Source organism: Aythya fuligula, chromosome 2 (genome assembly GCF_009819795.1).
Source record: "Aythya fuligula isolate bAytFul2 chromosome 2, bAytFul2.pri, whole genome shotgun sequence".
Taxonomy (NCBI): Eukaryota; Metazoa; Chordata; class Aves; order Anseriformes; family Anatidae; genus Aythya; species Aythya fuligula.
In genome coordinates, this window is record NC_045560.1 from 19,351,340 (window position 1) to 19,422,859 (window position 71,520).

The 71,520-nt window shown below is 45.7% G+C and overlaps 2 protein-coding genes across 5 annotated transcripts in view; both read right to left on the reverse strand.

Moving 5' to 3' along the window:
• Nucleotides 1-17,017: 17,017 nt before the first annotated feature.
• On the reverse strand, nt 17,018-54,748 carry SPAG6 (sperm associated antigen 6). 2 transcript variants are annotated; one of them, XM_032183284.1, is made up of 11 exons: nt 54,698-54,729; nt 54,507-54,602; nt 43,972-44,138; nt 39,175-39,358; nt 32,177-32,382; nt 31,109-31,282; nt 28,546-28,698; nt 25,551-25,742; nt 24,417-24,533; nt 21,554-21,699; nt 17,018-19,699 (listed from the first exon to the last, which is right to left on the reverse strand). In XM_032183284.1, exons 1-11 carry the CDS (start codon nt 54,720-54,722, stop codon nt 19,633-19,635), a joined length of 1,527 nt encoding a protein of 508 aa, XP_032039175.1. In that variant the 5' UTR covers nt 54,723-54,729; the 3' UTR covers nt 17,018-19,632. The 2 variants fall into 2 exon arrangements, with proteins under 2 accessions (XP_032039175.1, XP_032039176.1); XM_032183285.1 differs by lacking the exon at nt 54,507-54,602 and having other exon boundaries at nt 54,698-54,748.
• Nucleotides 54,749-64,475: 9,727 nt separating this feature from the next.
• Nucleotides 64,476-71,520, reverse strand: part of BMI1 (BMI1 proto-oncogene, polycomb ring finger) — a 15,534-nt gene continuing 8,489 nt past the window's right edge. For 2 of the 3 annotated variants that reach the window (XM_032182529.1, XM_032182526.1), the window contains 9 exons: nt 68,926-69,059; nt 68,474-68,570; nt 67,637-67,692; nt 67,454-67,504; nt 67,078-67,186; nt 66,942-66,987; nt 66,292-66,390; nt 65,838-65,918; nt 64,476-65,749 (listed from right to left, as the gene is read on the reverse strand). In XM_032182529.1, the coding sequence (XP_032038420.1) occupies nt 65,420-65,749; nt 65,838-65,918; nt 66,292-66,390; nt 66,942-66,987; nt 67,078-67,186; nt 67,454-67,504; nt 67,637-67,692; nt 68,474-68,570; nt 68,926-69,059 (1,003 nt within the window). In that variant the 3' untranslated portion in view covers nt 64,476-65,419. Of the gene's footprint in view, nt 65,750-65,837; nt 65,919-66,291; nt 66,391-66,941; nt 66,988-67,077; nt 67,187-67,453; nt 67,505-67,636; nt 67,693-68,473; nt 68,571-68,925; nt 69,060-69,525; nt 69,545-71,520 lie in introns of those variants that run through there. The other variant, XM_032182527.1, reaches the window with a different exon arrangement.

Here is a 71,520-nt window from a genome sequence, read left to right on the forward strand (position 1 = left end):
ACAGGAGCAATCAGTCATCTGAAACTGGTAACAACAAAAAAAAATTTTTGCCCTGTAGCAAAGCGCATCAAACTTCGGCTTGACTAATTTGTGGCTAGTTATCTTTTTGTGAACAGCACGTTGAATCGAACCTGGGGAAAAGCGGGTAGTTAATGAATCAGTCGGTCACAGCAGCTCATAGGCAAAGCTCAGCATCTTTTTTAGCTTGGGACAGTCATTTGTTGCAAATGATCAAACACCCAAAGAAAGAACATTTTGAGGAAAAAACGTACTGAGCCAGGCAGACCCAGAAACATTTCTAACAGAGCTGGTCTTGGCCACTTCCCCTTGGCTGTACCACAGCTTTCCGTACTGAAACAGCAACAAGAGATGACAAATCAGGCAGGTTGATAGCAAAAGAAATTTTATTTGCTCTCCATCCCTGTTGCTGAAAATGCTGGGAGGGGCATTTCCGATTTCTTCCTTCAGTAGCAGCTCTGGCCATCATGTAGTTTATCTGACCTTTGGCTATGCCGCCCCATGAAATCAGACACCGGGAGGAGGGGGGCAGAACAAAGCAAGGGGAGATTAATACCAGCGTTATTTGCCATGTGGCACAGGGCCATGCGTCACCGTAGAGCCGGGCTGCCCTACCTGCTGGCAGCAGGAGCAGCCCAAGTTCTGCATCGGGATTTTTGCTTCAAAACAAAGACCTGCGAGCTTCGCTTCTGTTCTTCTCTTACAGACAGTCCTGGTCAGATGAATGAGCGGGAGAGGGAGGAAAAAAACGCGCTCAACTGGAGGGCAAGCAAAATATAAAGTTAATATGTGACTTTCATTCAAAAGAGTCTATTCTTTGCATGATTGTTTGGGGCTTTGGGGGATTAACCAATAAAGGAATAAAATTCTGCCTGTTCAGCCCGGTGTTAACGTTGGTGTTGTACTTTCATCAGTGCAAAGTGTTGCTCACATCCCCCTCTGATAGCCCCCACCTTCACAGCTGCCACGTGCTAGGGTGCAAATGCAGCTATCTGTGGTCAGTATGTCACGGTGTGTACATCAGAGAACGCTAGATTTTGTGCAGGTCAGGTTGAAAGAGCTTGAGGATAAAGAAATATACATCATCATTCTTATCATTCTACACCGAGCCCAGATAATAAGGAGAGGAATTAGATTTCTGAGATTCAGCTGCGTTTGACTGTAAGGTTGGGGATTGGTGGCACCTTGATTAGGAAACGAGAATGACATGAATCAAGAGACTCAGAATGAGTCGAGGTGATGTGAGTCACTGTGAATCAAACTTGAATGGTATGAATTGTGCTCGCTGTTAAGGAGCCTTCCAATAGCACACAGCTCCAGCAAGAAAACTGAGAGCAGGGGAGTCCCTGGGGACGGAGCAGAGGGGCAGTCCCAGTGGAGAGGGGGCTGCCGCTCACAGAGCACCCACCCAGGAGGATCCTGCACAGGGATTTCTAGAGATGATGGGTAGAAATCTCCGGGTCCTAACAGAGGGTTTCATCCATCCAGGCATGTGCTGGAAGGGAACACAACATGGAGCAGGCAATCCAGGGACCTCTTACACTGGGCTGGTGATCATTTCTTACCGTGAAAGCAGAAGGGGAGAACCAGGGGTTATGTGCTGGTGACTTGCTGGTGGCAAATGTGGTCACTGTGTCAGGATCTCTCCTAAGAGACCAGAATTAAATCCGAAATGTAGAAAAAGGCTGGGAAATAAGCAACAAAGCTGTAGGCTCTGGACTTCAGGAGAACAAACTGCAGTTTTCTGAGGGACTCGCTAAATACAGTCTCCTGGGATGCAACCATGAAGTGGAAATGTGTCCAAACGATTTGAATGATTTTTAAAGAAAATATACTGAGAGCTCAGAAAAAAAGAAAAAAATTTGGTTACGTGCAAAGATGGAATTGTGGCAGAAGACCTCGCTGGCTACATGAGCATCTTCTCAATGATGCAAAATGCAGACAGGGAGCATACCAGAGATGGACACATTTCATTTCCTGCAAGAGCTGGTCAGGGTGCTTGTGAGACTGCTGTCTGCTGTCTGTAACAACTGTGGTGACTGGGGAAGTCCCCGATAGCTGAAAAGGTCTAAAACTTCATCTGCCTTTAGAAACACAGGAAAGGAAACTGCGGAACTATTTGCTGATCAGCATCATCTCAGTCACTAGAAGATGATGGAGCATATCCTTCTTGGGATCCACTTCCAAGGCCAGAGAGGACAAGGAGGACTTGGGAACAGTCAGTATGGATTTACTGAAGGCAAACTGAACTCAACCAACCCGTGTGCTTTCTAAGAGGAAATGACTGAATGTGTGAAGAAGATGAAAGTTCTGCGTGTCATCTACCCCGACTTCGGTAGGGTTTTGACATCATCTCGCCACAACATCGTCATTTGGAAGCTCAGTGTGTGGGCTGTGAGGACAGACTGTACGAAGGGCTGGAAACTGGCAGAAACACCAGGTTCAAAGGGTGGTGGCCCCATGTCTGGTGGTCACCAGTGTCCAGAGGATCACCCAAGGGGTCGGTACTGAGATCTGCATCGTTCAATATCTTCATCAACATCTTTGATGGTGGCACAGTCAGATGCGTTGATGCCACTAAAGTACTTTGACTGACAGAACAAAGCTTCAGAGAAGAGGCTTCTTAATAAACTTGAGATCTGGGCCAATGGACACTTCATGAGGTTCAACAAGTGCAAATTGTGCACATCAGGCAGAATGACCCTGTGCATCGGTGACAGGCTGGGAAGCACCTCACTGAAGAGTCATCCTGGTGAAAAGGAGATGAGGTTACACGGAGCATGAGGCTGAGCATGAATCACCAGCATCCCAGCAGGGCAAACCACAAACTGGGCTACATGAGGGCAGTGGTCAGATCTATTCAGTTTTGTACCCATTTTGGGGGTCTTACTGTCCAAAAGGGGTGTGGAGAAACTGTAAAGGGTCCTGTGGAAGGTTACTGGGATGGTCAGAGGCATGGACTGAGGGAGACTGAGGGAGCTGTGCTTGTTTTGTCTGATCTAGTGAAGGCCAATAGCTGCTGAACAGCTGCCCGTAGCGTTTTGAAGGGTGGCTGTGCAGACAGGAGTCATTCGTCTTCTTAGTGCATGAGATGAGCCACTCATCCTCACAGTGCATGAGGCTGTAAGAGGGGGTGGTGGCCACAGATTGATGGCTGGGCTTGAGAAGAAATGTTCACCTGGAAGGGAGCATAAGAGGTCACCCAGAGAGGCCGTGGAACTTCTGCTCCTGGAGGTGTTCCAGGATTTAGCTGGACCATGGCTGGCCTCACCTGCTGTTGGTGATAGCCCCCTGCAAGCAGAGTGTTGGACTGGGTGAATTCCGGAGGGCCTTTGATTCAGTGGTTAACTAATTGAAATAAGAACTGTATGAAATTATAACAAAATATAAATACGATTAAGCAGATTCATTTCCAATTTGCAGGAAAAAGGTAACTGTAAATGTGCTAGTTCATATTTTTGCACTGCACTGGAAGAAACTATACAGAAACTATACAGCAATTCCTAAGCAACATTTTTAAAAATCTCAGAGGTCAGGGGAAGAGTAAATAACCAGAAGGAAAGGCTGTACACCCAAAGAGTCAACATCAACATTTGCAGGGGCATAGCAAAACTATAACCTTTTCAAGGCAGCCAAAAGCAAGCTCAGACATTTAAAAGTGTTAAAGATTTTCAGCAGAAGAGATGTCGTCCTGATCCGCAGATGTTAGGGTATCAGAGAATCACGGAACGGTTGGGGTTGGAAGGCACCTCTGGGTTCATCTGGTCCACCCCCTGCTCGAGTAGGGCCACCCAGAGCTGGTTGCTCAGGAAAAAGACTTGGAGAGCGCAGTAAATGAATCTGAATATGCAGAACACGTCGTCATCACAAAAGGAGGTAAAATATAAAGATTGGTGCACACTAGAGGGGATGAAAGGAAAGGCCAAGTAGGGTATGGTAGCTACATCACTTCTGACTTTGGCCTCCTTTGGCCCAGGATATAAGTGAAGAGGAAAAAAAAGAGTCATGGAGGATAGAAAACATTTTATTGTGAAACCCTTCAGCATGTTAACTTTCCGAGGGTGAACACAATGGCCTTTCCTTCACTGTTTCCAAGAGAGCCAACTCCAAATTTCTCAGCAGCTCAGGGACAAGACCCAAGTTTGCTGCTTCTCCGTTGAAAACCCAAGAGCTTCCAGAGGCACCTGCATGCCCCCTTCCTCCACGTCCCACGGCAGGCAGCACGGGGACCTGCCGAGCCCTGCCAGCCCTGCTCCTGGCCCTGCCCCGATGCTGGAGGAGCAACCTCAAAGCAGGGCCGCAGGCACCAGCCCCAGGCTCATGGTTTTCTCTTCACGGGTCTGTTTTGCTCCTTCCAACAATTTGCGTCTTCCAGCATCTTCCTACCCACTGCAGGCCTTGGTCTCCCTGTATTTGGACGAGGAACAGAGATCCAGCACCTCTCAAAGCTTTCGCAGAGCTTAAGGGAGCTGAAGCTCCATCAGTTTAAACAGGAAGCAAGGCACAGTTATGTACACAACGCGAGCTGAAGGATGGTGGCTAACTAGTGAAATAAATTACTGGTGACTGGTGAGCGAACGCTGTTAAGTGGGGTGTGTGTTTGGCCTAAACGCGGGTGTTTTCTGCAGCTATTAGGCTTGAAACATGAGTTCCTCCGTGCGTGGCGAGGCAGGAGGTCACTCAGACGATTGTGCCGGGTCCTTCCGGCCTTAAATTCTGCTGCTCCCTGGAAATTATGTGTCAGAGGGTTTTTTCTCCTCGTAGCCAGACTGAGAGCTTGAAATGCACATGGTTACTGACAACTCCCAACTGTCAGTAAAGCTGTTCCACGGAAAGTGTTACATGACTGATGTCTCTACAACTGCACTTTTCCAAACAGATGGGGGGAAAAAAGGCACTGGTCTCGAATCAAATTAGTCTTGACAGATTACGCACAAGAAATTTAACACATGCTCCACATTTTGAGCAACTTCTAAATATAACGTCTCTTTTGAAAACAAAGTATACGATGGTGCTAAAAACGTGTAAATATAGAGCTATAAAACTTTCTTCACGTTGCAGGCTAAGGACCACTATTAGGGGCTGGAAAAACGACTTTCCCATGGTGTGGGAGACCCACGTCGGTGTGGCCACACCTTGTTTAACCTCGGAGATAAGCTCCTTTTCTGCAGGCTCGCTGTTTGCCTTGCAGAGGTTTGTCTATACGGCACACAGGGCAAAGATAAAAATGTTCCCATTGTAGCTGATGTCGTGATTGCATTTAGAAATAATAAATCCTTGACATTATGGAAAAAAATTAAAATAACCCACCAGGGAAAAGGTGATATTTATATTCTGTTGCAGCTGGAAACATACTGTAATAATGAATTAACCACTGTGTCTTGGTCTACAGCCTGTTTTTATTTCATTATAATTAGGCAGGGGTATAATTTTATTTTACCGAGGTGGTTATACTGGTAAAACGTTTACTGCACATGCAGTTCTACTCATACCAATGTTTGATGCGTTAGTATGCATGATGCCATCTCCATTTCAAGCAAGAGATGCAGCAGTATAGGAGCAGCTTACTAGCATACATGCACCTCTAGCTAGCAAGTGCGCTGCTTTAAACGGAGCTGGGTAGTTAAAGGAGCACGGGGTGTGTGTGCAGATAGGTTCTTGGAAGGTTGAAGTGGCGTTCTGAAGATATAAGCCTTTTCCAATTACTTGTGGGAATTAATAAGAGTAGAAAAAGCCATCTTGGAGACTGAGATTTAGCAGAATAAAACAGATTTGCATCCAAAAAAAAAAAAAAAAAAGTAGTTTTTTTTTCTGAATAATTTCAAATTACACAGGTAAAACGGGCTCTGAAGATTATAGCAGATACGGCCTGTATAACAGAGGAATTATTTTCTCGAGAAAATTACATTTGAATTTATTTATAGCCATTTTGGTGCTCTAAGTGCTAAAAAGCAAATCACGTGTTCAGGTTCTTTAATCCATGTGGAACCTGCTTTGGAAGGAAAGTACAACAGCTTCCTAATTATTATTTCAAGGTATCTTTAAAATAAAACAGTAAAAAAAGGGCTATGTAATTGCATATATACTGTACATGTATGCATTATGTATACACACATATGCTTTGGGGAATGGCAGCAAGAAGTCAGACTGTAGCCTCCTACCTGGTACGGGGTAAGGCAGTTTTCTTGGTAGGGTTATGGCAGGAAGAAGAGGTGTAAGAACTACCACAGCAGCAGATTTGCTTAAGAACGGTAACGCTGGGGACGATTTTGTCCCATTTGCTGATACCAGACCATCTCCCTTGGATCAATGAAGGTGCAAGAACCCCACTGCAAGGAGGTCACATGCACTGGGGGAAAAAGGACAGAGCTCTGGCCACAGAAAGCCTGGAGGCCTCTCCGCAAATTGTCAGACAGCCCCATGAACTCCTCGGGGCTGGCAGCACGGTAAACCTCTGAGCGTGCAGACAAGCTCTATTGCTAATGTGGCTCCACTCATTTTGCCTCGCCCTTAACTTGGCCCACACAAAACACCTCTTCTCAGCACCGAGGCACCACACTGCGTGGAAATCTGCCTTCCTCTGATGGGATCCGGGCTCAGTCCCCCAAAGTTGGCTCCCCAGGGAGCCCCCAGGCTCCCACTCCCCTCCCCGCTGATGGCATCGGGCTCTTGTGCCCACCCGTGGTGGGGTTCAGAGCCAGACCTTTGCTTAATTCAACCAGGTGAAGGACAACCTCCACTGGTGTTGTCTTGCACTCTAGAATAGTGGTGAGCTGGGCAAAAAAAAAATAATAATAATGAAACAACCTGAAAATGAAATGACAGTAGAGGTGAGGACAGAAATAGTCAGCAGGCGCTTGAGAATATGCAGCTGCTTGTTTATTTTCTGCGCTTTGCAGTTTCAAGGGGGAGAGCTGGGGCTGCCTGTCTGCTGCAAGGCTCTGCAGCAGGAGACACTGCTTCCCTGACGGAGCTTTGTACATCTGCCTTCCCTCTCCTTTTCCCGTGCAGGGGGAGAACGTGCATCTTGCTTCCTGCGTGCAGAAAACATAAAGATGCCGGCAAACGGGATGGGATTGTTTACCAACCCGCTCCGCAAGCCAACGTGGTGGTGAAGGAGGAACAAATGCGAAATCTCCATAAGAGAGAAAACAAAGCCTGTCTCTCCCCCATCTTGGAGCTGACGGTCCTGCAAGACAGACATGGTGCTTCGCACATTTAAAGGCGCAAGGCACATTATAGCAGCTGTACCGCGGGGAGAGGAGATGCAAACGCATGCAGCTCTAAGAAGGTGGCACTCGGAGAAAAGGAATGGCAACACAACCCTTCCTCCACCCTTTCTCTGCCATGGATAAATCCGTATTTTACAGGCTACCACAGCTGCGGAAGGTGGCAGCACAAAGCAGAGACACAACCAACTCCAAAATCGTGATCCAACACCTCTTGCACGTGGCACGGAAATTCGACTAGAGACGTCGTCTTTTGTCAGCAATGGGGCTGGATTAAGAAGCTCTCATTCCTGGGCATTATTTATTTTGGCTACAGAAACCCTAGGAGGCTTTGAGGGTTTGGAGCAGCTAGTGGTTTCGTAACGCCAGCGTGACGGCTGCTTCTGGATCCAGGCAACGCGAGGGATGCACAGCGGTTATCAGAGTTATGGTATCAAAGAAACAGCAGAGATGCTGTCCTCCGTGATTATTTTTATTCTAAGGCTCATGGGCTTTGTTACATTCTCTAAAAAAGAAGCAAATCCTTCTTCTTAATGGCACTACAAATAGCAAGGCCGAGAGCAGACACCAAATCACACCCTTCCCTTTCCATTTTGGCCAGACACGCATGGCACAGGGTCAGGCACGGCACAGGGGCGTCTTAGTCCCATGCCTCTGGAAAAACAAGAGCGTTACATGGCTGCAGGGCCGTGTTTCCCCTCGGCATTTGATAAAGGGCCGTGTGCTCGGTTCCTTGCGTGTGCCATAGCACTTGCAGCAGATACGCTCCGCGTACGCCTCCAGACCGGGCTGCCCTTTGGACCAAGCCACTTCAGCCACCAGTGGCTTTATCACGAGCCCCTCCAGGTGTGGCCCGGCCTGTCGGGTGGCTGTGTGCTTTACAAACAGTTAATACATTCCTAACAACAGAACCCCTCACCTGATTGATCTTTTATTTTATTGTCCCGCAATCTTCTATTGCGCACCTTCCCCACAAAGGTTTTCGGCTACTGTAACGGGTGAGAGGTCACACCTGGAGCGCATCCATCACACCCCTGCTTTCACCGCGCTGCCGGGCGCTTGTTCTGCAGGTGAGCAGGTAGGGACAGCCCAGCCAGGAGGGCTCCCCAGGTGACTGTCATCCTTTCAAGGCACTGCAGTGACTGCTGCAGCCCTGTGAAACCTGCTGGTCTCCGCAAGCTGACGGCGCCAGGTGAACTGGCTGCCAGGTTTTAGCTGCACCCCTGAAAAATAAATGTGGGTGCAAGGATGGAGCCACGTGAGGAGAGCCCATATTCATGAGAAGGGTCCCACCAAAAAGCAGAGCCCCTGCTCCTCCCTCGCCTCGCACCCACCTCGTGCACTGGGCAGGGACGGGGAGCTGAACATCAGGGCAGGAGGAGGACAGCAAGACACCTTCCAGCACCGGGATGTTAACACGAACGGTAAGGGCTGGGAGCAGCAGGGAGCGCGGAGAGGGCAGCAACAGCTTGATAAAGGTAGGAAGCACAGCAAGGAAGCGAGGAAGAAAAACGGACGGATTAGCCAAATACATTTTGTGGTGAAAACAGCTGGATGAGCATCTCTGGAGACCGTGAGAAAGCAGAAACAGAATGGGGAGATCATCATCATCTGTCCGTGCTCGTAACGATGACAGATAGGACAGGCCGCCCAAGCCAGGCGCGCCTGCCGTGCTGCAGGACTTTCTCTTCCCAGAACAAAGCCGCCTCCGCGGCCACGTCCGGCCCAAGAAAAAAATGAAATATTTTGCTGCTGCCTCCTGTATTTTTAGTTATTTATTGTTCACTGTTATTATTTTGTCTTTGTGGATTCCTTTCTGACCATCTTGGCAGCAGGCAGAGAACATCACCTGCAGAACCGTGCTGCGGGTGCAGGGGGAGGCTCGGCTGCCTCCCAGCCTCCTTGCCCCGCTGGGTCCTCAAGTGGCCTTGGCAGCATCCATCACTCATCGGATGGCATGTAAGAGATATCCATGCTTAATAGCTGGGCTAAAAACTTCTCATTGTTATGTTTCTTTAGCCCAAAGGGCCTGTATTTAGCTACGTTCTTCACTTCAGTGCTCATTTCTCCCATTCATCTCTATGATTTCGGCATAGGGTTGCAGTCTCCCTCTCCCCCTTCACCCCATCCTGCTGTCGATGCAGACATCTCCTCATGCTGCAGGAAATATCCCCATTGATTACCCATGATGTACAAAGAGCTACGACACACAAGAACTACGACAGCAATGATGTTATCTCCTTATCTGTGTACGAACCCTCTGCACTTGGCAGGCTGTGGGATGAGGAGCTGCGCAAAATGCTGTGTCCCCGTGGAGAGAAGGGCAGGGGAGAACAAATTCCACCTCGGTACTTAGAAACTGAGCAAGGGTGGTTTGAAGTGAAACAATGAGCTACCAGCATTTCTCCTGGTGGTGGTGTCCGCTCCCGAGTGAAGCCCCACTCGCTCCCTGGCTACTGCTCATCCTCACCCCTCAGCCCCGGTGCCTGGGATGAGGGAGGCCGTCCGGCACCACTGCAAGCAGGGGGCTGCCAGAGGGCTGCCAAGCTTCCCTTGCACCCCCCAGCCACCAACAGGTCTGCAGAAAGGGTGCTGGGAGCCCAGCAAAGCCTGACATCCATCCTCGCTAAGGCAGTAGGTCGGACCATCAGTCTGACACTGCACTTAATGCCCTGGGTTCTTAAATGAACTTCCGCACACTGTCCCAAGACGCCTTCGAGTTTCAGTGCACACTCTGGGGGGTGAATTCCCAGGCTGGCACTAAGCTCAAGGTGTAAAACCCCATGCAGCCCCTCTGCTTCAGTTCCCAAGGCCAGTGCTGCCTGCCTCCATCCACATCTTGCCAGTAGCTTACCCGGGCACATGAAGAAATAGCACCCTTTGGGGACTGCAGGGCAGTCAGAGAGGAGGAAACAGCCTTTGCAGATGCGCTTTCACACGTGTGCACGCTCTCACTTCCTCCTCCTCCTCCATCAGCAGCCCCTGAGGAGTCAAGCTGTGTGCAAAACGAGGGCTTGGACATCCCCGCTCCCACCTCCTCGCCTTCCCTGGGATTTCTGCGGTGTGCGGCGAGCTTCCTTTCCAGGTGCGGCATCACCCAGCTTTTCATCCCTCCTCCAGTCACACCGAAAGTCGCTGTCAGAAATATCATTGATGAAATGAAGCAGGACCCATGCAGCCAGCAGACCCTCAGAAGCCAGGACTAGGGGTGAACCAAAGCCAAGCGATGGAAGGGGTTTAGCAGCTCTTGTAGTCCATGGCAGCTCCTCAGCGCTGCATGCTGTGTCGTTTCTACAATGACGGGGAAAGGGTAAATGGGTAAAATCCTGAGGGAGGACGGATGAGGCCAGCCCAAAGAGCTCTGCTACCACTGCAGGAGCTGCGTCCCGGGCCCCTTCCCCCTTGCCTCCAGCACCACCCACACAGCCATCCATCAGCATCGCCCGTGGAGCATCTGGGGGCAACATGTAATTAGGAGCGATGCTGCCTGCCATTTACAGACACACGGCTAGAGAAAAGCTGGGAAAGTAAATCCCCACCGACAGACGGACCTCACAGCCTGCACCGAAGGTAGCGGGGGGAAGCAATGGAAAGGTGGAGGGGAGAGAAGGGGAGGAGGGAGAAAGGCGAAGGCAGTAGCTGGCTCCACACAGCTTTAAAGCAAAGCAGTCATAAAAACACACGCAGAGGGATCCTGATGACATCTTGCTGAGGTCTGATAAAAGCGTATCTGAAGCAATGAATAAATTCACCAAGTAACAGCCTGCCTTGCTGGAGAAGGGCAGCTACGTTTGCTCTGTGAATCCTTTACTGGGATGCACACCAGCAGAAACCGTGCAGGCCCCCACGTGCAATATTTCCTATGCACAGGGCATCACGGGGCCCAAAATGCTTTCCTCTGCTCTTGAAGTCTTTCCCTGCACGAGAATTTCTTCAAGATTTTACACAGAGCTGATTAAATTGTGTGGCCCATCTCAGGCACGCCTGCTCCTCAGTTTTTGAATGTGGCTTTTCAATAATTTCCTTCTTTTTTTTTTTTTTTTTTTTTTTTTTACATATATCCAACTTTTTTTCTTTGTTTTTAAGGATTTGAAAAAAAAAAATTATTGTGCTTGTCACTACACTGTTAGCAATTAATATGCAGTTGTACATGTTTGCTTTCAAGGCACACATCGGCCTATTGTCAGCGCAAAAACTGGCTGCTGGTGAGAGGCTCTGACTATTGCCAAGACTCAGCAACTAGCCTTAGAAAAAGGCAGGTCAGTTAAAAGGAGCACGAACTACGACAAGCAATACGTGGAGTGGTAGCTTAGGAGGGCTAAAGGAAATCTGACGAGCAATTAGCCACATAAACAAAAACATAAGGCAAACTATAAAAAGGCGTCACAACCTGGAAACATGCAAGAACATTTTCTGAAGAAAGGAACAGATTCCTTTTTTTCTTTTTCCTGAGGTCTAGAAAAGCATTGAGGAGGAGCTAAAGGAGTTAATTCCATCTCTTCCACAGCTAAAGCCATGTAGTAGATGCATATATCAATGAATTGGAGTTAAAGCAAATTAACTAATTAAAATAATAGTATTAACCAATATATATGGGTGGAAAGATGAAGGAAATCCAGAAGAAAGTGTCGGAACCATTATTTCATTCAGCAGAAGAAAGGGAATGAAGCAAATGGACCAGCATTTACAACTAAATGGCAACAGAAGACAGCCAAGACCTCACCACTGTGCGTTTGGGGCTACAGAAAATGCTCCTTTAATGAGGAACTTTTCAATTACATTATGGAACAACGGTTTGCTAGTGCGCAGCAGTGGACCTGCTGGCAGTTGAACAGGAAGGAATTTATATCAGGCTCCAGAATTGTACTCACTGCCTACAGTTTCCCTGCAGAAGGGCTTCAGATTACATCGTGCCTGTGTGAAGTTGCACAGCTCTGTCAGCCAGCTATTCCAGCAGCCCCGAACATCGCGGGAGCCGCGCCGCCCTCATCTGATAGCCATATGCCCGGGAACCTTCCCTTCGCGGCACCGAACACCCTCGCAGCAACAAAAGCTTTTCCTGGCTGAGGGTTTGCGGGATCAGCTCCCCATGCAGGCGGTGCGGCCGGGCTGCAGCACCAGCTAGCTCACAGCCATCTTGCACGGATCCTTCACGTGCCGCTCGCCCTGGGATTCAGCCACACGAGCAGCACATTGCGTTCATCTGCAACAGACTGGGGTGAAAATTCAACAGAAATTTAATTAGCTTGTGTTTTGTTTTAATAAGATCCTGCTATTGAATTTTTCTAAGTTACTTTTTTGTTTTGTGGATCCTTAACTTCCTTCAATAACTCCTGCAAGGGCTTTTCACGCTGGCCCAGACAGGTGACTGGAAGAAAAGGATCTCCAGCTCTGGTCCTTCGGACTGCTCAGGTTGGGGTGGGAGGAGAAGCACATCCCTCCTTCAAGATCCAAATCTTTTTGGTAAGATTACAGAAAACTACTTGTGGTCTCTGAGGAGCAGGCAAGCTCCAGACTTCAGATTGCTTTTGTAGTTTCGTGTCCTTCCTTTAGGTGTGCAGTGATGTAGCTCTGTCTATCTGCACACAGGAGGAATCCAGCTGAGAGCCCATTTTATTATAACTCCAGATGATGTCCAAGAGGATGAAAAACTTGTTTTTCTCAGGTGGTCAGAGAAAAGTCCCAGCAAAGTGGCATTCCTTCCTCTCCCATCTAAATTATGCAGAGGAACTCAAATCGTTTATAAAGCAGTTTCAAAGATGCTTTTAAAAATAAACACGTGAAATGCAAAGAGAGGGAGAGAGAGAAGACAGCCCTGGACTTTTTCACCTTTTCAATTAGTTTTTAATCTCTTAAGAACAGTCATTTAAGTCAGAGTAGTTCAACTGTTATAAAGCAGCTGCTCGAGCATTGTAAATTAAACGGCGAGTTTACCAAACATTCCCATTGCATGACTGCACCAGCATAAACACAAAGTCGGGATTTTAAAAACACTTGGGGGGGAAAGGTTAGACCTAAAATAATGATTCATGACCTCATGATAAATGGAGCCGATGGCAAAATTTGAACAGATTTTGTTCACGGTAAATCATGCCTGATATAAAAAGATGTATAAATACGGGGAGATGGTCCAACTGCAGCTCACATCTCAGGGTGAAAGGCAGGTTTCACACCCTTGCTGTCAGACAGGACGAGGTACGGCAGGCATAGCTGTATCTTCTGAGATGACAGCTTCTTAAAATACATTTTCATTTTCTCCACTTTAACCAAGGGAATTACCACAAGAAAATGAATTAAGGTCAGCTACACATTAATCACATCAGTAAACAGTAATAACACTTAGCACTCATACCAGTTTTCAACCTCAGAGCACTGCTGAAGCCTCCCGCAACACCCTGGGACACACTGAGGAGGAGGAAATGGAGAGGGAGGAGGAAGAGGAGGAGGAGATAGAAGAGAGGGATCCATACTTCCCCTCATCCCCATGGGTACATGCTGTCAGAACAGACTGATGTATCCTTCAGCTCCATCGCCCTGCCTGTGATGGTATTCAAGGAGCACAGGACGATGCCTTGAACCCTGAGAAGACCCCCCCTGCCAAATGTCACTGCCTCTGGGGTGCTCCAAGCCCTCAGGGGGCCTGCCAGTGAATTCTCCCCCAGCCACTACAGATGCTTTACAGCGGCGAGTCTTGAGAAAGCAAAGGCAGAAATTGCAACAATCACATTTCTGTTAACTACGCTTGAAAACGTGCATGTGTGTGTATATGGGGAGGGGTTACATAAACATCAGAGCAGCCTACAAATGGGAGCTGTTCCTTCCAAATTATATACATTGCTTGAGTCATACAATATCAACTTCTTTCAACTCTGTAAACTCCCTTCTCTCTTTGCTCTTATTCACTCCAGTATATCCATCATTTTTGATCCTCTACTGATTTCCATTGTTGGGGCTCATTTTCTGTGACTTGAGAACCTGAAATTACTCTATATATCTTTGTAGCTCATTGAACTAGCCAGCATTTATTTTAATTTAGCAAGGAAACATTTGGCTGGGTGTGACCAAATAAATATTGTGTCTAAAGCAACACAAATATACTTTGCACAAGGCTATAAACCTGTCTCGGAGCTCTAATGATATTGCAAGTCAATGAAGCTTCAGTGCTCTCATTAACATGATTCCATCAGGCCTCTATGCTGCATATTATTAATTTTTAACAATAGACTGTAATATAACTATAGCACCGTAGGGGTAACAAGAGCCAAATCTTGGTACTAATCCGACCTTTTAGATTGATAATAGCCTTAACACTGACCTAATATTGAAAGGTGAACGTGCACAGCGGACATCAGACCTAATTATAGGACAACAGTGGTAAAACACACCATTAGGCTGTAGCAACAAAGACAAAACTTTCCTCAGGGAGCAAAGGGCACGGATCTTGTCACAAGGTCATGAGGAGTCCTATCACCTATCTTGACACCAAAATAATCAAGAGTGTTGATTTAGAGAAAGACATTAGCATATTTTTCCCCACCCTAAAATGTTGGGTTTGTGTTAGAAGGAACAAAACGTAGAAGAACCCAAGCTGAAGCAGGTGCCTATCCTTTAACTCAGCTTGGAGACAGGAATTAGCAGGAACAAGTGTATTTATATGGAGAAACAGCAAGCTACCAAAATCTCTTGGAAATCCGTTAGGATGATGGCATTAATACAGCCGCACTGTTCCTCTCCCCAGCCTGCTGATGCATCACAGAGAACACAACTGGTTCCTACTCCAGCCAACAGGCTAGATGGCCCTCAGCGCCGTGCTGAGCACGCAGCCAGCCTCACCATCGGACCTCTGCGGGACAGGGGACACGAACAACTTAGAAACGTTTAACCTAAGTAAGTGTAACCTCTTGTGAAAGGTAACACGTCAAAATAACTTGGTTTAAAAGGCTTTATACTCACCAATTCGTGCTTTAGCATTGCTTGTATGTATTTTCTAATCCAGTCTTTTTTGCAGGATCTAGAAGTACAGTACAGCGGTAATAACGTAATTAGTATTTTCACTAGCTAAATTATAGAGCTGACTGCAGAATGCAGCACAGTAATATCAATATTAACAGTTAAGTATTATACAAAAATGACATCAACAGCTTTAGTACAGCCATGAGAGACATTGTAATTTCCTCTTTCTCTAAGATTCCTTCAAATTGTGTCAGATGAGGAAACTCACAGAATCCACTGGTTTTTAGTGCAACTCAAATTCTAAAAAATTACCATCTCAAAGATATCTTAGGCAAATTTCTGAAGGTTATTAAACAATATAACTAATACGTTTGGTAAGGAATAAGGAATTTAAGTCCTGCTGCATTGACCTCTTAGATGAATGTGGTATTTCCAGTACTCAGGTAAGTTAACAATGAAATAAAACAGATTCTCCGCAGAGGAAGATGGTGATACACAGGGAGTTGTAATGCTTATCCAAGACCGTAAAAGCAGTCCAATGCCAGCACAAGAAGAAGAATCATTGGCTTTGCAATCTAGTGCTGCTCCTTATTGTTTTTCCTACCCTGGTCCTAAAACTCTAGCAACCAAGATACACCAAGCAGCCATTAAGGAAGACACATCAAGGAAGCATACTTCCAGAGATCCCTCACTTGAACGGATTACAGTCAACCACCTCTTCGTGCCCAGAAATCAGTAAACTCCACTTTACCCCACAAGCTGTGGACTGCTCCATGGCATCCTCCATGCCTGTAACTCCCTTCTGGTCAAGCTAATTCACAGCCCCCAGCTGAGGATCTACCCACACACCATCAGCTTCCTAATTACAGTAACTTTATGCTTTACTTCACAAAATGGGATTCGTTTGTTCTTTCACCGATTCCATTCAGCTCCTTCAACACTTTGTTCATTTGTTTGTTAAGACGCAGATCTCCAGCAGATTGATCACTTCAGATGAGACAAAGCAATGCCTTGGTAAACCCCTCTGGAAATGCAGAACATATTATATGCACAAGAGTTGAACTCCTTGAATTTCCCCCTTTCAGATCCTCTTGGGTTCCAGTCATTCATATAAAGAATGAAGCTTTTGTAGGCCGGTTAATCCATCCACTGAATGAAATATGGTGAAGTTTTACACATCCACATGTTCTTTCAAGGCTGTAGTTTACATCTGTAGATATAATAATAGATGTAGTAATATAGACAAAAATCATAGCTTGGGCCCCCAGAGAAAGCCTTTAAAGACTTGGGTTCAAAAGTCTCCATACTGCAGTCAAAGCAACTGGCAAAATGATTTAAGGGCTGTCTCTGCTTACATTCACTTCTGCCAAAGCACTGGCTTAATTTTCTTTGTGTGTCTTAATAAGCCACCTCTGTGAGAAGGATTCTTACTTGAAATCATTGTATGTCTCTAAGCTCAGAAGGAGAAATTCAGGCACTGTTGAGTGGTATGCCGAGACAAACATTCAGAGGTGGTGTCGGGCTCAGCTGCAAAATGAGCCTACTCTTCATCTTCTCTAGCATCACAGTCACGAACTAGCATGAAAACAGCATTTACACAATGAATTAAAATGCAAATCTATATTTTATTCTATGAAATTGAGACAAATGGTACACACTTGAAGCTTGCCAGAGTAGCAATTACAAACATTAATATAGTTTTAGATGACGAGTTAAGTCAAACAAGAGGGCAGAACAGAAACACCATACATTGGAGCCTGTGAAATAATACAGAAAAAAAAAAAAAAAAAAAAAAAAGCAACTCTTGCCCTAGTAAAGTAAGCCTAAAATACAAACTAATGATAATTCTGTTGCAAAGGCCTAGATCTGCCTTGTGCAGATCTGCACCACTGGCTAAGCTTCCAGCCACAGGGTGTGCAGGGAAGCAGCCTGCCAGCAGAGGAGAGCTAAGGGCTTCTCCAAGTATGCAGGAGAGGACTTTGCACTGCCACAGCCTAATAAGATGTGGCATCATCCAGGAGGGAGACCCGCAACAAGAGGCCAAACAGCTCCACCAGCCTAGGACAGAACTGCGCAACTGGTGTAAAGATGTACTTACGCTAGATCTGATTGAGATTGCACCCTGCAAAATCAAATCACTTTGAAGGTTTGCCTTGTGCAATCACTTCCTTTGTCAGCAATCAGTAAAAGGCTGCAAAAAAAACTGTGGACAAATGGTTTAGGCATTGAAATTTAACCCTGTGGAATCACTACAGTGTAGCACCTTTGTCAGGAGACTGAAGCCTCTTGGCTCTCCCCACACAGAACACATACATTAGCACTGTGTGTTGTGGCTGTGCTCCCAAAACCAAAACACAGCTACAGGCACTCAGCTAAATACCTATCCTGCCTCCCATCTGCCCTGCAACTACAGGATTTCTGTTCTATTAGGGAAAATAAGGGCTTCAGATCCTTCAAGACTCTTTGGGAGCCCTTGCAGTACATTTTCTCTCAGAGATTGTACAACATTTCATTTTTAAATATCCATAATGCATTTTGCAAATAATGCAAAATCTATTGAGTATTACAACGATTTTCTTAGTAGACCTGATGTTTTTCCACCAGTGTTGTAACATCAATAATGTCAAAATATAAAAACCAAAAAGGAAAAGGCACATGGTTAGTCGATTCTAAGACTTCTCCTTCTGGTGTAGGCTAAGGCAAGAACCCAGGTGGTGTGGTTTTATACATCAGCAGTCACGAGACCAACGTTTTCCATCTCAGCTGTGTGCCATACAGCCAGCTACTGGGCATCCCCTGCTTCTCAGATGAGCCTGAGAGCACCAAGTACCTCCGACCAGTGGCATAGCCCTCTGTAGAATTAAACCTTAGCACAAGATAGCCCATCAATGGTTTTGTGAACTGTTGAAAAATATGCTGACAAGAAGAAAATAGTCATTTGGAATTTGGCAGGGAAAACCAACTCTAAATCATTTCCAACTGCAGTAAGCCTCTGCTCTCTTTTTTACAAGTAATAGAAGAGACTATCCCTGTTTTATAAACTCATTCAGTTAATATGTTTAAGAAAGTAGACAAGTTTCTCCTGCAGGGGTTTTCAAGTATTGTATTCCCTTGCAGCTGCCAGCATTTCAACATCCCATTCCAGAAACGCTGCATATTGCTCTTTGGGAAAAAAGAAAAAAATAGAAACTGCTGCAAACTAAGAAGAGAAAAATGGTTAGCAGAACAAAAAATAGTAAGTGACAATTACCTATTACTTGATGAATACTAAAGGATTGTATGACGCTCCCTGCTGCTACAGTACACCAAAAGAGCAGGAAGAATATAACAGTTTTTTCACCCTACAAAAGAGGGCACAAATATTTCCTGGATGTTCGAACATCTCTCAGTTCATACCTCCAATAACCTCCACGTCTACGTGATCTGTAAGCTTCAGTTCCAAGTGTGTTTCTACTCAATTCTGCAGCAGTTTCATCACTTGAAGAATAAGTACTGAGCAGTCTTAGTGCACCAAATCAGTGGGACTCCAGTATCCTCAGGTTTCCTCTGAATGAGCTCAAAGCTTTGCTAACAGTATTCCCGCAGCCAAGCAATTCTCCTCTCTTCCTGAGTTGTCCAAGCACTGCTGACCCAAATGGGGCAGAACCTCACAGGGTCCTTCTCTCCCTTTGTACCCAGGGAAGCTCCGAGTTCACTCTGTCCCTTCCAAGAGGAACAATGACACATACACCAAACAATGTATTGTGCCACCCTTCCACGTAATCCTGCCTTAATTAGGAGGACTTCTGCAGTAGGTGTATTATCTAGCATGGCAGGACCACCACACTCTTGTAGCATGCAGAACAGAGCCCTTTTATCATCATCAGATTTGATTACCTTTTTATTTAACAGCTATTAGCATGTTTGGAGATGCAAAATCATATCGCTTCACTTTCTGAAAGGTAATGGTAGGAAATATCTCAGTGCAGAATGGATTCCATAATTAGAAAAGACACAAGGGACAACTTTTTCCTCCTGCTCTCAAGCTTGGGAAGCTCTAAACAATATGCAAAGGCAGAAGGGGAAAAAAATCGATAAAGTACTGAGAAGGATAAAATTTGAATGAGATAATAACAAACCTTTCTTGTGGAAGGAAGAGGAAATGACTGACTCTGAAAAAGCTTTGTAATAAATCATCACCCCTGCATGAAATTCCACTGATATATGCTGCAGTATGTGGTAGTAAAGTTAGATAAAAAAAAACAAATAGGAACAAAAACTTAGCAATGATTTTATAAGAAACAAAATACAGCTTGCTGGAAGTGCTGAGCTCTTTCAGTGGTTCAAACAGTAGAAGGAGATTGCAGAATCTAACAAGAGTTTCAACAGCTGTATTTGTATTACAGTCATAAAAGCATAAATGTGAAATACAGCACTAATAAAAAATTGAAGTTTATAAAACTGGCTGGTAATTTTCCACCCGTTCCAGAAGTATCTCAGAATATCCAGGGGAATAATACCTGAAAGAGAAACATATTGTTTGTGCATTAGACTACAAAGCATGTTCTGTGCTAAGTAATGGAACTATTCATATTTCTATCGATCGGGAAAAAATCCTAGCATTAAACAATGGTCAACAAACTCTACAGTTATTCTCCTAGAGTGATGTAAGTCTGCTTTTCAACTTACATTATCATTTATAACCGGAAGTCAGTTTTTCAAAAAAAGATGTTGGCTTCGTTTGGGGCAGTGGCAAATTTTTAAGAGAGGTTCAGCAGCCACAAGCATCATCTTTATTGGGAAACGTAGATATTAACGTCTATTGAAATTAGGTTCGTTAATAAAAAGGCATGAGTTTATACTGATTCATAGGCTGCCAGAGAAAAATAGCCTACTGCTGTTTGTGAAACATAAGCACACACCCCAAAGCTCATGTGAAGGCTACATCACTGCAAGAGACATTGATTCTGGAACAACAAAAAAATGATCACAGTGACCTTCCGTCTCTGGTGTCAGCTCAATGGTGGAGATTATCCAATAGGTTTTCACTAGAGTAGAACTCTATGGTGCCATTATTGTCCTGCTGTCATTCAGTTGGTTTTCCACAATGGACCAACTACATGCTTCCAATATGCAAGCATCATCAAAGCTGCATTTAGTCCTTGTTTTCCATGTTAAGAGTATCTGAAAATTATTATCATGCTATTCTAAAAACATACATCACAGTACATTCATGGTTTTGCAGGCATGCTAAGATGTCACCTCTAAACCCCGGAAGCCTTAACTATAAGGAGAGAGGAACACACTTCTATGTAGCGCATGCCTAAAATGTATTCAAGTAAAAATCCCCAATGTTTTCCCATTAAAGAAGGATCCAATTATGATGAAGATTTTCATTTTCTGAATTATTTCTGCATAATACAACCTTTTAAAGTCTTTTTAAAACTCAATAGTTCTCCAACAGTAACACTAACTTAACTGATTTTGCTTTTACCCATTTGACAGCCAGTGGCTTTTCCTTGTGGAGACACACTGGGCTTCATTTTGCATGACTGTCTGTAGCTGCTATTAGCTAAAGAACTCTGTTGCTGTAATTAAAATTGATGATGCAGATTTTCAGAGCCTGTAGAGGGAGTGCATGAGTACAACATCCTTTTGATGTGTTGATGGAGTGAAGGACTGGTAAATGGATCTAGAATCTAGGAGGGCATTTACCTCCTTATTACAATTTAGGATGGTGACATTTTGACTGTAAGCTATTTAATAGTGTTTCTGTATTAATTAAGGGCAAAGTTCAACTTGGTGCAGACAGCTGGTGCATGGTCCTTTTATATAACACTTAAGCCTCATGATGAGGCTGGGGGAGGAAGGGCAGCTGTGGGTAGAGCAACTGCACCCTCTGTATATCAGAGGAAGTTTCAAAGGAGCCTCTGAATACACTAGTTCAGACAGGCGCTTAAGGAAGTCAAGGACGTAACCAAAGATTCACCAATACCTGAGAAATCCACAGATAAGTTACCAAGATAAACTAAACTTGCTCTAGACATTCATGACTCTGAGTGGCTGTGCTGAAGCCTCAGGGTTCATCTGGGTAGCGTAGGACTAGCTTTTCATCTCAGTTTCCTGCAACAGCCTGATTATTTGGGCTTTATTTACAAACAAAGAAATTTATTCCCCAAAACAATCAGAAGATAGGAAGCGTTCAAAAGTATGTATCTAAAATCTGTGGTTACCACTGGGGCATTTAACCAAACGTTACACTGTTTGATTAAAAACAAAAGTCATGTAGTTCAGTTTTTTAAATCCTCACTTTGTATTGCTACTGTGAAAAACATCTAAAAGTATGGATTTTTTTTAGATTTCATTTTCCCTACCTTACTATTTCCTCTGGAAAGCAATTGTTAATAGTGTTGATATACTCCTGAAGAAGTGACCCGGGTTCTGCTTTTATTTCTTGAACCTTTTTAAGTCCACCAGTTGTTACAAAGAGACGACGTGCTTTACTGTCATGTGGTAACACCTACACACAGAAAAGTATATAAAAAGAATATATTATTTTAAAGGAATCTCTGCACTACTGGGCTCAAATATTGCTTATCTGTTTTTAATTCAGAGGACAGTTAAAGTGGAACACATCAGAGGTATATCTGTAATGACTACTGTATTTTAACACACAGGTATGCAGCAAAAATAATAAACCAACCTTTTATTGTTATAATGTAATTTAAGATGTACTTTAATACGTAACATATATACAAATTCTGATTTGAACATTTATTGCTCCATAAGTAATATTTCTTGAATTATCCCTACAGAGACAATATGATTGTGGAGATTAAACAGATAATAAAAACAGAATACTAACATGGAATAACAACAGCATCTGTTCCACTTAAACCAAGTTATTCAGGTCTTTTATGTCAATTCCCACAGTTTAATTGTAGGGCAGAATTTTATATCATCATAATGATCTAGTATAGATTATTGCGTGAAAACAATACTGAGAATTGTTGCAAGTGAACAATGCAGCCTTGAAGCATTACACGCTACTATTAAATTCCTGGATATTAAAATCCTACAACACACTGTGTAGCCATGGAAGCCTTTTACACACATACACACACAAAGCAAAAATGTTAAGTTTCTGCAGCCAAAGGGGATGAGAAGCAGAAATGATCAGACAATACATTCTGCACTCCCTGAGTGATGCCAATATGCAGTTTTTTTCCAGAGGACGAAAGGGAGAGAGGTGGGGGCTGGGCCAGGCAATGGAGAATGACAGCATGTAGTCCATAGGCCCACAGGGCTGCAATAATATTAAAAAAAAAAAAAAAAAAAAAAAAAAAAAGATAATGCAAGATGTCAGCTGCATCTACAACAAAAACAGATGGGTTTAAAGCCAACCCTGAGAGCTACATACTATGGGGCTATGGGGGCAAAAGCATTTTGTAAGCCTTCACCCTGGTTGGACAAATCGAGCCATAAATTTGACTGTGTGTCAGTGTAAAACAAGAGCCTTGAAGGAGGAAGGGATTACCTAAAAGGATGGAGGAAAAGAAGGATGAAATTTCTGTCACGCATATGGGCAAACAGCCTTCATTTCTCTGGTCCCTCTAGGCTGCACAAAATCAACAGACAGGTGAGGAAAAACAAGGAGAGCACAGAGACTTCTCTCTACTGTGTTCCAGAGAAGTGTCGGGAACAACTGTGGTTGTTTCATTCTGGGAACTAAACAGACAGCTGTTTCCACATACCTCCCACAAGAACTGCCAAGGAGGAACTAGCAAGGAGACAGGATATGGCCCTTTCCCTGCCTTTTTCCTCCACACCGTGACTCCCAGGCAGGATAGACAGCAGAAAAGTTTCTTGGAAGAGGCTCTAAAGACAGACAACACCTCTGAGACAGTCTCTCCCCACCCCGAGTCCAAACTGAGACAGCACAGAATTGTAAAGACCCTGGAAAGGGCAACGCTAAAATGAGACAGTCCAGCAGTGAAAACACATAGCATCCCACTCTGAAGCACAGCTCAGAAATAAGGCTTTTACTGAGCTATAAATAAGCCAACAAAACTAATACATCTCAGGTTTAAAAATAGGAAATTCCTAAGTTATGTTACAGGACTGAAAAAAAAAAAAAAAAAAGCTTTTAGTGCAAAGAACTTAATTTTAAATGTATACTTTAGAATAACAAATGCTTGACAAGTAAAATTTTAATACAATATATAAGAAGAAAAAATAAACAAAATATCAGCTGATATAAAGGATACAAAATCACCTTGACAGCAAACAACACTCAAATGTATATACACTGCGTAACCAATTACTACACACTCAACTCTTTGATAGTTCTAGTTAGCACACAAAAGCCAAAGGCACTGAATTCTGAGCAAATCTCCAATGTGCACTACAAACAGCAGTACTTCCAGATCTGTGATGAGAAGAATTGATTACCAATCAAGAGTTTTACTCGGCCATTTCCAGAAAGCACACCTCACCAAGAGAATCTGGTACCCCTGCAAATAGATCGCACTGCATATACTGCATTATACTCCAAGCAGATTAAACTGCACAGAAGGAAAGTCTGTAGTTAAGCAGGATTTCCAATTGCTAGTAAGCATAACTAGAAGTCTCCTGTTTATTTAGGAATTACTTAAATAATTTGAAATGTTTTGATTAAACAGTATTGCTCTTTACATGCTGTGCTCAAATCAATGATGTAACGACCAATAAACAGTTACAATTTTGACAGACGAGAAAAGATGTAGAGTGTTTTAAGCTTTCTTAATTGAGACTGAAAATTAATGAGGATGGAAACGATGAAGTCTTTGCACTCTAGGTTACTGTAAAACATCCAACTTAAGCAACTCCTGTCCTGTACAGACAGCTTGCACTTTGTCTAAAACAGATATAACTGGGATTTATGTGATGCATTGGCTCAGTGAAAGTATTTGCACGAGTTAGTATTTCACTTAATCTCAAGAGGCAAAGAAGAAAAGAACCACCTTGCTTATAAGCAATTGTTTTCTTACTGTCTTTGGATGAATTATAGCAGGTTCCAGACAAAACAGCATCCAGTTTTATCAGACAACAAAGCACGACACTTCAAACTGCTTCTGTGAGGGATGCTTGAGGATCCTGCGAAAACTAAGACCTTTACAGATGCCCCACCTTTGGAATGATAGCTTTCTTGCTAAATGGAAACGAATGCATTAGTCATCAAGCGGAGCCTTTTCTTACCTTGCTAAACTGCCCAACAATGTGTTTCAGAATATTGGGAGGGGCATCCTGCAGCAATGGTTCAAGTGCTGGAAGATATGTGCATTTCTGAAGTATGTTCTTTAATGCTCTTTTAGTCTATTGAAATGCAAAATAAAATTACTATAGTAAGATATAAATGAAAACAACAAGAATTCATGTTACATATCCCTGAAGTCTGACCAAATTGATTCTTTGTTAGAGTGACCTGATGGACATCATACTTTTTATTCTGAAAATACTCTTACAGAATTCTGATCAATTTTCTACTTAGATTTATTAAACCTCAAACCTACAGTGCATCATATTCTTATTATGCTATCTACAGTCAAAGTAATGGCAATTTTACTTTGGCTACAACAGAATCAGGAGTAGATCCTTTAAGTAAATTGAAGTACTGTAATATAATAAGAAAGCTAAATCAAAACACAGTTTAAAAAATTGTATTTTAGAAGTGACTTATTAGGAGAATCTGCTGGTGTGGGATAGCAAGGTGCACGACCATCCAGGCAGAAAGGGAAAGAGAGACAGTGGAACAGTTGTATGTCAGTGCCTGGTTTCTGAAAACAGACTCAATGCTGGCTATGAGAAGCAGTAATGACCTCATTGCGTAGGACTGTACGTACAGCTAATTTGGCCTTGATATTTTTGTAAGCACTGAAAATTACAATGCAAAATTGTCTTCTTCTTTTATAGATCTGGAATTCATTATACTTTGGTGGACTGTAAAGAGGCACAGTACAACCTGGGAGACCATATCCTGTCATATAATACTTAAAACTACATTTTACCCAAGTCCAGCCCTATTAGCTGCCACAGAGGGAAGGCCCTACATTACAGCTTTTATGGGTGTACACAGCTCTGATCTAAAGTAGGAAAAAAATGAGGGACTATACTGCTCTGGCTGTACCAAATGATTTGGCAGGCACCATAGGAACACCCATTAAGACCAACCAGTCCTAAAAAACGCCACGCAGCCTTCAGACACCCTCCACACAAGAAATCCACAACTCATTGAATATCAATAAAAGCATTTACCGTTTAACAGTTTTTAAGCAGTTATACTTGTTGGTTACAATAAATATGTCATACTGCAGATACTGTGAATATACTTGCTTTCAGTTGAAGATCTTCTGAACTGTGTGTGTCCATATACATAGAAAGCAGTGTGGGTAGGACATTTGCTACTGCAACAGCACGCGCATGCTCAGGAGTATGTCTTCCAACCTGTCCCAAGGCCCAAGCAGCTGCTGCCTTAATATGATCTTCTTGTTCTTCTACCAAGCAGGTACACAGTGGTGGTATTCCCTGTAGCATTAACCAAAAGCACAACCTTTACAAATCTACACCAAGAAAGGACAACTAAACTGGTAGATTGATTGTAAAAAGAAACATGTTCTCTCTTCTTCTAAAATAAGCTATAAAGAGAACACTTGCTAGTGTTGTCATATTTTGCCATCAGCACGACTAGCAAGAATTTTGAAGAAATCTTTACAAATCTAGTTAAACAAAAGGAAACAGATTCAATATTCTAAGTCAGATGGAGCTAACACACAAACTTTAAGGGATGAAAGGAATACATCACATAATTCAGGCTGTACTAACAGTAAAGGTTTCATTTTGTCAGACTGAAAATAAAGGAGTTGTAGTGCTTATGAATCTATGACAGAAGTTTAAGAGCAGAACGGCTCAATCATTCAGTCATTTAACTTTCTTTTAGTCACAACACTACATTTCACCTCATAAACCTCTTCTTGAGTTCAGTAGTTCATGCTTGATGTATCTGATAACTTCCAGAAAGGCTTCAACTCTTGACATGAAGACATCAAGAGATGGAGAATACCTCACTCGCATCCAGCTGTTACTGAAGTTCTTCTAGTTCAGGGTCACGATCTTTTTCCTTTCTCCACAGGATTATGGAGCTACTCAGTAGCCACTATTTTATGTCCAGGATAGTTCAACAGGTATCATTTCACGCTATTTTAGATGAGGCAAGGCTACTAAATCCCTACCTAGATCTTTTTTTCCCATTCCCTTGATCTTTTTTATTCTTTCCTGTACTCCCTTCATATTTTTTTTTTTCCAAGATCCTTCTCAAATACAGACAACAGGCCTATATGCACTAGAACTAGTGGAAAAAAATGTTAATCTGCAATGTTTTATCTTCCACTTTTTATTACTGCAAAGGACTGAAGTGCTTTTTTTTTTTTGACACAGCACTGCAGAAGACCACAATGAAGTGTTTGTCCAGTAACACACAGTCACTTTTAAAAATTCATCCTTTCCAGGAGACAATAGAGCAGTATGGAACTATAACTTTATGTCACACCATCTTAGATGTGTTATTTTCAAATGGTCCCAGTTTACCAAGCCCTGTCTTCAGCACTATGCACCGCTCAATAAAACTCAGTTTCCCCAAAGTAATATTTATTTATTTTTTGGCTTTGGGTTTATTCAGGTTTATTTTGGGGATAATTCATTAAAACATTTCATGAGATTTTGAAGATCCCTACAAAACCTCTCAGTGCATTCCCATTCAGTTATGGTAGCAATCAAATCATTACTACGCTTCAAAAATTTATCACTTAGGTGCTTCCTCATGAACTTAAACCTGCATTTGTCATGCTTAACTTCAAGCATTTAACAGCAGAAGAATATTTGCTTTAGGTATGACTGACAAGGGTGAGACACGGACACATCCACAGAAGATGGACCTCCAGAGAGAGCAAGCCAGAAACATCTGTCTCTTCAGTTTTCAAATGCAAAAGATAATTTTTTGGTCATTCATTACCTTCTCTGTGCACTTACTGATGTTATGTTGTAGCAATTTCCATTTTCTAACATACATTCCTACCAGAAGACATTTCTGTTCCTCAGTTTTTATTGCTTAGCTGTTTCCATTTTAAATCACAGAATCATAGAATGATTTGGGTCGGAAGGAGCCTTAAAGACCAGACCAGGTTGCCCAAAGCCCCATCCAGCCTGGCCTTGAACACTTCCAGGGATGGGGCATCCACAGCTTCTCTGGGCAATCTGTTCCAGTGCCTCACCATCTTCTCAGTAAAGAATTTCTTCCTAATGTCTGATCTAAATCTACTCTCTTTTAGTTTAAAATTGCTACCCCTCATGCTATCACTACTTCCCCATCTTTTCTGTAGGTCCCCTCTAAGTACTGGAAAGCTGCTATATCAGAGCCTTTTCTTCTCCAGGCTGAACAGCCCCAGCCCTCTTAGCCTGTCTTCATAGGAGAGGTGCTCCAGCCCTCTGATTGTCCTCATGGCTCTCCTTTGGACCTGCTCTAACAGGTCCATGCCTTCCTCATGCTGGGGTCTCCAGAGCTGAACACAGTACTCAAGGTGGGGTCTCACAAGAGTAGAGCAGAGGGGGAGAATCACCTCCCTCAGCCTGCTGGTGTGAAAATGGGCCAACAACACTCAGTGAAATTAATCCCTTCCTCCTAATGTCATTAGTTAGCATTATTATTTCAGACACTAATTTCAGCTATTGCAGATATTGCAAATGACCCTTCTGCATCTCCCTTCTATCTCATTGCCTCGCAAAACTTATTTAAATCTGAAAACGAATAGCTTATCTCATTTGAAATACCACTTGCACAGCTGAATCAAACCATACTACATTTCAGAAACTGAGGTCTCTGCAAATCCGCAGATTTCTGTTGCAAGACTACTCTAGCAGTACTAGCACAGTCATGCTAGTGCAATAAAGAATGTGCCATAAAGCATTCTTGTTTCAAAAAGGGTTTTGATGTAGCCACAAATATTCATTTTAAGAGGAAACAGACCATAGAAATTCACTGACTTATTTTTTTTGTACTCGTTCAATTGCAACACAGAAAAATCCTGTAGTGGAATACACTGTATGTTCACAGACTAATCCAAGACATTTCATAAAAGGTTCAACTTCGTAAGGACCACCTTTGATCAGGTTACCACTATTTCAGACATTGCAAGCCACAATATTACAAGAAAGTACATTAATCAACAGCAAGTGTATAATTGTCACAAAACGTGTGCTCTGCCTATGTTAATTTGTATCTCTTACTCAGAATACCACTGAAGAATTATAGAAAGAAGGCAAAGTGATAGCTAACCTTGGAGACAATCACTGCCATTGACAGGTTCTCAGAATGAGCTGCTACATAACCAAGCATCATGATGCCAGGCAGTCTGACAGTCCCTCTGCAGCTGCCAATACAATCAATCACAGCAGCAACTCCACCTGCATTTACTATAAACTGTGAAAGCTGCAAAGATAAACGGAACAGATTAGATACCGTGGAGTATCAACAGGCATAAAGCACCACATTATAAAAGTCTTTACATGTATTGCTCCTGACTTACAAAATAAAGCTGGAATAAGACTGACATATCATGCTGATTGTCGAGCACTGAGTGAAGCATGAAGTTCTCAAGAATTAAACTGTTTTGCTATCCTGATTTTGATTGATTTTACGGTAAGGAAATCAGGATTCTGAATTCTTGATGCTGTATAGGGTGGGATGACATATTCTCAGCTCCACTATTATACACCAAAGATTTGTCCAAGTGACAACCTAATACCCAAATGACCTTAAGACACACCCACTCCAAGCCAACAAATTTCTGTGCAAGAACAGAGGGGAAATCCCACTCCTCCTCTCACTTGCACTTTATAGATAACCTCTGCAGCATAAGAGCCATTGTGGATTCCCAGACTTGGGCACAAAGCCAAAGACAACTGTCACAGCTGCACAAAACCAACTTGGACTACACCATTCTGCCATGTTATGGTACTGTAAAGGATGTGTCCAGGGAGCACCCTTAATGGGCAATGGTGTTTGCCCCTGAATGCCAAATGATATAGACTTGCTTATAAATGAAAATCATGTGCATAATCTGTGATGCTTGCTGTGGATATTAAGCTATGCAGCATATTTCTTTCCAAGTGGTATCACTTCTCACATCACTTGAGGGACAGCAGTAGAATATATATGGTATCAACAACACACAGAAATTAACATAATTTCATATTATGGTTATTTCCTTCTACATTGTGGGGTCTATCACATTTTTTCCAAAGATTCCAAAGCAAAAGAAACACCTTCTCAGAAGTTGCATTTAAATGAACAAAAATTGGAGGTATGTGGATTTCCAATCCGATTGATTTCTGTTAACATGAAATCCACTGTTGCCTCTGAGCCTTTAAAGGGGATTGTTTATTCATGAAGCAACTACATGAAATTTAAACTTATTATTTAGGAAAAACTGTTCACATGACTGCCAACTGCAGCCAGCAATAACCAAGCCCTGTGTCTGGGCAGAGCCACGTGCACTTAAATGCACAGAGCTGCTGCACAGATGCACTCCCTGGTGCTGTGAGCCCCAGGCCCTACTTCAAGACCCCCAGATCCTGGCCTTCACATGAATTTTACAGCATATAGAGATAGAAAGCAGAGATCCAAAAGCCACAATGCTTGCATGACAGACACAGCTGACACCTCTAGAAATAACGTTTTTCAGTCTATCTCTGCTGCAATGTGTTTTGCTTCAAGAGAGTTGCTCAGGGATACACAGAGCTTTCTAAAGCTCTCTGAAGTTAAACATCAGTTGTGACTTTCCACTGGGAGTCACTAAGATACCTCCCATGGCTCTTTCCGAGTGCAGCTAGAACGGCCAATTCCCTTGCATGAAGGATCCTGTGCTAGCAGCTCTTCTGCCTTAGCCTGGAGTCCTGTGAGTTTGGCCTCTAACTCCCAACTCCAGTGCCTGCCTTTGATAATTTCTTCAATTCTCTGAGAAAGTGAAGTTTCATCAATCATGAGGTACAGAGAAAAAGTAGGAAATGTAGAAAAACAGGACTGCAACCTTTAATAAACAACAGCTACAACACAAGCAGGCTGAAGAAACAGCAGCACAATATTCATGATAAAACAATTCTCAATTGTTAAGTTAGTATCATGATGGCTGTGTTCACCACTAGTGTGCTCCACAAATCCACTCCTTATATTTCATTCCACAGTCATATTTGGAGCCTTTTAACTGATTCTATGATCTGACAAATTAATATAATTGTTTGTTTTTCCTATTCATTCTGCATTTGCTTTGCTAAACCTCCCCATCCTCCTATATCTATTATTGGCAACAAGAATGTAAATGGTGACACTCAGATCACAAACACAAGCTAGTATAAGCAATCATTATCAGTTTAATAATAAATAAGGGAATTTTTGAACTTCATTGTTATTGGAAAAAATAATTAAAATGTGATACCAGCAACCCCAAAAGATTTTTTTAGAAGGACACACACCATCTATTATTGTTACAGCATGTTCTTGTCATTCATAAGCTGCTATCATGACTTCTCTGAGGCTTTACTCATGATATTTTTAATATCTAACACTGACAGTACTGTCGGCCTAAAACTGCCTCTTTGTGCTGCTATCTTATGGAATGAAATAGTCAGGTATACTCCATGTGATTCCCAATTTTCTTAAGCCAATTCATATTCAATACACATCTCATAATATCAGCAAGCATTTCCATATTTTTCCAATGAATATGCCAAACAGCCATTTGCCCTCTCTTTCGAAAAGCAAATGACAGAATAATCCTGTATTTTATTTAAAGTGTAAAATCTAATGATATGACCTTGCATTTGCATTTTCAAGGTTTTACCTCAGGCGTATGCTTTGCTATCTCTCTAATTAAAGTTGCACCATTTTTCTTGACATATTCATCTGAGTCCTTCAGGCATGTGAGCACAACTGGGAAAATCTCTGCTTCAACCACCAACTCTGCAAGATCCACTGAATGCTTTGCTATTTGGCTTAGCGCTGACAGCACCTGACGCTAGTAAATAAAAATTGTTATAAAATCAATAGTATACAAACAGCCTGCAACACACACTCCTCCTGCACACAAAAATCTATTGCATCAAGGAAAACAAAGCAAGATAGAGAAAACAATTACAGCTATTTTACAATTCACTGAATCAATTCATGCACGAATATAATGGCAGAGAACATTTGCTGGTTCCTGAATAAAAGTTTCTTCTTTGTTTCATGTCATTCAAACTGCTACGCAACAAAAAAAAGAAAAAATATATACACCATTTAAAACTATAATTTAAAAATTAGTGACATCTACAGAAAGTATTTTTGTTTGTATAAGTTTGGTCTGTCAGACTTCAAATAATTTTTTTCTATGCTTGAAGTACTGTTTTTAATGTTGTTTCTGTTAGAGTAAAACAGGAAAGATATATTAAGGAAATCTTTTGTCAGCTGAACTTGCGATGAAGTCTTCAACAAGAGCTATTCGGATAGCACATTCTAAAATACAATAATACATTCAATATTAACTGCTTTATGGTATAATCTAAAGCATGCAAAACCTTTTTTGTAACTGAACTGTGCATTAAAAGTATCTACTAGAGGATGTTAAACTAAAAGGACAGGGTGTCATACATCAGATTGCATTCTTCGCATGATACTATATAATTTCCCGTCCCCCCCAAAAAATACCATTCACTTTAAAGATTTGTTTATCTGATCCTCACTGAGCAGCAGTTTTTTTTATCCAGTAGCTAGATCAGTGAACACATTCAGAACTCCGTCACTATGTAGTTACATCTTGTTAACACCCAAAACAAGAGCTTTCTAAATAAATATGCACATCAGTGTCATTGATTCAATATCAAGTAATGACTGGTGAAATGGAGATTAAAAAAATAATTTTTAAATGTACCTTCAGTTTAGCATCAGGGTTCAGGATCATCTGAGCTAAGTGAGCGATAGCTCCTGCATCCACTACTGTCTGTGCTAACTCTGGAGAATGCTTTGAAATATCACTGAGAGTTGAAGCAGCAATCCTTTTCAAAGCAATTTCTGGCTCCTGGATACAGAGCACTAAAAGAGGAACAGCTCCTGCATCCACCACAGCTTGTGACAGTTCTGTAGGTCCAAGGAAAGTAATTAAGTGAGTATGGGTGACTGACCCTTGTGCAAGCCATTTTTCACCCTGACAGATACAGCAAAGGAAAAAGGGGAGGGTGTAGCTCACTGTCTCGACATCTGCATTTCAAATCAGCCCTCCTGGTTTCATAAACCGTGTGGACCAATCCAAAACTGAAAAGAATGCAGGTCAATAGATGGACCCCCATTTACATGCACACATTTGAGGTAGATTAGGCTGAAATGGTTTGTTATTCTGTTTTCTTTTTCTTTTTTTTTTTCCTTTTTTTTTTTTTTTTTAAAGTAAGCAGATGTCAGCTGTTTAAACCCTGGCTATTCTACACTGATCAATAGGAAAGCATTTTATGCATGGCTAACAACAACACAGAAAGCCAAAGTACCAAAATTTTACCAACCACCTAATTAGAGAGCATTTTACCCTCTTTAAATGATAAGCAGATATTAGCATAGATCAAATGCCAAAACCAGAAATACAAAAAACATACACAAAAGATTTATCTTACATAAAAGACCGGAAAAACTGAACTCACCTATCAAAATTAGGTTTTGCTACCATACACAGGAAAATACAGAATTTATATTTCAATGACATGAAAATTTTATCACACCCAATTAGATAAATTAGAAATATCATCAGTGAGATATTGTGTGTCTGAGATTAGTACAATATCCTTAACTAACTGCACCTTAAATAAAAAGACAAAAAAAAAAATCTGAGCATATGATTAGCTGACATGAGCAAAAATTACACTATTAGAAATTCATTAGCTCTGTCCATATATGCAGCATTAATCACAGTCCTAAAATAAGAACTATTGGATAACACAAGCAAAATTTATAGTATAACAAAGCTGCGCTGTTTTAAAATACTGTTGAAAAAGTAGTAAAAATCATGGGGAATTCAATAATCTATTAGGTCTTAGTTCAGTTTTGCTACACCTTATTATGCATATCCATTATTATCTTTAACATTTATCTTGACTTACAGTACCATGGCAACATATAGCTGTCGTATTTCAAGACTCTAACTTAGCTTTTGATTTATAGTCCATCCATAAAGAGATTTTCATACTAAGAAAAATATAGCATACTTCATTAAATATACATAGACTAATACAGTTTTTCATGAAATCTGTAAGTCGCGTTATCGTTAGGTTGTTAGCATCCAAATAATTTTTCTGACCAGATTTGTTTTCAATTAGTGAATTATAGTCATGCACTCCAATACATGTGATCTTTCAAATATTTACACTGTATGCTATTTGACATGATACAGAATTTCAAGCAAAGTATAAAAATATTACTTCAAAAATATATGTAGTCAATAAACTAATAAATAAACTAATGCAAAAATTAACCATTCAAATAACTGTTTGGCTAAAAGTGTAAAGTACGCACCCTCCAAATACACATCACACGATTTGAACAAAATCTTGCCAAATGGTCAGTCTGCAATTTTACAGAATTAAAATGAAATGTACCTGAAGCACATATGAAAACAAATCAGAAAATGAGCTAAACAATATAAGTAGTATAAACTACATTCAGCTTCCCATAAAAAAAAAAAAAAAAAAAAAGATTTCTTCAAATTCTTCTTTCTTCAATTTCTTCTGTACACTGACCACCAATGTCTCAGAAGCAACTTCAGAGCAACAATCTCAGTTGTCTACACTCTGCTGAGAAGATGCTAATATCATGACGAAAATAATGCCAAGAGATACAGGATGGTACTAGAAGAAGGTGTTTCTGTGATGCCTTATGAGCTGAAATTATGAAGTTCAAGTAGGGAGGGAAAGAGCAATACTTTAAGGTCACAACAATGCCCAGCCATGTAAAAGTAGAAATAACAGTTCTTTTAGAAGAGCAAACTAAATCTGATTCAATTTAGATCAGCTCTTGCTGTTAGAAGCTTGATATCATTTAAATACTGATGGTTACTGTTGGTCATGGTTAATTAAACGGTTGTTCTTCCACTGGTGTTTATAAGGTTCCTGGCTAATAACTTACCACATGTAGGGCTGCACCATGTGTCAGAAGACAGTCAAGTAGTAAACAGACTGTTAGAAAACCGGGAAAGCTGATGCAGGGACAAAAGAAATTATGCATCTTCCCATCACTTCTCCCCCACAGTCTCTGCACAAAACTATGATTTTAAGTAGTAATTATTGTATGATAACTGCAATTATTTTTCTCAAAACAAATCTTAATTAACTTTCCCACCTGGTAGAACAACTTTAATTCAGACTATGTATCTATTATTATTTACAAAATTTTGCTATCTCATTAAAGAACACGGGGAGATGTGAAAAGAAAAGAATTCTGAGAAAGAGTTAAAGGAGAAATACAGACATTTTTAAAAACAAATATTCAGCCAAAGAAATTCAATGAGATGGAACAGAATCACCAAACAAAATACAAAAAGACTTTTCTTAACATTACCAGAGTAAAGACAAGACCAAGAGTTGGTAAGAAGGAAAAAGCAGCAAAAAATAAACAAACTGATTTACAAACACCATCTAAGCCCACAGCAAGTGGGCTCAAACCCACGGCTTGAAACTGCAGTTATGGGCATGGACCAAAAGACCCATCTAACTACATGGTGATAAAGTTGGACATCTCCCTACATGAGGGAAAGTAGGAAGTGTGATTCCACATACACTCTGAGACAAGAGAATTTGGTCTCAAAACCCACTATAGATAAGTTGCTTCTGTCCAGAACTATGAGGAGAATTTTAGCAGAGGAAGATACGGCAGACAGGAAGACAGGATGACATGGAGGTAATAAGGAAGACTTATAAAGGAAGACGTTGGAGTTTAAGATATCACCATTTCACCTAAAAGTTTCACTAGGGTTGTACTGATTTGTCTCGATACAAAAGTGGTCAGCAGGGACTGAGAAATTAATTCAAAGTAAGTTGAGGCCTAGTCATGAGCTTATGTGATCAGGAAGAGCTGCAAGTGAATGAAGAGGAGTCAATAAGCCCCTGACTACATACCCTCTGAAATCAATGGAAAGTCTTATAGGATTGATCTGGGGGTAAAAAAAAAAAAAAAAAATCCATACTCACATTAACAAGTTAGCAATAATAGTACAGATTAAAAAAAGATGAGGCAGAAAAATGAATATGAGGAAGTGACTATGCATGGTAGTCCCCAGGGCAGGCAAACCAGCCAGGAACAAATGCCATATCCACATAGTGGAAAACAGCAGCAAAACCTTCTTTGCTTGGAAACAAAGGCATGTTTCAATGTGGAGCAGTGTTCTCAAACAGACCATGTTGTGGTAGAAGGTGTAGCCACGGGAAATGACAGGTTTTGAGTAAAATAACCACTAATACTGCATTTTTCTGAAGACCCTGTGATTGTGTGATGGCCACACAGGAAGTCCACAAGCAGCCAAAAGGCTGCACTTCAGGGTCACTGATTTATACAGACCATTACAACCACAGTACTGATGATTGCACTGAAAATGGTGGAAGAAGTTCAAATCAGATGGATGGTGGTCATAAATTACAGGGTAAACCTAGATCCTGGAATAAAACAGAATTACTACCAAAGGCACATCACTGAAGATGTGAGCAACTTAGTAGCCGACCCTGCTTTAAGCAGCAAGCTTGACTAGAGCATTACCAAAGGTCCCTTCCAAGCTGAACTACCCTACGATCCTGTGGGCAGCACAGCACTTCAAAAATGCATTTAACCCCTCTCTCAGCAATATGCTTGAGCATAAGTAGCGTTGTTTGGTTTTGTTTAGCAAATGATGATGCAGGTAAGAGAACATTAATAAATTCTATGTCTTACGCTTTTATGTTGGCAAAGCAAGTAGAAAGCTAAGTGACACGCATTTCTCTCAAACAGGAGAATCTTGCATTTTCAATCTAACTGCATATGGTATAAGTAAAAATTTACAGCATGCTTTTCATGGACTTGATAGTATTTTGATGGTATTTGGAACACTTCTCTTCTTTCCAAACACAAGTATACGGTAGAAATGTCAACTGGCAAGATTAGAGCATAGCAAAAATATAGTACGCTGATCCATATACCTTGGAGTAAAATCAGCATCTGAAATTCTGCTCAAGGGGATCTTCAAGAAAGAGCAGAACTGCAAGAGCCGTTGCTAAGTTTTGGAAACTGATCCAGCAGGATTTCTGGTGTCTTGGAATCTCATGAGATATCTGTCTTGACCTAAAATCTAACATGCCTTCTGGAGACATCTGTTTACAGAAGAACTGTGTTTTAAATGATAGATAGTGATAAATGGTAAGATAGAAAGGAACTTGCCAACCAGGAAAAAAATCATCACAGACGAAGAGTCCTGATTTCTCAAAATCTTTTCACAGGAGCATGCACTGCAGTTCCTAGAGAGCAGCTTTACCAGGTCACGGACAGGATTTCTGATAAAAAAAATGAGAATCCCTCCCACAGCAGAACAGTTACCACCTAATGCTGGGAGCATTTGCTTGCACTCAGGGAGACAGAGGTTCACATCCTGCCTGAGACAGATCAGGACTTTAATCCATCTTCCACATCCCAGACATATGCCCTAATCGTGGAACTATTCTTTCTGAGGGGCAAATAGGCCTCCCTCCTCCACGGTCTTTTCAGGAGGTTAAACAAAAAACAAATCTTGTCTTAATGTTATCCCCACGGGAATAGAAACAATTTCTGAAACTGAAAAACTACCTGTGGGTGGGGAAAACCATTTATCAGTCTGCTCTATTTTTAGAGTTTAAGCTGTAATATGTGTTCACAGTTAATGACAGAAAATCATAACTGCCAAACTTTATCAACATAAGCATCTGAGTCTAATCCAGAGTTTCTTAACAGTAAACACCAGATGTTGATAAGACCAGGTCCACCTATCCCATATATGTATCCCATCGCCAACAATATTCTTTTGCAAAGGCATGCTCATAGCAGAAGAGCCATATCATGCACAGAATGATCTTAGAATCATTTAGATTGAAAAAGACCTCTAAGATCATCTAGTTCAACCTTTCACCTAGCACTGACAAGTCAATAACTCCTCTACTTTCAGTAATCATTATTTTAAAGACTTCTTGCAACTGTGTTATAGAGGAAGGTAAATCCCCCAGTTGGCTGCGATTGGGGAACAAGAACTTTTTTTTTCTTTTTTTTTTTTTTTTTTTAAACTGATTACATCAAACAATCTGTCCTTGTCCTTATGCTTGAGCTTGGTAGCACTTGCAATTTCAACCTAATTTCTGAAAATGCTGTTCTTATTGGTGGCATAAATTGACATGGGATATACATTAATTCATTGTCAGTGAATAAATAATTCATAACTATGGAATAAAAAATTGTATAAGAAGTTTGCTCTATTCAACACCTCCACACCATCTCCATCTTTGCAGACAATGCCATCTCAGAGTGAACTGGATCACCCTGAAGATCAGCCAGCATTCATGCAATGAATAGCACAAAGGGCAATTGAGGTGAGTCAATATTGATTTACTGACATAACAAAACTACAGAAATGTTTACGTTAAGAGTAACATAGACACACACTCCGACTACATACATTTATACAAAGGAACACTTTCAAACGACACTTAAGAAAATATGTTTCAGATGAAAGCAACACTTATTTTCAGGGATTCAGACCCAATAACCAAAAGATAAAAGCTCCTTAGCACAGAGGTGCACCAAAAATGAATGTGTTCCCTGGTGAAAAGCAGCCCATTCGCGAGATGCTGATAACTTTGGAGTCTGTCCCAGAAAGTTAACCATCTCTCTAAATGGGAAGAGGAAATCCCCCATACCTTCTGCAGTCCAGCACTCCACACTGATTTAAAAAGAAAAGAAAAGAAAAGAAAAGAAAAGAAAAGAAAGAAAGAAAGAAAGAAAGAAAGAAAGAAAGAAAGAAAGAAAGAAAGAAAGAAAGAAAGAAAGAAAGAAAGAAAGAAAGAAAGAAAGAAAAGAATAACTTCCAAATTCAGTGTATGTGCATTTTAGAACCAAAACAACACAAATTAATGTTGTGATCCTAGAATTATTTTAACTTTCAGCAATATGAATGCAAGCCGTTTCTTCCATCCTTTCCATGCAGCAGTTTCTTCTCTCAGTTCTTTGATTCATAGTTCAAAACTTTTACTCGAACTATATAAATAGCTGGTAAAAGAATTATTGACCACGTGGATCAGCGTTTAAATAGGAACATGACACTGCCAGTGAGTTATATAACTGCTTGCAAGACAGCAGTGAACTGCTCAATATCAGATTCCTAGGATCTATTCCTGACTCTCAAAGAAGAGTGTGGTCTACTGGCTAATGATAATATATGTAGTCACTGCAATGAATTTAGCACGTTTATCCTGCAGGCAGTGCTGTCCGATGGATGAAACTTGGTTCTGCCTAGGCTTCTGCTTTTTACTATGTATATAAAATAAGAACTAATGGTGAGCAAAATAAACTTTGTTCCATAGTAACAGTTATATAATATGTATAAGTTCTGAAATTTCTTCACAAAGGAGAATAAAGCAGAATGCTATTTCCTGGTCACAAATCCAATCCATCTCTTCTTAGAGCACCTCCCATGGATCGGGGCACTGTGGATGTCAGATATGCCAGCTTCCCACATAAGGTAGCTTTGACAGATTTGTAATGTTAGAGCAGGTCTTTATTCCAAATTTAAAATTTTATAACAGTAAAGAAGAAGCATCTTGCTGTAATTTATGAACATCACAATAATACAAAGTATTATAACTCTCATGTGAGATTAAAGACAACACACGTGTAACCTGTTACCTGAATTGTGTCGGGCAATATACCCGAGTGCCCAAGCTGCAGCTTCTTTGACTCCAGGGTCAAAATCTTCCAGGCAAATCGCAAGTGATTCCAGTGCTCCACACTGAACTACTGCCTGAGCTAGCTGTGGAGAATGTTTACCAACTGCTCTTAGCACAAACGCAGCTGCTTTCTTGTAAAAACGCTATACAAATAAGAAAAAGAAAAAAAAATGCTTTTAATAAAATTAAGTAGTTTATAGCATAACAGAGCACCTATGTGCATAAATTAGACTTTTTAATAGCAGCAATATCTCATACAGATCCAAATCAGGACCACCAGACATCACGCAAACAATGAACATACAGTCCTTCTTTGAGTCAGCTTATGATCTAAAATTTGCAGTAAGTGTATAAACAAACAGAAAAAATGAGAGGGCTAAGAGGATATGGAGAAAAGATAATAGCCTAGATAAGTCTGTTTATTTAAGTGAGCAGTGAGTGATAAGAGCTGCAAAAACAATAGCTCTTAACATATTTAGCCAGCTTATATAGGTTATGTAGGGCAAGCTTCTAAAATAATTCTACCCATCTGCAACATTCTCAAGGCTTCACAATTTGTAATGTATATTGTACCCTCATAACGTCTCTATGAAAAAAACATTGTTTACATTCACAAATGGGAAACAGACACAGAGAATAAGATCCAGCATAAAGTTTCAGGATCCAAACCCCAAAATGCCTAAGTACTGCCTAGGATCCTGAAAAGTCAGCCAAGCAAACACCTAGCCCTGGATGATTCTCAGTTTTGACCAGCAAGCTGCAGCTCTACTGCATGTGTCTGGAACTGAGGCACTTTCAACAGGACTAAGCAGCTTGGTGACTCTGTAATGAGTTCAAGCAAAATCCAAGCTATTGTCTCAGATCTTCTACCCATCTGCCTCAGTGCTGGAGCAGGTACATGTTTTGAGCATCTTTATAGTGTGTGATGCTGCACACATCATGGGGTTCCATATGAATTGCATATTCCCTCGTAAGTCACATTTCACAGTCTCCTTCCACAGTTTGATTAGCTATCATTGGGATGTGGAAGTTGAAGGTTACATTTCTTCCCCTCCTTTCAGTTTCAAAATTCAGAGGCCAGTTAAATCACTCCTGCCTGAAACAACTGACCACTGAGGGTAAGGAAAAGGCTGAGGTTCCTAATGCCTTCTTTACATCTGTCCTTACCAGTCAGACCACTTATCCTCCAGACCTGGAAGTCTGGGATGGGGAGCAGAAGAAAACCCCACACACAGTTCAGGTGGAAACAGAGACTTGCTGCTCCACCTGGACTGTCACAAGTCCATGGGACAAGATCTGATCCACCTGAGGGTGTTGAGGGAATTGGCGGATGTGATTGCTGGGCCACTTTCCTTCATCTATCAGTGGTCATGGTCATCCGGAGAGGTCCCTCATGACTGGAGACTTGCTAGTATGACACTCATCTATAAGAATCATCGTAAGGAGGACCCAGGGAACTGCAGCCCTGTCAGCCTGACCTTGGTGCCAGGAAACGTGATAGAACAGGTCATTTTGAATGCAATCACGAAATGCAGAACCAGGGACGTGATTGTTCCTCTGTACTCTGCTCTGGTGAGGCCGCACCTCGAGTGCTGTGTTCAGCTTTGGGCCCCTCACTACAAGAAGGACATCGAGGCCCTGGAGCATGTCCAGAGAAGGGCTACAAAGCTGGTGAAGGGCCTGGAGCACAAGTCCTGTGAGGAGTGGCTGAGGGAACTGGGGGTGTTTGGTCTGGAGAAGAGGAGGCTCAGGGGAGACCTCATTGCTCTCTACAGCTACCTGAAAGGAAGCTGTGGGGAGCTGGGGGTCAGCCTCTTCTTGCAGATAACCAATGGTAGGACTAGAGGGAACGGCCTCACGCTGTGCCAGGAGAGGTTCAGGTTGGAAATCAGGAGACATTTCTTCTCAGAAAGAGCAGTCAGGCATTGGAACAGGTTGCCCAGGGAAGGGGTGGAGTCACCGGCCCTGGGGGTGTATGCAAGGAAAGGTTGGATGTGGTGCTTAGGGACATGGTTTAGTGGTGATAGGAGTGGGAGGGTGATAGCTGGGCCATATGATCTTGGAGGTCTTTTCCTATGATTCTATGATCTGCACCAGGAAAAAGTTCACCTCCCTCTTGAAGTCATTGTGCAGCAATGAGCACAAGATTCACTGGGACACAAATAACCTACTGCCACGTCTGCATGCCCAGTGTGCTCTGTGGCTTGACAGTTGGTATATCGGCACTATGACTAGCACCAGAGGGCTCCTTCTCCATCCATCAGCTTGGTTTTAATCTCATTCCAAGCTGCTCGACTCCCCTGCTCTGTACAAGGAGCCTGGGCAGGTAACTGGAACATAAAACAGTGCAAACACCACATCCCTTCTGAATGAAATTCATAGAAACAAAGAGCCACGTGAATGGTTTTTTTTTTGCATCTTGCAAGGTGTCCAAGCACCTTTGAAAAATCTCACCCTGAAGCACTAAGGTATGGCAGTAGAGGACCATCTGCAACAGCTCTGCATGTAAGGAAAATGGACCCTGGCCCATTCCTTGGCCCTGAAGGAAAGCAATATCACACACCAGTTACATGCACCTCAGGTTCTCTTCCCTGAAAGCACAATGGCCCCATCCATACAACTGAGAGCTGTCTCTGTCCTGCACTACTCACTCAACCATATCCACACCCTGCTGAGCAGTTTGATGGTTAGTGTTGGCCAAAACTCATCATGTTAGCATTTAGAGAGTGCCGTCATCTTCCAGTGTTTAAGTGCATGCCCTTGTCCTGCTCAGTTTATCGGTACCAATAAAATACTTTAATGCCAAAAATCCAGACTTCAAAGTTAAGACCTACAAGTAGATACCAATGAACGTAATTTAGGAGCAAGACTTTAAACATCACTTAGGGGAACAGAGGTTTAGGGAAACAGTACAGACACAAGTGGACAATTCCCTAGCTCATTTGTTACCGTAAGTTTTGATGAACTCAACGGAACTATAATAATTTACACCAGTCTATGTCTGTGCAAATATGGGTATGTTATTTCTGTTAAGTAATTATGCTTCTGGCAAAGGAAAACACTTATTTGTTTCTATTGTTATTCAAAACACATTTATTTACAAACAGACTGTATTCACAAGCCCAGTTAGAACACACTGTAAAACTATTCTGCTCAGTTTAATTGACAAAACACTGAGCTGGGATGTAACCTTGTAACTGTTCTCCATAAATCAGTAGAATTAGTATTTATTGTGTGCTCAAAGAATCTGCTCCTTAAATATAGATGTAAGAGTGAGTGGAATGGAAATGTATCTTTTTCCTTTCCTTTTTTTTTTTTTTTTTTTTTTTTTTTTTTTTTTTTTGCCTTTGGGAAGTACAAACTGCATGCATTGCTAAACTCTGCATGAACTGGATAATGAGTTTCCTTCACTTGCCCTCAGTCACCAAGGCATAGTAGGCTTTCCATGACCTCACACTAATCTTGCTGCTGCCCCAAGTGATTCTGAATTACAGCCATCTCACAGATGTAGGGACAGCACTGGCAGTAACATGGAAGAGATAAATCAGGGTACTCAAGCTAATTTAGTGAGTGCTTTGAATTGTAACAGGGGGGTGGTTTCCAAATTTAAAAAAAAAAAAAAAAAAAAAAAAAAAAAAAAAAAAAAAAAGAGGATAACGAGTTCTGTTCCCCTCCTTCCCTTAAAAAAAACACAAATAAATTAACCAAAGTGGTTATAAATTTGTCTACCTAAAACCTTAGCTTTCTTTCCATACATTACCAGTATCTTGACATCAAGGTTTCTCTTTTTAATTTTTTTTTTAATTAATTTTATAGGCAGTGATGAGATATGCAAAAAAAAAAAACAAAAAAAAAATATGAGTATTTACATTTACAGTTTCCTCAAAAGACTGAAAAAAAAAATATATATATATAAATAATTTATATATATATATATAAATAGTTTTATATATATATAAATAGTTTTATATATATAGTTTTCCCAACTATACTTCCATTGAAATCCTAATTCTCCTAAATCTAATACAATATTGCAACTTATGTTGGCTGTGGTATCAATACACTTCACTCTCAGCTGTCTCTTCCTTTTTCCAGTCATTAGAAACTGCATACAAAACTACTTTATTACTATTACTGATTTAGGTTAGGAATAAAAAATGGAATATATGCAAGAATTGAAGAAAAATGGCAAGAACAGAGGAAGAGAGACCGTGAGATCTGTAATTGTTGCTACACTTTTTTGTTGTTTTTAATAACCATAAAGACCAAAACCTTTAGTGTGTTCTCCTGTATCAGTGGTTTGATATTTCTCACACTACAGATTTCCAAATGGCTGTGTTTGGAGATTAAAAATGAACTTCTGTAATGAAATATTTAGTATGTATTTTACAAGTGTTTAGTATTATTGACAAATTCTAGTCAATTATCATTATAGCTTTCAAATTGTCTCCATTTTGAAGAGGGACCTTTAATAAAACATCACTCAACATTTTAAAGCCATACCAATGCCATGAGTGTATATCTTATAAAGCACTAGGAGGTAAAATGATATTTTAAAGTCAAACTTATTTAAAGTCAAATTTATGTATACAATATACATGGATCTCTCAGGAGTTCAAACATGCATGCTGTCTCTGACTTCCATTCATTTATTGCTATATTAGGAATAACAGCAGATAGCTGATACAGAAAGATTTCTCTTTCCCTGTGCAACAGTTAAAAAAAATGATTACTTAAGAAAACAATGATGCCTTACATTCTGCTCAGACAATGAACACACGAGCTGTGGAAGAATGTCTCCCTTCACGACTGCCTCTGCCAGGTCATCGTTATAATTGGCAAGTCTCCCGAGAGCCAAAGCAGCAGTCTGTTGAATAGTTGGGACCACGTCCAGCAAAAGAGGTCTCAGCAAAGACATTACACCTGAGTTACAACAGGAAGAGAAAAGCCCATTCGGTGAGCAGATTTTTTTTTCTAAACATTTATTCTAAACTTTAACTAAACTTCACTCATAAAAACCTATTAAATTATTCTGCCAGGTAATAAGAACTTGCAGGAAATTCAGGTGTTCCACTGAAATGAAGTTGGCACTCGGATAGCACTGCGGACGCATAGCAATGTTTCTGCCCGTTTTTCATCGGTACAAAACTCCTCTGAAATATAAAAAGATTTACGTGTAGAAATAAGGTATACTCAAACATAAATAAAATACGTGTTAAAATATATACAGGAAAATAAGGTATACTCAAATACATATAAAATACAAGCGTTAATGAAGTCTGCACAGGAAAGTCCACCTGGAGGTGAGCTACCACTGGTATGTCACTCGTTCAGCCCGCCAGCAGAACCCCCACGTTGACTTACACCAAATTACATTCCATATATACAAGCTACGGCTAAGCGGGGGACCAATAGCTGTAATATAGTAGACTCCAGATAGTAGAGTTAAAAGGTTGTTGGTTTGGTGTTTGTTTTTGTTTTTTAAATCACGTTACTATTTACGATGTGTTTTTACTGCAGTCCGCAGTGCATCAGCTAAATATGAAGGAATCTGGAAGTCCATTCTCCAAGGGCATATTCCAGTATCTACACATGCTGTTGAAATTATAGGTGAGGTAAAGCAGCAACGCGTTAGCAGTCGTAGCCCAAGAAAGTGCTTACATGAATAAACATTTCACTAAAAATAGGAAATGGCAGCAGTAAACTTTGCATTCTTGCAATAGGAGGGAGGAGGTCATGGGGCAGGACCTCGAGGAGTCAGTGCAGGGACACGTGCCTTTCGGTACTCCTCTGTGATCTGGGAGAGGGCACAGACAGTGAGGTGAGACTGTACGCTGGTAATCCAAAGTTATTCAAGGTGGTATCAGTGAGGGAAACTATGAAACTAGGGACTGAATGACTGGACAATAAAATGTCAAGTTAAATTAAACTCATATGGGAAAGCCAACCCCAATGTCCCATACACAGCGATGGACCCCAAACAGGAAAAAAAAAAAAAAAAAAAAAAAAAAAAAACACCACTATACATACAGAAGTATATAGGGTATTCAGTATTATATAGAAATGAGGAGATGCCAAAATAGAGCCCATCACTAAGCGATTGTATAAATCCATTCTGCATTTAATTCCCTTCCCTAGAGTAGAACTGGAAAAGGTTCAATAAAAAGCAACAAGGATGACCAAATGACCAAAGCTGAGCACTCTGTACATGGAAGCTACTCCTACAGTTAAACCAAGACTGTGCTGTAGGGATATAAGCAAGATACGTGTGGTTACATAAAGATCATCATTTGTAAGGTGACAAATGATAAAGCGAACATTGCTTGTGTCGCAGTTCTGTGACAGCAGGGTCCCTCTAACAGCCAGATGCAGGAATTAGTACTTCTGAGCTTCATAGCTCAACCAGAAAGCAATGCTCTCTGGGGCTGCAAAAGTGCTATACCAGGACACCAACACCAGAGCTGCAGTTAAAAATTTCCGTATGAGCTGCCTCCGTTCTTTGCGCTTTCTACTACATTTGTTTGAGTCAGATAAAAATTACCTAGCTTAGCATGGAAGAAAGCAAGACTTCCCTTCTTGAGGGCCAAACAAAGGTCTTTTGGTGCAACGGTCCCACAACAGTAGGATCACTGCCTAATGGCAGATGGCACTAAGATGTTGAACTGAGAAGGAAAAGCTTAGAGCAAGGAATAGTTGAAAGGGATGGAAGTTATTCATGCCCAGAGCATACTTCTGTATAGAAGGGCACCCTTAAAAAAAGACCCAAAAAAAGTAATTGAGCAGCAGGGCAATTCTCACAGGGAACATTAATGTTAAGTTATAACCAAAGTACTCCCAGCAAGAAGAAAACCTAATAATCCACTGTTGGCTTTAAGAAAGAGATAGAGAGAGCAGGAGAGACAAGGAACCGTGGAGGCCACGCTGACCACTGATGAGTTTGTTTTGGGAAGGTCAGCACCACAACCAGAAGCTGCTCAGCCATGGTGGGTGCAGCCTTCAGGATGTTCACAAGACAAAACACCACAGGTCTTATGGGGACACACAAGAAAAGGGAAATGAAATTGTGATGTCTTAATAACGCTACAGGAACACCAAAAATGGCCCTGCAGCGACTAATTCAACATGTACATGTAGAGACTATGGAAATAGGTCTGTGGTTTCGCTGGTACCTGCTCACACCTTCCTGTCAACACCAGTGGTACCTGAAAGAGGCCTCCTGGGCAGCAGCAGACAAAGGTGGCTCCTCCAGTGTTGTAAGACCAATGTGACTTCATTCAGCACTTCGCAGGAAGCACTATTTAGGATTGTGACCTTCGTGTTGATACCTTCTCACAAACTCTTCCAAATGGCAGGTACTGCCTCAATAGTAAGTTACACTTCATATTAAAATAGACTAAGAACATCATAGGACAAATTAAAAGTTAAAAAAAAAAAAAAAAAAAAAAAAAAAAAAAGACAGAAAAGCGTGCAATATTTGCCAATACCATATATCATCTACAGTGAGGTAATCTTCTAGAAGTCACCTGCATCCCGTACAGGAAAGCATTTTCTTGTCCTTCCCTCTAACATGAGCTGCATGGTCAAACACCTGCTGAAATTCCTACAGGAGCTCATGCTGCTCCAGCTCTTTGCACTGTTCCTGCTTTACTGAAAAGCCTCCAGTCCGGAGGCTTGGACTGACATTTGCATTTGTCGTACATTTGAGCCCTTAAAGTGAGATCATACAAAAACAAGATTTACTTTTTGATATCAATAAAGCTTGATTTAAAAAAAAAAAAAAAAAAAAAAAAAGAGAGACTGAAGAGCCTATTAGAAGGGGTTGGGAAAGAAGGGACACCTCAGCATGTAGTGAGTGTTCTGCCCCTAAAAAAAAGCCAAGGTGGCACACCAAGGCGGGCTCAAAATTCAGTGAAATTTAAACAGACCAGAATGAATGTACAGCAGGGGATCCCACGAGCTAGCTCCAGACAACATGATGTGTTTCTAGCCTGCACAGCATGCCTAAACACTGCAAAATGTAAAACCCCATGCAAGAAAGTTCACATGTACACGAGCTTTGAGTTTTTTCTAAATAGGAGATTTCTCTGATTTGTATTTTCAAGATGAGCTAATTCAGACTTCACTTTTAGAACATGCTAAAAAGCCTTCAGCCTGAAAATGCTTCCAAGCATCATCGCCTCGCCATGCCCAGCACCAATCATTTCATTGTGGTACAAAGCACGTAAAGCTTGATGATGACATTTCAGATGACAAACTATTTCAGCTGATGCAACTGAAGGTGAGGAAAGAGTTGAAAAGTGAAAGATGAAAATGGGAGTTACTGCTGGAAGAAAATACACAAAATGCTAAAGCAAGGCTGATAGAGCAGTGAATGGATGAAAAAGATTTAGAAAGGAAGAGAAACTGTACTGATTCTCAAGGAGAATGTATTTTCCCCAAAGTGATGTCTGAATGAAAGAAAAGACAGTGAACAAGTAATCATTATGACAGGAGCTTTGGTGGAACAAGAAAAAGAAAAATCAATTCTTGTTGCTGTACAAGCCATACGTTGACATCAAATTAACTGAAAATTGAGAGAATCATATAGACCTAAATTATGCCTGGGCATTGAGCATAATTAAAAGCTTCTACCTCCATTTCTCACATTCTCTGCAACCAATTCCTTTCTCTGCATCACGATGATATCCATCATCTCAATCTGACTCCTCAGCAAGACAGACTGCTTGAGCAGTTTTCATTTCATTCATGATTTTCATTTATTTTATTTTCATATTTACAACCTCAGTAAATAGAGTATTTCTCCCTACAGCACTTAGAAGAGTCAATTCCAAGAGACGGGGTCTCCATTTAAACACCTACAGAAAGCAAAGACAACCTTTCCTTCTACAGCTTTTGAAGACGGCGCTGGTAAGGACCAACAAGCCCGACAGAAGGAAGCTTTCCTGCCCTGGGCCCAACCAGCTGCTCTCACCTGAGACAGCCGCTGCATTTGGTGAGCTCCTCTAGTCAACCTCTTCCTTCCTTTTGACTGCCCAGTCTAGAGCAAAGTCTAATTTTCTCCTCCAAAGAAGTCCGAGCCAGCATTCCTGTCAGTATTTTCAGGTAAAAGAGGTAAGAAACATCCAACAGCTTCCTCTGATGTAGAGCCATACAGAGCAGGGACAGCAGCATATTGCTGCCCAAAATTTTAGGAGAACTCTTTGGTTATCGTAAACGAGCCTCTCGTGACAGAAGTAGGAAATCCATTAAGTCTAATTCAAAGGCAGCAACACAAAGTAAACTACAAAATAAGGCGTTTAGACCATTAGACTAGATTTGTTTTGGAAGAGTTCCCACGAGCAACTCAGAAACAGGGTAACAAAGAATTCCTGCCAAATATTCTCTCTTGCATCACACAACCTTGACTGACCTCAGGCAAGGACCGATTCCCCTTTCCATCCTCAGTTTCCCACTCAGAATTGTTTCAAAGAATGACACACTTAGCAGCTGAATCACCCTTAGCACACTTCTCAAGTGGAGCTGTTGTGCCCAGGCCTGATGCACTTTCTTTTAGCAAGCAAGTGCTGGCTGCTGCCTCTCTGGGGGGAGAAAAAAAAAGAAAAAAGCATGCTCAAGGCAGTGGCAGATCCCAAGTTTTTTCATTCCAAGTTTCCATAGCCAAACAGTCATCACTCTGGAAATAGTAGACTTCGGTTATTTTGGCTTTTTTTGGGGGAGGAGGGGAGAAATACCTGAAAGTCAGGCAGAAGCCACCTACTCTCCTTCGCTACCTCCTGCAGAGCCTGAATGAAACCTGAAGTCAGGGACTTCAGAAACTTGAAACAAGTCAGAGTAACATCACTCTGAGTTTCAAATTCTCTCTTTTTTTTGCACCTGAAGATGGCCGCCTCTACCCCATTCTCCTTCCTCAAAAACAATATTTATTTCCATTTTAAAATGCAAATGTGCAAAAAAAAAAAAAAAAATCTACACTGCTATTATCTCCTGACATACTCTTATCTTGAAGATGCTGACCTTTAAGTTGTACATTCTCTGAGCTAACACTAATGCTCCAACACTCATTGTACCACCTTGTTTTCAGGACTCCTGACGTTGATTCAGATGATTTGACAAGGAAATGAAGTGCAAGCTTATTTCTGTCTCACGCCAGCACCAATCCCTTCCTAGAAATAGCAAAGTTTAAGCTGGGGACTTGAAAGAAGGCTTCCCAGAACGGTGAGAAAGAGCTTTCGTACTCACTCATCTTGGCACAGTCCCTTCCATGGCCCATGCATGATGCACATCTCAAGCACTGACTCCTCCAGCATGACTCGCCCCTGAGAAAGGACCCATCTTTGCACAACACAACTGCAGTCCTTCAGATATCAAAGGGAGCACAAACACAGTTGGATAACAGAGACTCTGGGTAACTGAGTAATTCATCAAGCAGTTGCCAGATGGTGGAGCATGATGCAGGTTGGGTGCAGCAGCCGGGCTGGAGAACTCTGAAGGAACAAGCAGCAGTAAGTCTCTCCTCCTTAAAAGCTAATTTGGCTGTTCCGGCATTGATGGACCAGAACTAATCCTGTTTCAAGAGGGCTGAGTTGCTGAAAACACTGCTCAAAGAGCTAGTAAGTGGTCACCACACAGTTCTTCACAGCCACACCAAAGCCAAGGTGGTCGCAAGGAGCTGCTGCTTCTTGATTGCCATCTGTGAAGAAGTTGCCGACAAGTTCTCTCGCTGAATTTCCTACCTGCAAGTCTCCGACAGGCCAGGAGCAGAGGAGGGGGGGAATCCCACAGCAGTTGAGCTTTTAGTTGACTGACTTACAGCAAAAGGCAGTCCCCTGGCCTCAGATACGTTTACTTTCTCCTCCTTTGTCATCTCTCTGGTACTTTCCCTCACCAGGCACAACCGCACCGCCAGGCTTTGGGGAACGCCACTCTCCTCACTTAGCCTGTTACAACTCCAAAGTCTGCCTTCTGCCTTCCTCCCCACGCTGCGTGCTTCTACTTCCCCACCCACTATGCTTCTATTTCTCCTCTCACTAAAGCTCAAGAAAGCTTCTACCCCAAAACAACAAGGAGGATAAGTGCATCCTTCACAACACAGGGTGCTTGAGCCCAAGCGTTGGAACTGGCTACGTGGGGGCAGTGGAGCCCACCCATGCATATCCACTTATAAAAATAAAGGCTTCTAAAACAACTCCAAGGCTTGGGGAACACAGCATTTAAAACCTGGGACCAGTGGAGGAGCTCTGGGGCTGGGCGAGAACTAACCTGCACGACATGGCCCTTCAGCTGCAAAGGGACGAGACCACGAAGAAGAAGGAAGCCTGCCATGCCACAAGGGTTTGAGGTGGCGTCCATCATCACACTGACACTCTGGAACTTGTCTCGCTGAGCTCTGGAGACTGACCAGCAAGTAGGTAAGGCCAAGGAACAGAGAACTGGAAGAAATCTGCTCAAGGTGTTAAAACAAAACCCTGGCAGAAACGAGAAGCACTCCCAGGTGTGCAGGGTGCCAGCACATGCAGTCCAGGGACAACACCACGCAGACTGCTAGACCACACAGCTTCCAGTTTCTTTGTCCATATCCCAGACTTGTTTTTCTCTATTCCTTCCCCAGCTGTTACGCTGAAGAGTGTGATCAGCCCCAAGAAAGGCTGACTTTGAACTACTTTAAGAGTCAAACTCAAAATGGCTGAACTAAAACTGTTTCTTAATCCCAGTCACATCCTTAAACACAAACATTAAAAGCAATGACCCCAGCACCACCAGCTGTAACGCAAAAATGAATAAACAAATATTTAATTCTTACTATGGGAGAACACAAAAATGAATATCCAGAAGTCGTGCAAGTCTTATTTCGATGCATTTATTAATACTGAATCATAAATGCTTCCAAAAAAAATAGTACCTATTTCTAAGGGGGGATTTACAGACTGCTGCACTTCCCAAGTCAGATGAAGGAAGCAGACAGAGACTCTCAGTGACTACAGTTGCAGAAACATCCTGGAACCAGCTCAGATTTTCTCCTAAGCTTTCTACAAAACCGAAAGCTGCCTGAATCTCAGTGCAAGAAAGAGGGCTCAAGCTCACCTGCTGCTCTAAGTAAAAACAGTTGGTTTCTAGTAGAGGATACGGGGCTTGATGACGCATTACAGTACCAAACACCATGGGCTGTAGCTGCCAGAGGGATAGATTTGCTTCTAAAGAACATGTTTACAGCTGCTACTGTCACAGCAGCTTCTCCCATCAGTCAGGTGTCCTCCAGAAATGAGACTTGATAAATGAAGCATCTGTCATTGTTCGGAGCTTACATTTACCAAACAGAAGAGGTTTAGGAGTTTGGGATTTTTTTTTTCCACATATCCGTTAATTAAGGATTCAAAACAAAAATCTTGCAGTCATTATTCATAGAGGTATTTAATCAGAAGGAACAACCTTAACAAAAACATAGCAGCACGAAGCGAGAGCTGTTTGAAAACAAACAGGAACGAAAAAGGAATTTCTCTGATCATTCCTTGCATTTCCCTGTCACAAGCAAGCTGCTGAGCTCCCAGGAACAAAACCTCCTGGACATTCTTGTACAGGCAGAGCCAGTGCTTTGGAAGCGTGCCAGGGAGCCCAGGGCCAGCTTGCGGTTCCCTGGTTACAGCCACCTCTGGGGTGTGAGTGCAAAGGCAGCTCCAGAGCTTGGTTAGACAGAGCAGCCTCAGAAGAGGCACTGGAAGGAGGTGGTTTTCCACTTGGCTCCCTCCCCACTAGCATCCCCCGCAGATTATATGGAGGGCACACCACAGGAATGGTGCCACAACATTTCTCAACAGCCAAACCAGTAGGAGAAACTTTCACCCCCACCCTGGCCACTTGCTCCCTCTTATGCTGCCTCCTCATCTGCAACAACAGCACCGTGCCTGCTTTCATGCCACGAAAGCAGGGCTTGCAGCGTAGTGACGAATCATTTTTTAAACATGCTTCCATCTTGCACAGTGTCAGCTTCATGTCCAAAGAAAACTCCGAGCAGAACGAGATGATCTCAAACTACTACTTAAAAGATATGAAGTATTTACCAAAATTACTTCTCAAATAGAACCAAATGCTTTATGCCTTGAGCACTGATATTTCACAGTCTCCAGCCTGAACTCTGGCTAACCAGGAATATAAACCAAGGCCAGTAACACACGAATACACTTCAACACATTTTGAGGGCTTAATTTGGTTCGAATTCAAGTCTTTGAAATCTTGCCTTCTGCTTCAGCTGGGAAAAGGCTGAACCCCAACAGCCTCTGAGATCCAACAGGAGAACCCCACCAAGTGCTCCCGACTCCTGAAGCTAATGGAAAATGACAGCAGGCAAAGACTTTCTGCATCTTCTTAAAACAGCCGTCTCCCTAAGGAATAATTAACTTTCTTTGCCAGAATATGAAATCAGCCCCCCAGTCCTATTACGTATGGATTTATACGGAGATGCGTGTGTAGACAGACATCTTTCCTTCTCAAACCACTGCTACAGAGCTCGCTGGACCAAGACCACAAAAGGCATGCCAGTTATCCTGCTAGACAAAGCAATGCCTCTACATATTTGCATTAGTCATTTTTAAAGCACTTAATCGCGTTTCGTTTAGAGGGAGGTTTTGAAACCTGTTTCTAGCACATCCCAAAAAGGTCAAAACCAACAGTTATGATTTTAATTATATCATCATAACTAAGTTTAAAAGCTTAGGTTGGGGGAACAAGGTAAAATATTTGTGGGCCTCAGCCACTCAAATTAATTGCAATAGGAAACCCTACATTTGCAGACTTTCCCCTCTTTTCTACCATCTGAAAATCTATTCAAAACCCAGAGGGAAGCAGCTCAGCACTGGACTGCTGCTCACCATCCTTCTTGGCTCACAAAGGCACATTTCCACATCATGACCCCAGAGCCTGATCCTTGCAAAGTGAACTCCCAGACCAGCACTGGCTGTGCACGGAATAGTTCCAGGCCTCAGAACGATTATTTCCTCTGCACGAGCAACACATCGGTTCTAAAGCAAAGCTACCCACCAGACTGCATCAGACAATTATTTTAAGATCATGAAATACAACGGAAGTAAAATTAGCTTGACACTTTGATTGTTTGATTGCTCTCTTAAAATAGAAGTTTTTTGCCGTTTTTAAAACACCAAACTGTACGAACTGTGCCTGAATGGGACCTCTGTCTGCGAACAGACAAAACCCACAACTGTAAATGGCCACAGAGGGACCTCTTCTTACAAATACGACGCAATCTGTTCCTACGGCCAAGATGTCGCTTTGGTAAATGGGGATGATTTGTATAAATTAAAGCAGTGGCATTATCTCACTGAAAGATTCAAACAAAACCGAGAAGCAGCACAAGGCAATCCAAAAGGCCTGGCGGCAGCGTGTCACTCCCATAACCCATGCAAACGTTTCCTTACCAAGGATGCAAGCGATCGATTTTCAGCAGAACTATTTTAACAGCGAGCTGCAATCACAACACCCGAAACCCGAAAGTATTTACGCGACTGCTTTTCTTTTTCTGGTTGTTTGTTTGTCTCTCAGGCTAGACCGAGAGCTTCGCAAGCGCTGGGAGGCAGGCACTGAAAACAAAATCGGGACGAAGCAAAACACAATCAGCTCGTGGACACCATATGGCAAAGCCACTACGGATTTACAGCGCTCTGCCTTGGTGCCTGGCAGGTGATTAACTTCGGAGCACCTCTTTGTCCTCGGTTAAGCTCAGGGACCTGGGGGATCGGAGCGGGGCCGCCAGCAGCACGGCACAGCCGCTCTCCCGCAGCATCCCCGGCTCGGCAGAAGCGAGCCCGTGCCGAGCCGAGCCGAGCCGAGCAGAGCGGCCGGCGAGGAGCACGCAGGGATCTCTGAACAACTCCCAGGGGCAGCACAGAACCAGCTGCTTTTGGTGCACGCCGTCCTCTGCGAGCCGGCAACTCCCGGAACACCGCGGAAACCCCTCCGAGGAGCTGGGATAGAGGGAACCGGAGGAGGAGAAGCCGGAGGAGAAGCGGGGCTGCGGGCACGGCCGAGGGGGGACCTGGGGTCAGCCCCTCACGGCCCGCGGGGGTCGGGCCCCCACGGCCCCCCACGGCCCCCCACGGCCCCTCACAGCCCCCCACAGCCCCTCACGGCCCCTCACGGCCCCTCACAGCCCCCCACAGCCCCTCACGGCCCCTCACAGCCCCCCACAGCCCCCCACGGCCCCCTATAGCCCCACACAGCCCCCCACGGCCCCTCACGGCCCCCCACAACCCCTCACAGCCCCCCTCACACCCCCCCAGGTACCTGCGCTCCTCAGGCTCTCGGCGTTCTGCGGCCTGGCGGACAGCTCGGCCACCGCCTGCACGAACTGCGTCCGGGCGCGCTGGTACTGCTCGAACACTGCGGGGGGCAGCGCCGGGTGAGCGGCTGAGCCCCGTGTCCCCGTGTCCCGGTGTCCCCATCCCCGCGTCCCCGTGTCCCCGTCCCGGCCCTACCTTGCAGCACCTGCCGCTGGCTCATGGCGGAGGCCCCGCGGCCGCGCAGGGCCGCGCTGTGTACCCGTCTCCATGGCAACCGGGCGGAAGCCGCGCGGCTGAGGGAGAGGGGGGCGTGGCCTCGCCGCCGCCCGTGACGTCAGCGCGCCCGCCCCGCCCCGCTCCGAGCCCATCCTGGACGGGGGGGGGGCTGAGAGAGAGGGGGGAGCCCCATAGGGGGGAGGGGGTTGGGGTGGGGGGGGTGGGATGGGATGGGGATGGGATAGGGGTGGGATGGGGATTGGATAGGGTTTGGGATGGGGATGGGGATGGGGATGGGGATGGGATGAGATGGGGGTGATATAGGGTTTGGGATAGGGATGGGAATGGGATGGGGATGGGATAGGGTTTGGGGTGGGGGTGGGATGAGAACAGGATAGGGACGGGATGGGATTTGGGATGGGTTAAGGTTTGGGATGGGGATGGGATGGGGATAGGGGTGGGATAGGGTTTGGGGTAGGGATAGGATTGGGATAGGGAAGGGATGGGGACGGGATGGGGATGGGATAGGATGGGGGTGGGAGTGGGAATGGGATGAGGATAGGATTAGGATGGGGATGTTGGTGGAATGGGGATGGGGATAGGATGGGGGTGGGATGGGGATAGGATGGGATGAGGATGGGGATGGGTATAGGATGGGGAATGGGATTAGGATGGAGAAGGGGATGGGATTGGGATTGGGATTGGGATTAGTATGGGAATGGGGACAGGGATAGGATGGTGATGGGATGGGGATAGGATGAGATGGGGGCAGGGATAGGACGGGGATGGAATGGGATGAGAAGGGGATGGGATGGGGACAGGGTTAATATGGGGTCAGATGGGATGGGATTGGGATGGGAAAGGGCAGCACCCGCGGGACCCCATCGCCCTCCCGCCGCCCCGGGCCGCCCCCCCGGGGGACAAAAAGTAAGAAAAGGGTAAAAGGGGAGGCACCGCCGCGCTACGGAGCCTTTTTTATTTCCCCCCCACACACACACGCCGTCGCTGCGGTTCCCCGGGGGATCCCCGCAGCCGCTGCGGCCCACGCGTGACTCGGGGCCCCGCGTGGGGCCGCGCAGCCCCCGCACCCCCTCGTGGGCTGCAGTGGGGGCGCTGCGGGACGGGAAGGGCTCGACCCCGCGCCCCCCCACGCCCAGGAGCCCGCGGGACCCCGGAGAGGGACCTTGGGGACACGCGTGGGCACCGCCCGACCCCGCGGGGGGAGCCCTCGGCCGGGCACAGCCGCTGCTTGCGGGAAAACCCACAACGGCAGCACTTGGATTTTGATTTTTATTTTCTTTTTTATATATATATATTTTTTTTGGCTCAGAGGCGGCTCATTCCGCCGCAGCGCCCAGGCACAGGCTTCCAATTCCCGCACGCCGCTGCGGGTTCGCCACCGGGTACAAACCCTGCGGCCAGAGCACGGGGACATCTCCGGGCAGATTTAACCCTGCAGCCCCTCCGAGCAACCGATGAGGACGGCGAGGCGGAAAAAATGAGACGCCGGCTCTGGGGAGGAGGATGGGGACAGGCTCCGCACCCGCTCCGCTCTCTTTTGCGGGCGATCCCAGGGCGCTGGGTGCTGGTAAACCAAGAGCCCGGGGAGCCCCGCTCCCGAGCCGGCTGCTCCGAGGGGAACCGAGAGGCAGGACTCAAAGAAAAATGTCCCTTTTTGTACCCACCCCCTGCCTCGCAGCGTCCTCCTGATTTCACGGGCTGGAATTTTGTTGTGCAGAGCTGCGAATCGCCCGAACCTGGCGCCTCGCCCTGTGCGGAGGCATTATTCGACAGGCAGGGCAAAGTTTGGGCTTAAAGCCGAAAGGGAGCCGTGACTTCAGCCGCGTTGTAAAACTTTGCAGAAGTCTGAGAAATCGGTCCGGTTTGCGTAAATAATCCCCATTTTTGCTCAGCTGAAAAAAAAAAAAAAAAAAAAAAAAAAAAAAAAGAGTGAAGAAGGTTGTACACCGAAATGAGCCACGTGTTTCCAGGAGGATTTAATGCGAAAAAAAAAAAAAAATCACTCTTTGAGCAAACAAACAAAAAAGGCGATGCGGTGCTCTTCTCAAATAAATGAGACAAATTAAATCAGATCGGGGAGAAGGTCGTTTGTCACAGAAAATATTTTGGGAAATTATCACCATGTGTACTTGAGAGGGGAACAGCTGTTAAACACATTTCTTTATACTTATTTCTGTTCTTAAGTTAAATAAAAAAATAAAATAAAATAAATAAACAAACGGTGATGAATTGCTTCCAGAGTTTAGGAAAAAAAAAAAAAAAAAACAGATGTGTCGATTTCAGATAAATTGATTTATCTGCCTAATTAAGCCCGATGCTCGGGTAAGCGGAGCAAGCACACGCACCCGGAGCACCTCCAAAACTCGCTGCGACATTTCGTTGCTTGATACCGGGAGGCTGCTGGCGTGGTTAATAATAATAATGAGGGATAAACACCATGCAAATGCGGTCTACGGAAATGTCACCTCTTCTCGCAAAAAAAAAAAAAAAAAAAAAAAAAAAAAAAAGTACCGAGGACGGAAAATCATTGATGGAAATGACGTAGTGGGGAGAGCGCACTGCACGCTGCTGGGGTGCTCAGCAGCAGCAGAGCCGGATCCTTCGGCCGGTCGTGTTCCTCCACACGTCGGCTTAAAAAACAAACAGGAGGGCAGGGGATCGGGGAGCAGTTATCCAAATAAACGTGTGCTCGCTCGCTGCTGGGCGCGCTTTAATCCCAGCCTTTGGTTCGCTGGGAAATGCGGCCAGTATTACCCACGCGGGGAAAAATCATTTTCCCAAAGCCGGGGAAGGGCAGAGCTATTCACGGGGGTTCTGGGGGCTGAGGGGTGCCGAGGGTCTCCCCAAGGGCTTGCCGAGCCGCGAAGCAACAAGTGTCTGGGCCCCACTCGTGGGAGAGGCCGGCCCCCACGCGAGTCTGCCGAGGCGCTGCGGGGCACGTCGGGGGCTGAAGCCGCGCCCGCCGCCCCTCGACGGCCTCTTTATTTCCCGAAAAGAGGGATTTCACCGCTTTTCCACCGCGAGGGCGTGAAGGGGGAGGCTTGACACCGAGGGGCGAGGGGTCCCCGACCCTCCCCTGGCTCACCCCTCGTCCTGCCGGCTGCGGGACCCCCCCCGCGCCCGCCCTGCCCCGACGGGGCGTCCGCCGGGTGCCGCTCGGGAAACACCGGGCGAAGCGTTTGGGCGTGCTGCTGCTGCTGCTGGAGGCTCTCAGCACGGGGCCGGGGGTGGTAAAAGTGAGGGTTTCAGCCCCCGCTCGCCCGCCCGCGTGTGCTCGGTGGGAAGGCAACGCGCCCGCCCCTCGGGTTTCCCCCGGGGCTCCGAGGTCGGAGCGCTGGGCTTTCGGAAAGCGGGGGGGGGGGGGGGGGCGAGGGGTTACGCGTGGAAAGGTTCTCGAGCGGAGGGAAGGTACGATGATCAAGTGCTCCCACGAAGGCGTGCTGAGCTCGGGGTGTCGTCCTGAGCACCTACGGATAACAGGGGTAGACCCCAGTCTGAGATATAAAGGTAAAATATTCGAATCGCTGGGCTGGATGGCTTCATTTGCCGGTTCAGGGTTGGCTTTGCCACCGCTTGGCTTTAGCGTGGCCGCGGGGTCCCCTCCCTGCTCCCCGCACGGTGCCTTCGGGTCCCGCGGTGCTGCGGGGACCCCGCTCCGGGCTTCGGGCATCGGCGTTCATTTGCGGGACCTTCCTAGCGAGCAAACTAGTTCTGGGGGGGCAAGGTAGAGACGTCGGGGCTCTTCAGACCCTCTAGAGAAGGGAATTCTCCTTTTTATTCACCGAAGAAGACGACGCTGGCACTAGAGCTGGCATTTGCCCCGGCGCGGGTTTGGCTGGTGGGGATCAGCGCGTCGCCACCGCGCTGGGCAAAGGCAGGAGAAAAAATCGTAAAGGGAGAAAGAAACTGGGAAAGGACAAAAATATTTCGGGTTGGCTTGCAGGATGGGACCAGGAAATATCAGCTGGTTGGGGCTGAGCCTTTTTTTACCACACGCAGATGGTTGCACCTCTGGTTTCCTGCGGAACCGCCAGCGCTTGTGCAGTACCATTAAAGAAAAAAAAAAAAAAAAAAAAGAGAGAGAGAGAAAAAAAATAACAAATATTTTTGGGACGGTCCAAAACTGAAAGCCGGAGCTTAATTTATTCTGGGCAGCTGAAAGGAACGAGGTCTTCCTTTGTGTCTGTTGCTCCGGGGGAGGGTGCGCTCTGGCTCGGCGCTGGGCGCTGCCCGCATCTCCATAGGCAGCAAGGCGAGCGCTGCACCCACCCGTGCCGCTGGCAGCTCCCAACAATGCGCCCAGACAATGCGAGCCGAGCCGAGCCGAGCCGAGCCGAGCTGAAGGAGGGGAGGGGAGGCTGGATTTGGCAAACCCCATTTCGCCCGCCCCGTCCTCCTTGCCCCGTCCTCGCCCGGGAGGGAGCGCGGAGCCTCCCGGCTGCATCCCGAGCCGCGGCCGGAGGTGTAAGGAGAGGCACCGGCAGCAGGAAAGGCTGCGAATCGCTGTCGTGTGGTTGCTATTAGCAACAAATCAGCTGAACAGCCTGCAAACCCCGAGCACCTAGCGCCGAGGTGGCGACGGGAGCCTGCGGCCGGGGAGGCCGCCGGGGCTGGGGAGGCCGCCGGGGCCGGGAGCCTCCCCGCGGGGAGCGGCGGGGCCGAGGGAGGGCTCCGCAGAGCCCCGGTTCTCCGGCGGAGGGGAAAGGCAACCCGCTAAAAAGAGACAAAATGGCAGCCTCGTAGCCATCCATCCCTCTCGGCGCCAGCCTCGCCTCTGCCGGCCCTCGCCGCTGCCAGCGAGGCCTCGGGGCGCGGTGGTCCCCGGGGCTCCGGCCGCGGCCGCTCTCCCTCCGCCCCGGCGCGGCCAGCCGGGGTGCCCCGCAGCCGTCCCGCACCGGGGGTGGCGGCCCCGCAGCTTTGCGGGTCCCGCTCCGCGCCCCGCGCAGCCCGGCTGCGGCCCGACGGCTGCCGGCGGCGCAGGACGCGCGCAGGTTCCGCGCCCCCGCACCCTGCCCGTGCCAAGGCAGCGCCTCGCAGCACCCTTCTGCCTGAATTTGTATTGTGTTTTTTTTTTTTTTTTTTTTTTGCCCCGCATTTCCTAGACGAGTTTTTGGGCTTGAGTATGCGGGGCTGTCCAGGGTGTTTTCTTCTCTTGCTGTGTCCTTTCTTATTTTCTTTCCTGATTTTTCCTTTTTATTATTATCATTTTTTATTTTTTCCATTTTTATTTTTTCCATTCTTATTTTTCCATTCTTATTTTTTTCCATTCTTATTTTCTCCATTCTTATTTTCTCCATTCTTATTTTTTTCCATTCTTATTTTTTCCATCCTTTTTTTTTTTTTTTTTTTTTTTTCCCCTACGTCCACCCCTTTCCGGCAGCCTCGGGACCTTCCGCACGACGCCGTCTCCCCCCCCCCCCCCACACACACACTCCCAGCTCCTCGTCGAGGCGGCACCGCTGGAGCATCCCCGGCACATGCCGAGGGAGGAGCGAGAAACGCCCGTGCGGGCAGAGCCGCCCGGGAGCTCCGCGTTCAGCCCCGGCTCCCGGGGCGGCGTCTCCCGGCCTCGACCTCCCTCACCGAGGGGGCGGCCGTCGGGGGTCCCGGTTAGCCGGGAAGCGTCCCCCCGCCGCCGGAGAGGCCCGACCCGGCCGCTCCCGGTGCGCATCCCCCGCCGCCCCGGCGCTGGGCTGAAGCACGCAGCCCTTTGTCTCCGCGACACCGAGCTGCGTGCCGCGAGGATGCCAGCGCCAAATGACCGCCGAGCCCCCTCCCCGGGAAGCCCCCGGAGCCCCGCGGCTCCCGGAGGAGGGCTGGCACCGGCCGGCCTCGGGGCGACGCGGGGCAGGACGGCGGCACGGGACCCGCAAAGCCCGTCCGGGGCTCTCCGCCTGGCGGCACGGCCCCGGCTCCGGGAGCCGCGGGGGTCCCGGGGGGAGTCCCGGGGGGGTCCCGGCACCGCTCCCGTCCGAACCGGGCGGCGGGCGGGGAAGTTCCGCGGGCTCCAGGCGGGAGCTGCGCAGGCGCAAGATGGCCTCTGCCCGGGCGGCGGCGCGGGGGGCGGCCGGGGGGGCCCGGGGGGCCCGATCCGCGGCGGGGCGGAGCGGCGGGGGGGGTCCCCGGTGAGCTGCCCCCGGTCCGGGCAGCCTCGTCCCGGCGGGGCGGAGCGGGGCGCTGCGCGGTGGCTCGGCGGCTTTGCGCGCAAGTTGCGCGGCCGCGGGGCTCGGAGGCAGCGCGCAGCCCCCGGGAGGTGCCCGCAGCCTCCTCCTGCCCCGGGGCGGCGGGGCCGGGCTGGGGCTCCCCGGGGGCTGCGCGTCCTTCCCGTGTGGCTGCTCCTTCTGTAATTAGCGCGGGGTAATTAGCGCCGATATCCCGTCCCCGAAAGCGCAGGGGCCGAGGGTTTGTCCCGCTCTGCCAGGGTTTTGCTTTTGTCCCGGCGGGGAGCGGGGCGCGGGGCTCGGGGAGCTCCCCGCAGGCACAAAGCCGGCCCCGGAGCAGGGCAGCAGCTCGGGGCCGGGCAGCCCAAAGGCTTTCTCATCCTAGGAGGTAGGCAGAAAAGATGAAAAAAAAAAATAAAATAAAAAAGAAACTGTTTAGAGTAAAATAAAGGAAATCCGTTTCGAGGACCCAGAGGAGAAGCGAGAACGTTAAAAATTAACAGCGGAAACAGGAAACACTTCGCTGGGTAAACACAGGCTCCCAATTTCGCCGTATGAAAGCCGGGAGGGCGCAAGGTGCTCGCCGGCACCGCGGCCACCCGCGCCCCGCCGCGGTACCTGCCTGCGGCCTCCCGACCGGGGCCGGGCCGGGAAGCGGGGCCGAGGCGGGGAGAGCCCCGGTCCTCGCGAACCGCTGTGGTGGCAAAGATCGGAACTGCAGGAGCTGCCGAGCGCCGGGAGCCGAGCCGTCCGCCAGAGATGCGGAGAAGGGAATAGCAGGGCTCCCCGGCGGCGGGGAGACGGGACGAGAGAGCCGGGGGCGAGGTGAAGGAGAAAAGGATGCTCGGGGAGGGTCGGGGGGAAGGACGGGGTCCTCGCCCCGGTGTCAGCCCCCCATCCCCGGCAGGACGCGTTTCGGCAGCGCTTTGGCCGTCCCATGCGGAGCGGGCGATGTCCTGGGCGGAGGAGGGCGGCCACCGGCACGGCCTCGACGGCTGCGGGGGAAAGGGGAGGAAAACGGTTTTCCGCCTGGAAGGACGCCTGCCGCTTTCTTTGTCCCTTCCCTCGGGCTTCCGAGCCCCCATTCATTAGCAAAGAAGGAAAAAAAAATAAAAAAGAAAGAAAGAACAAAAAAAAAAAGAAAGAAACGGGGGAGGACTTCTCAAGGCGAGGTTGCCCGCAGCTCCCCCGGGGCCGGCCGGGCCCCCCGGCAGCAGGGCAGGAGCAGCCCCCTCCCCGCCCGCATTTTCGGGCACATCGGCCCGGTACCGGCCTGCTCCGTAGAGGTCTCTCCGAGCCACAACTTGGTGCTCCGGGACTAACGGCTCGGCGGAGCGAGCTCCTCATGCTCCTCCTCTTTCTCTCTTGCAGAATTTTGTGTGCCTCCCTCCCGTTCCTGCCCGTCTACTGCTAAAGCCTGGGAGCTCCTTGCGCTCCTTCTCCCTCTCCTTCCCGGGGCAGCACCGCCGGGAGCGCTGCCCCCGATCCGGCCGGGGCTGCAGGCAGCCGGAGCCGGCAGGAAATTTTGGATGGGCGACCACGGAAAAACCTCGCTTTGCAGCGGGCACGCACCGCGCCTGCCCCTGCGTTTGTCCAGCCGGACTGTGGAACAGGCTCCTAAAAACGCAGCACACTTCGGCTTCCATCCCAAATCCCAGCAAACGCAATGTCGGGTGGCGAAAAGATCCCTCTTGCAAGTGGATAGCCGGGATTTCTTTTCAAACAGCGGGGACTGAGGCATTTCTTAAAAATCCCGTTCTCTGTATAGCTGCGATGAGAAAGGCGGTGGAAGAGGGGAGCCAGCAGAGCATCCTCAGCCCGCCGGGCATCGCCTCCCGGACCTGCCCGGCACCGCAGTTCCAGCTGCCCAGGGCCGGCAGCTCACCCAAAATTACTTTCACAGGGTGCCACGAGCATCCTCGGCGGCTTCTGCAGCCCGGCAGGGAGATAGCGGAGACGTTTGTTCTTTTTCCAGGCGGACCGGGAGAAGACGAAAGAGCTGCAAGAGCTTAATAAACCTCGGAGGGGATCATCCACCTCCTGCTTCAGCGCCTTGTGCTGCGCGGACACCTCGCAAAGAGCAGAAGAAGTTGCGTTTAAAGGCTCCAAGGGGTGGTTTTCAGCCCTTCGGAGCAGTGTGCGAGCGCACAGCCCTTCGGCTTGGGCTCGGTGTCGGTCTCGGTGCGAATTAAGTCAAAGAGCACCGAGAAATTAACTCCTGGGGTTGAGGATTCACGCCAAGACACACACCCGGTCGCACGGAGAGGAAGCTTTGCATTGAAACGTCTTTGGTTGCAGGGTGCTTTGAGGAGGAAGGCAGAGCACTACGGGCAGAGCACGGGGTTTGCCAGCACAGAATTTACGGGAAAAATGCCCTCTGAGCTTCGCCAGGGGCTAAACTCGGGCACAAAGGACGCGAAACGAGGGGCTGGCTGGAAAGCGAGGACACCCCCTTTACTCGGAGTAATCCGAGGTCAAATAAAGAACAGCAAAGGTTTCCTAGGTCGGCACCCAAAACAAATCGAGGCGATTTCTAGGCAATTTTGTTGCTGCTATTTTCGTACGGTGCTGTTCTGTCCATTAAAAATCTTTTTATGCCCCCAGAAAGAGTGGCACTGAGAACGTTTCCCCTGTAATATCACATTATCAACACAGCTCGTTTGCTATTTTTCAATGAATTATCCCTTTTATTTGTTTATTTCTTTGATCAACTATAAATGAAAGTTATTCGTGTATATAAAACTGAAGTTTTTACTGTTGAAATTGAACTGTACATGTTTACTACAGGAAAAAATATCAACTCTTGTTTAACAAGACATTATACATCAATAAGCAATAACCTTGTGGAGGATTTGCAATCACCTGGTCTATAAAAACAAGCAGGACAAATAACAGCAATTTATATGCAAAAGTAATGATTTAATGACTATAAGCAAGACAAAGCAATAGAATTGTGCTTCTTTTGCAGACTGGAGACAATGAAATGTTTAACTACAATTTTCCCGTACAAACATGAAACAATATCCATATAGAATAAACACCCTCACAAATGTATAACTGATGGGTGATGAACACACACGAAGTTCGACCAAAGCAAAGCACAAACTGAAAAGTGTTCTGGGCTGTTCATATTTTATGTCGGAAAAGTTCCTTCTGCTGAAAAAAAATAATACCCTTAGAAGCCTCTAATAAAATGCACCTATTTGCAGGCCATTAAAGAGGAGGCATTCTCCACAATTTATTGGAAATATTAAAGTACCTGTTAAATTTTAATGAAGTTAGTACTGTACCATATACATATATATTAAAACAAATTTAGACAAAATGCCTTCACCCAGCAATTTGCTGGTTCCTTAAAATTTATACCAAATAGTTTATGGCTTCTATAATGATTCCATGTGCTTTTAAAAACACAATCCCACCACTCCAAATAATAAAAAGGTAATCAAACAGGTCAATTACTTTCATCTCCCTTAACTTTTTTTTTTCTTCACTGCATCACTTCAACAACATTTGGTAAAGTTAAAATATACCACTTGAAAAAAAAAAAAAAAAAAAAAAAAGACAAAGGCAGTAAAATGCTTTTAAGATTGCCAATTGCCCCCAGGTTATCAGAGACTTGAATGTGCTTCCCCAATACTGTAGCTTTCACACGCAAAGTGTTTCTCGCAGTATGAGCAAAGCTCAAACAGGCGGCATCTGCAAGGGTCGAACCAGTTTAGAAATTTAACAACCATATCATGAGTGCATGAAACACAATATTTTCTTTATAGTATTTATAAATATATCATACAATACTGTTTCCTGTTATGTCATATACCAATATGGCATTGTACAATAAGCATAATGCCATCTGATTCTTACAAAAGCGAATCATTTAAACAAGTCAGTAAATAAAACGGTAATACCCGCTTTTAGGCATACAGATTGTAAAACTGAAGTTTACTTTTCTTTTGATCGGTTCTGCGCAGCAACAGAGAATTAAAGATGCAACATAAGAATCAAAATGGCTAATACGCAAAAATTGTTATTCACAGTGACATGGCTACATATATGCATTATTCTATGCATATTCTTTCCGTTTCGTTGGATTTCAAGATGAAAAAGCACTTGCTTTCTACAGGTTCACAAAACAGCATAATAACAATAACAATTGAAGAGAACGCGATGGAGGAGTTAGTCTGGATTAACAAACTACTTCCCAGGGGTTTTATATCAACTTCGGGAGACTCCCGGGTCCAGATGACGGGGACGGAAACAACTCCACATCATTCAGAACACATGAAGGTGTCGCTCCTGTTTGCTTCCCAGTCCTTCGAAAACAATTTACATTTCAATCTTGCGTCGCAATTAACGTCCACAGCGAATGTCACCTAGTCCGCCTTTTATAGCCAAGTTCAGTGTCACTACAAAAGAAAGCAGTTTGGACGATAGTCACATGTATTAGCATCTATAAAGCTGTAATGGCATGGAGAGATCTATAGAAAGGAGGGGCAGGGGCGGTAGTCTCGTGGGCCCGTCAACCGGACGAAGTGGCCGAGGAGCCGTTTATCGAGGTTTTCCGCGCTCTGTTGGTGAAGGAGGACTGGTGGTTACTGCTGGGGCTGCTGCTGGTGCCGTTCATGGTGCTGGAGATGTGCGGGAACTGGGGATGGGGAGACTGGACCGGCGTGCTGGGGCTGGGCAAACAGGAGGAGGTGGAGGGGATGCCTCCTGCTGGGCTGCTCGCCTTATCGCTCCCAGAGTCACTTTCTAGCTCCCCGCTGTTATTCAAGCCTTCCCTCTGGTGACCGATCTTCATTCTCTTGCAAGTGGGTCGCACTCTGTACTTGAGGGGCAGAGGGCCGTTCTGCAAGGCAAAGAGAAGCCCCCGTCAGCGCCCTGCCCTGCCCGGCCACCACTGGGCACCCGCCAGCCAAGGTTGGGCTGCTAATTACCCGTCTCCAGGTGTAGATGTAGGCGATGTCCATTAGGGTGTAGTAGTCCTTCAAAGGCTCCTCTTCGTACATCACATCGATCTGCACGAGACATTTAACCTTGCGTTAGCGAGCCACTATGCTGCCCCCAAGGTGACCGTAGCCCCCAAACCCTTTTAAAAAATGCCTCGCCAGAAATGGAGCTGGAGATTTTTGCATACATTAAACGTGTTTATAATGAGTTAAGGAGCAATCTCTTGACACATCGATATTTACATAAAAATTCAGGGTGTCACCAAACTCTGCCCTGAGATACTGTAAAATAATGGTCTTAATCCCACCGACATGTTGTAAATGCCCCGTTGTTAGCACTTGCTGGAAGTGACCAGAAATCTAAACCAAGAAGAGCGTTAACCAGCGTTAGCGGGGTTCCAACAGCAAGACTGATTAAACAAAAAGAAAACCCACTGGGTACCTGGAAAGTGTTAGGAATATCCATTTTACTCCGCAGGAACTTTCTTAGATGCATCACTGTCATTGCTGCTGGGCAGCGTAAGTATCTTTTGTCATTCACCTAATGACATAATAAAGGAAATCAGTCAACTGAGAACAAGCAATTACATCCCCCAAAGCTGCATTCTAACATCTTATGCGATATTTAAAAAAATGAGTGTTATTGAATTCTGAACCTTACGGTAACGGCTTCTACTGTTCTAAGGAACAATAGAAATAAGTGGTACCTTGCAGTCCCAGGGAAAGTAATTAAAAATGCAACTAATTTTATACATGAAGATTTGCATCTCATACTGAATCCCTGTTAAGGATGCGTATGCATTACACACTGATTTTTTAAAAATAACCAACAAATAATTTATTGCAGAAGGACAAAAAAAAAAAAGGTTCAACTTTAAAAGCAACACTCCAGGTATTTTTTATTTTTAAGAGCTGGTTGCATACACGGTTATATGGAGCTGTTCTACCTCTTCTCTCCCTGCTACCGCAGCAGGAGGTGTGCTCCTCTCAGTCCAGACACAAATCTCTGTCTATTTTTCTCAGCTACAAACCCGCTCAAAAGATACTTGTGTGTGTGTCACGTTTCCTCTGGAGCAAAGGAAAGTTATTTACCTCTTCCTTTGATTTTTCTTTCTCCTTGTTTCCTTTTCGTTCCAGTCTGGGAGAAGAAATGAAACAATTACAACAAATAGTAAATATAGCTGCTATCAGTCAGGTAAACATAAAATATTGCCATTCAGGAACTTGCCTATTCTGGTCAAAGAATTCAATGGATAAGCTTATTATCTCGTCGTCTGTTATAATTCTTTTGTCTTCGTCAGCCACTTCTCCCCTGTCTTCATTAGAGCCATTGGCAGCTGCGCAGAAATTTCCACAATAATTTACATTTTGAAATTCAAATCAGGAAGAATGGCAATTCTCAGCAACAAGAAAAAAAAAAAAAATCTCCACAGCAAGATTATGAATTAAATCTACCAAAGTGCTAAAACAATGAACGCCCATTACTCTGAATTTACATCTTAAAATTCTATCGCGGTACCGCTTAATTTGTAAGGTAAAAAGGAAACAGGGAAGCATCTAGGTCAATGCTACAGCGATTTAAGTTGTGAACGAGAAGCATTTACCATCAGCCGACGGATGAGCAGCATAAAAATCCCTTCTTCTTTTCATTTCATCTAGGTGGAAAAGCATACATTTTTGTCTTTTAGTACATGCTCTGTAACTGCTGGCAGTGAGACAGGGCAGCAGTTCTGGTTTGGGGTTTTCTACTCTTAAGAAAAAAAAAACACACTCATTTAACTACTTACTTTTGAAAAGGCCTGGCACTAGCTTGTATACAATATCTTGGAGAGTTTTATCTGACCTGGAAGAAAAAAACAACCACCATAAAATTAAGCAGATGAAGCAATATTTTAATCCAAGTGGCAGCTCCTCATTTATAATCTTTCACAACAATGAGGCATCTCCTGCAAAGCGGGAGGCTAGTCATAAAAAGTTAACTTACAAGACCTTATAATCAAGCTAACACTCTTCTAAAGGCTGCTATAAACCAACACCCGAGCGATCTGCGGCACAACAATTGAAAAATAATTCTCTCAGACTGGAGGAGGGCCCTGAAAACTACCAGTCCTCCAAATGAAGGGGGAGAACGGGAAAAAAAAAAAACAACAGCGAGAAGAAAATATTCCTGAACCAAGAAGCCTGCTCTCCAGGCTTTCGACTTTCAGCCTGAAAAGTTGGAGCAGCATTTTATTTTATTTTATTTTTTACATGGCTTTGCTGGATGGCCAGACTGAAGCATGTCCGTGGGAAATGGAAAGTGGGGATAAAAACTGTCGGATCGGTATCCATGAGAATGGGGGGAGAGGGAGAAGGCATTGTGGCAGCGGTTAGCCTATGCAAAAAAAAAAAAAAAAAAAAAAAAGACCCAACAGCAACTTTCTGCCTCGCATCCAGCGAAATCTTCAATTTCCATCAATGACAAAACTCCAAAGAGAGAGCCTACGCGCAAGTTAGCTCGGAAATTGACAGCTCCTTTCAGATTTAAATGGCACACCGAGAGATAACATCAGCACAATCGCCGCTGGCCTCCCCAGCCGGGGGAAAACCAGAGGAGCGCGCCGCACCTCGCCCCCTGCTCCTACCTTATGTTCAAAAGCGGCCGGGTTTTGTGAACTTGGACATCGCAAATGGGGCAGTACTTGCTCGTCTCCAAGTAACGCACGATACACGTCTTGCAGACTGCAAGGCAAACACGGGAAGCCTTTTAGCCAGAGGTGGAGGTGCCGGCGGAGCATGCATAGAGCGAGGTGCGATCTTCTCAGCTATGCAAGCCCCGCAGATCGTCCATCGGCAGGAGCGCGCTGCTTAAGCTCAACAAATACCCAAATAAGCCGCGATTAACATGAAAAGGGGACGCTCGGAGTCCATATACTCGGACTTTAACAAAGAGAGCAGCAGGGCCGGCGGCGGGAGGAAGCCGCTCGCGGCGGGGCCGGCCGGGGGGCGGCTGTCCCGGGGCTGTCCCGGGGCTGTCCCCGAGCCGTCCCGGGGCTGTCCCGGGGCAGGGGCTCGCCGGGCGCCCGGTGCTACTCACAGGAGTGGAGGCACTCGATGATGGTCGTCGCGTCGATGAAGTACCCGCCGCACAGCACGCACATCAGATGGGGGTTCAGCTCCGTGATTTTGATCCTGGTGGTCCGGTGCATTTTGCCGGCGGACCGGGCGGCTCTGCAAGACACGCGAGCGGCCGGCGGGCCGGGTGAGCGGGGCCGAGCGCCGCGTCCCGGCGCCGGGGCACCGAGCCCGGCATCCCCCGGTGGCGGCGGCGGAGGAGGCGGCGGCGAGCCCGGGTCCCGGGGCGGCTCCGGGCGGCTCGGGGCCGGGCTGGGCGCAGCCCCGCGGAGGCGCGGCCGCGGCGGCCCCCGCGCCGCTCGCTCCCCGCCGGGCACCGGGCTCTCGGCGGGGCCGGGCGGCGGCTCTCGGCGCGGCGGGGAGCCCGGGGGGGGCCGGCCGGGCACCGGGCTGCCGGCGAGCAGCACAAAGGGGAACCGGCGCCTCCCGGTGCGGCTGCCCTGGCATTTCCGGAGAGCGGGGAGGGGCGGCGGGAGGGGGGGGGGGGGTGGGGGGAAGGAGGGACCGAGATCGGTGGGGGGGGGGGTAGGGGGGGGGGCACACAGACGGGGGGGACACGCACCTCGGAGCGGGGTCCGGGCAGCGGGGCCGGCCCGACAGGGGGGTCCGGGCGGCTGCCGCTGCCGCTCGGTGCCGATCCGGATCTGCTCCGCTCTCCGAGGGGGTTGCTATAGCAACTTACACTTACACTTGGCATCCTGCCACCGCTGGGAACACACGAGAGCCGGGCGGGGGGGCGGCTCGAAGGGGGGGGGGGTGGGGAGGGAAGGGGGGCCGGGCCGGGCCGGGCCGGGCCCGGGGGGGGTGGGACACGGGGCCCCGGGGGGCTGCCCGGGGGGGCGGGGGAGCCCTGAGGGTTTGGGAGCCCGGTGGCGAGGGGATGGTGGTGTGGGGGGGTGAGGAGGGCATGCAGGGGGAGGCGAGGATTTGGGGCCGGGGGGGGGCGGGCCGGGGGGTGCCGGGTTGCGGGGTCTGAGCCCGGCGGAGGCGAGAGCGGGAGGCTCCTCCCGAGCCTCGGCCATTTCGGCTCCTCGCAGGGGCCTCTCTCCACGTCGACTCGGGGCGAGGAGCTGGGCTCGGATCGCTCCGCTCCCCCCCGCCGCTCCCTCCTCCCCCCGCGCCGCCCCGCCGCGCTCCCGGGCCCCCCGCACCGCCCGCGGGGTGCTGAGCCCGCTCCGCGCCGCGCCGCCGGGGTCCCGCCGCCCCCCGGTCCCCTTCCCTTCGGTCTCCCCTTCCTCCCCCTCCGCCCCAGCTCTCGCTCTCTCTTTCTTTCCTTCCTTTCCTCCCCCCCCTTCTTTTGAGGCTCATTTGAAAAGCCTCCCGCGGACGAAGCGAGAGCGGTGCAAAGTTTTGCAAGAGGTGGAAAGTGATTTGCAGCACCCGGGGCAAGGTGCTCGGGTGGGAGGCAACGCACGGCTCCGGCTCCTTAAAATAAAAATAAAATAAAAATAAAAAATAAAAATAAAATAAAATAAATAAATAAAATAAAACCGCCTCCTTTTCAGTCATAAAGCACACCAAGGGAAGGGAGAAAAAAAAAAAAAAAAAAAAGCTCAAACCGACTTTAAACGGTACATTAGTGACAACATGCAAAGGACCATGTGACCAAATCATTCCTAAAGCTAAATCAACACCTTGTCAACACAATGCAGCGACAAGAGTGAAAAACAAATGTCATTTTCACAGTCTGAGAGCCATAAACCCCCATCGGATGCAGTGGCACCAGCGTTACATGCACACGTACTATTCAAAAATGAGAGGGAATAAGAGCTAGAGGGGAAAGTACACAGCGGGAAAATACCCTATCAGCCACGTCAGTTGCAGAGCGAATTATTTTCTGTCAGCCAGATCCTGAAAAATGCGATGTACCCGTGTTAGCGAGCTGCATGCTGCTCGTTTTCCCGTGCCGGCTCTCCCAGCACACCGGCTCGGCTGCCTGTCCCCCCTGTCGCCGAGCCGCAGCCCCCAGCCGCCTCTTGCGAGCTGGGGCAGCCTCCAGACGCGAGGCTCTCCCCAGCTGCTCGCAAACTTCGATGCTGGGCAGCGCAGGCAGCCCCACAGCCCCAGCTCTGCAAACGCTTTGAATTTCGGCCAGCCCGCCCAGGACAGGGGTAGGGTATTTCCCGAGGAGTGCACACACAGCGCCAACGAGCGACCTTAGCAAGGAAACTTCTGCTGCTGCTGCTCCAGGAGAAGCTCGGGACGAGCCGCAGAGCAGGCTCCCCCAAAACCAAAGCGGAGAGAGCGGGCGAAGAGAAAAACCGAGGGCGAAAAGCCCCGAGCGACGGCAGGTCCCCAAAGCTGCTGCTGGCACCGGGCAGGAGAGCGAGCCCCCCGCTTTTTGGGGCTGTGCTGCCGCTGCCACGGTCCCTGGCCCCCCCTGCACCCCCGGCCGGCGGCTCGCCCCCCTCCAGCACGGGCAGAGCCGGGGCTCCGGCCCCCGGCCCCCCGAGGGAGCCGAGGCAGCGGCTGCGGGGTGCCCCCGGGTCCCCGCCTGCCCCGGGCTGTTCGTCCGAGCCAACACCTCGGAGCTGACAAATCCCCGAAGTCCAAAACC

Excerpts from the sequence above, each read along its gene's own strand:
- SPAG6 (XM_032183284.1), bottom strand. The coding sequence starts at position 54,722 with ATGAGCCAGCGGCAGGTGCTGCAAG. Across the intron at positions 39,359-43,971 it reads GTTCATTGTCTGAGCAGAAT|CGTTTTTACAAGAAAGCAGC; the intron begins GTAAGGCATCAT and ends TTATTTGTATAG. Across the intron at positions 31,283-32,176 it reads ACCCTGATGCTAAACTGAAG|CGTCAGGTGCTGTCAGCGCT; the intron begins GTACATTTAAAA and ends TTTATTTACTAG.